Source organism: Phalacrocorax carbo, unplaced genomic scaffold (assembly GCF_963921805.1).
Source record: "Phalacrocorax carbo unplaced genomic scaffold, bPhaCar2.1 SCAFFOLD_84, whole genome shotgun sequence".
NCBI lineage: Eukaryota > Metazoa > Chordata > Aves > Suliformes > Phalacrocoracidae > Phalacrocorax > Phalacrocorax carbo.
The window spans coordinates 230008-300624 of NW_026990531.1; the positions used below are offsets into that span (position 1 = coordinate 230008).

The following is a 70617-nucleotide window of genomic DNA, read 5'->3' on the forward strand; positions in this document are numbered from 1 at the left end:
GACCGATGCCGCTGTTACTGCCTGCTGCGGAAACAGTTCCTGTGACGAATGTAAGTGCAACTCCCATGGTTGTTAGTTCAAAACATCACACCTGATCTTCTGAAAGCAGAAATAGGAGATCAGGGAATTACTTTGTCACCTGCTCAGTTGAAGACCGAAGTATAGCCTGAATAGGAAAGGACTTTTCTCGCATAAAGGGAAAAAGCAGAGAAGCTTTTTTCCCTTTTTACTTATGTAGTTAAATCCTCTTGACAGGTGGAAGGAGGAGTTTGAGAAGAGTGCCTAACTGCGCAGGTGATTACAGAATTAGATATCAGACGTGTTTAGCTTGTCCACAGCCCTTTCTCTCATCCAAAATATAGAGGCATCTCTGGTGCCTTCCTGTGGTCTGCAGCAAATGGGTAGTTGGGCATTTAATCCACACTCTTCTCCACGGGAGAGCTGGTTAAAAACTTCAGAACTGTGCTGGTTGTAGCTGGGATAGAGTTAATGTCCTTCAGCGTCGCTGGCATAGTGCTGAGGGCACACTGTTGTTTCAGCTGTTGTTAAGTAGCGGCTCCGTGTCGCTAAGTAGCGCCTCTACTAGTCAGGGGCCTCTCCAGCTTCCCGAGCTCTGCCCGACAGGTATGAGTGGCCGCGCCAGGGACCCCTCTGCCCACCCAGCTCCATCAGGGGTGATGCCCAGGTGCGAGGGCAGAAGGAGGCCCCGAGCCGTGCGTCAGTCGGCCAGAGTGAGTCGGCCAGCGTCAGTCGGCCAGCATCGCCTGCCCGGACTCAGCTGGCTGGCGTCAGTCAGCGTCAGCGTCTGTTGTCGGGAGTCAGTCAGGACTTAATCCTGTCGGCACCGCTGACCCCCCGTCTGGGGTGTGGGGCTGAGCGCGGTGGTTCAAGTGCCGCCTTAGGCCCGTCAGTCAGGGTGGCTGTGTCAGCCTTGGCTGGCAGCTGTCACCTGCATTTGGGCACACGGTGCCGTGTCCTGCTCTGCTGAGGGCGGCTCCTCATTCCCTGCCTGCTTCAGCTCGTTTTCCTGCTTCCACGTGCCTGGGCTTTGCTGGTTTAAGGCAGTGAAATGAACTTAATCAGGCTTCCCTTAACTTTGTGTCTTCTGCCTAGTGATCCGTCGGACAGAGCTTTGGAGGAAGAATGGTGACAAGCCCCTGCTGGTGTGGTGGTGTTTTACTGGTGTGGAGGAGAGGATACTTCAGTTGGTGGGAGCGAGTCCCCAAACCCCTGGGCCTGTCGCGTGGGCTGCCAACGTTTCCGCAGCTCCCCTCGTCGGGCGGCTGTTTGCAAGGGGTGTGTTTGAGCACTGGGGGTTCAGCAGCCGCCGGGCCCTGGCCCTGGGCAGCCTGCTCTGGGTGACCCTGCCTGCGCAGGGGCTGGACCAGCTGCCCCCAGGGATTCCGGAAGGCCTTTCTCTCCCTTGTGACTCCGTGACTCTGGAACTGGTGCTGCGAGGGGCCAGCGCTGTGGGAGCACTGGGAACGTTGTCTTCCCTGGGCTCTGCCTCTGTCGGGACGGCTGCGTGTGCGCTCTGCCCTGAGACACTCGGCGCCTGCGCCCGCCTGTCCAGGTACGCCAAGCAGTGTGCAACAGAGCACACTTTCAGGAGTGACCTGAGGAACTTTTGCTAGCTTTGCCGCGTTGGAGAGGGACTGCAGCTCCTGCCTGCAGGAATAGTCGTGTTGGAGAATAACCATAGGAGGCAGCTGGGTAAAGTGGCTCTAGTGTCAAATGCTGATGTGTCTCGGGTTTGGGTTTTTTCATTTAAAGGGAAATGAAATCTGTGGTCTGCATCAGATACGGGATCGGGGCTGTTGGAGGCTGTATTTCTGGGGAAAATGTCACTGAGCCAGTCATTAATAGTAATTCAAAAAGCTCTATAATTGTGATCTTTCCCTGCTGTTCAACAAAGCGGATGCTGTTTTTCTCAACAGAGCATAGTTTTTCTTCCATTTCTTCTTCTTTGGCTTCTTCCCACTCTTTGTCCTCTTTCCTTAGACAATGTGACCCGAGCAGTGTCAGGCAATGCTGTCCCTTCTCTGACCACCAAGTAACGCTTCCCTGAGATCACTTTAGCTTCCACATCTGGCTGAGCGAAAGAATGACGCCCGTCAGCCTCAGCCTCCCTCCGTGCGAGAGTGAGCCTCTACGTGCACGAGGGAGTCCAGAGCTGACTGAGAGTGCCTTGGGTGCTGCCCTTTCTAAAAGCGAAGGGGTTTCTTGCAGCTCTCCTTGCAAAGTGAGTGTGTGGTTTCACACGTGCATGAGCTAGCAGGACGGCTTACGGCCACAGAATGGAGATGGGCAAATCCCCTCTCCTTCTCCCCGGTGCAGTGTCCTGCCTCCTTCCTTGTGCCGGCTTTTATGCTTGCTGGCTCTCTCTGCAACCCCGTTTCACTCTCTAAGCTGGTGGAAAACTCTCTGCTCTTGTGGGTGCGTTCCCTGTCTGCTTGGGGAGTTAATGTGGCTCCTAAGGAGCTCTAAAACGTGTGCAGGTCAGGGCAAGGGAAGGCACAGGGATACAGGAGCAGAAGGAAGGAGCAGATGGAGAGATGGGGGCAGCAGCAAGGCCTCTCTTTTGGTGGCACTGAAGTGAACCTGGTTTGTGACATCACGTCTGCAGCTGCGACTGACCGTATCTTTAGCTTTTCCTTCAGTAAGCCCGTAACATTGTTGGCCTTTGAATCTGACTTTCATGTACTACATGTCAGTCAACAGTGACATCCCAGAACACTGACTTGGCTGGATGTGATTCTGCTCAAACATGTAATTTCTCAACTTGTTCTTTTTTATTTATTTTCTGGAGCTTTTTAATGCAAAACTCACTCTCTGACTCGTGCCGCCTCGCTTGACTTGACTCCAGTGTCTTGGGCTTTTTTCCCGTGTTGTTTATCCTGTCAGTACCCCTGCGTCCCTTTTTGTTGGTGATCTCGTAGGCATCAGAAAAGCAAAGGATTCTGCTTTTGCTCTGCTGTGAGATCCAAACCTGTCCTGAGTGCCCTTTTGTTAAGGAAAAGAGCCGCAGGAGGTGGACGGGAGATTATTCACGGCAAAGGGATGAAAGTTCTGTCAATCTGAAAAATGTCGATGGCTGTCAGGAGCCTCTTTTTGCATTTTCTTCTCTATTCACAGTGAAGAATGCGAGACCTCGCGGCTCAGGTAACGAGCAGCCTGCTGCCGTTTCCCGAGGTGACCATTCAGGCTCTTGGGGAAGATGAGCTCACCCGAGGTTCTGTGCTGCGTGGGCGGTTTTCCAGAGGTGAGCCTTTTCCTTGAAATTGGGTCTTGCTGTGAAGTTGTTACTGCCTGGAGGTGACCTGAGGCACGGGGTCACAGTATCAGCTGTGTCAGGTTGGTGCTGCTCAGGTGCGTCAGGTTTTGAGAGAACAGAAAGGATGAACTATGACAAAATGATGAAAAATGTTAACATTAAAACATTAGTAGAGTTAAACTTTGAAAGGACAACAGCCTGCGCCAGTCTTGAGCTATTAAAATAACACGGGCAAGTCAGTGAGCCCTCCTCAACTCCTAATTGAATGAAAGGCAGTTTACAAAAAAGTCCTGGTGTGGTTTTGGGCTGTATTTATTTGTACCATCATAACATCCCGTGCAGAACTAGTTCTCCCACAGTGTTAGAGAGGCAACCCCCCCTGCTTTTTCTTTCCTAGCCTGACTAAAAACAGAAGGAAGAGGAAAGCCCTGTTAGGCGCTGCAGCCAGGTTTGCAGAGTATTTAGTAGGACGCAGAGGAGTGTCCCGGGAGAGCTGCTGAGAGCGGCTGAGCAGATGAGGTAGCTGACTTTGTCGGTGATCTGAAGGTAGTGCTGGGGGCCTGCCTGGGTGTCCGGGCACCTGTGAAGACCATGTAGAATCTCTCTGTGTGACTGTAAGTGCAGTAGTTGAGTTAATACTCCCTTTGTGTTGGAAGTAGTTCAGTGAAACTAAATGTGCTAACTTCTCTCTGTGATCAGCGTGTGTAAAAGTTGAAATTGGCTCCCGCAGCGCCCATTTTAAGGTAATTCCTTGTTGAAGTCCAAATCCCTGCCCAAAGTAGGCGTGTGTCGAGCAAAGTTAGTAAAGTAGAAAAGAATTGGCTGAGATTTTGCCATATTTGAATTATGCTTTAGGAGATGTATTCTCATATGTATTTAGATGATTTCTAGCAAAACCAAGCTGAATATGGTATAAAGACTAGAGACCAATCTATTGTAATCTTTATCCCAAACAACCAGAATTCTTCAGTGCAGGAATGCCAAGTCCAAATGCAAAATAATAAGGTGGTTCATTTTACGATGCATTGGTTGAGGATTCAGTGGGTGATTTTCAATAATCGACTGGAATTCGGTAAGGCTCTCTTGCTCTGTGAGGTACTTCTGTTGAAGCAAAGGGGCAGTGATTGTGATTTTCCTGTTGTTTTCAACCCTCTCTTGGGAGTTTGCTTTAGCCAGCCTTTTCTCTTCTTCCAGGGAGAGGTGGCCTGGCCTGGCTGGCGTGTGGCCCTCAGCTGGAGGTCGTGAGCGCTGTGACGGGAGAGCGGCTCTCTGCACACCGTTTCAGTGGAGCCCGTGAGCAGCCTCCCACCATCCGCGTGGTGAAGGAGGTTTCCTGGCAGACGGGAACGGGGCTGCTGGTTGGCTTGAGAGAAGCAGAGGGAAGTGTTCTCTGCCTGTACGATCTTGGAACATCAAGCGTGGTTACAGCAGTACTTCTGCCAGGAAGGGTAGGTCCTTTTTAATGGGGGAAACGTTGTCAGGTGCTGCATAACGCTGTTTCAGGAGCAGCTTTGGAGCGTCTCTTTGCTAGGACGTCCATTTTCTCTATTGTGTCATCATACTGTCACTGCAGAGTGTCCAGTCGAGAGCACCTTGATGTGAAATCGTGGGGTTAACGGTACTGTTATCCTTTGAGTTTGCTGAGAGTCAAACAAGTTTTCTGGTTTTACAGTAGAGCACGTAGTTACCTAATTCTCCACTTTGACAAAAAGGCCTTGAAAACTACCTTTTTTTTTAGCCAGAGTGACAAAGAACTCGTCCTCACCCTGCCTTTCAAGTGTTGGTAACATTGTCATGGTTTCAGCTGCAATAGAGTTAATTTTCTTCACTCTAGCTGGTATAGTGCTGTGCTTTGAAATTAGCATGGAAAAAAACCTGTTGAGATAACACACAGATGTTTAGGCTGTTGCTGGGCAGCGCTGATACTAGTCAAGGACATGTCTAGCTTCCCATGCTCTGCTGGGTGCACAAGAAGCCGGGAGGGGAGGGGGCACAGCTAAGAGAGTGGATTCAAACTGACCAAAGGGATATTCCATATCATGTAACGTCATGCCCAGTATGCTACCTGGGAGGGGCTGGCCGGGGGAGGGAGGGAGCAATCGCGGCTCGGCGACGGGCAGCGTCGGTCGGCGGGTGGTGAGCGGTTGTATCGTTCGTGTTTCTGCGTTTTTGTTCCCTGTTTTCCCTTTCCTCCCTTTTCCCTTTTATTATATTAACCTTACTGTCATTATTATCATAATCATTTATCATCATTATTCTATTGTAGTTATTAAACTGTGCTTATCTCAACCCACAAGTTCTTTTGCTCGTCCGATTCTCTTCCCCATCCCACGGGGGGGGGGGGGGGGTGAGCGAGCGGCTGCGTGGTGTTCAGGTGCCAGCTGAGGCTGAACCACGACAGTCTATTTTTGGCGCCCAACGTGGGGCGAGAAGGGTTTGAGATAATAACAGTTGCTGGTCACAGCATTGATTAATCTGCTCGCAGTATTAGCTTGTCCAGTCTTTACCATGCTGATTGTAAAGTACATGTTAAAACTTGCTGTTGGTTCTGTCAGCTGGCTGTGCTCTGCAGTGATTAGAGATATTTTGCCTAGGAGACTTGTTATTAAAACACTGGCCTTGACTGTTATCAGTTATTTAGGTTTTGCATGGAAGCCGTTACTGTACTACAGCTACCACCTCATGGAGGCAATTAGCAATTATACCTCCTCCTCTGAGGAGTTTTTTATGGAGGAAATACAGAATGGCACCGTAGCTAATATCTTATGTAATGTCTCCTCCCTCCTTACAACAACTTTTCAGTATCTTGAACATCCTTGTGTAGTTAAGATACATCTGTTGATATTGCTTTGGCAAGTGGTATCAGATCTGTCTAAGGTTAGTAAGCAAGTTAAGAATATAATCCAGAGATCTGTCCCAAGGCTTGATAGCTATGCGTGGCAGGGTATGTGGGAAAGTATGGGCAAATGCCTAAGACGGTGGGCACCCCCCATGGTGTGGGACTTCACCCCTGAACAAGTGCAGAATCCTGAAAAATTAGTAGAACATTTGGAGGAAATATGTTGTCACCCTGGCAATTCCAGAGACATACAGATCACTGCCATGTGCTGGGGTCTGGCTTATGCCTATCGAGCCCTATTTAACACTATTCAGTACCCCCAAGGGAAAGAGAAAGGAACTACTCCGACCCCCGTGACAAGTACTGCGGCCACCCAAACCCTCACGACAGACACTGCAGCTACTCCAACCCCAGCGACAAGCACTGCGGCCACCCAAACCGCCGTGACAGAGACTGCAGTTACTCCAACCCCGGTGATGAGCACTGTGGCCACCCAACCTGCCGCGACAGAGACTGCAGCTACTCCAACCCCGGTGATGAGCACGGCGGCCACCCAACCCGCCGCAACAGAGAATGCAGTTACTCCAACCCCGGTGACGAGCACGGCGGCCACCCAACCCGTTGCGACAGATACTGCAGCTGCTCCAACCCCGGTGATGAGCACGGCGGCCACCCAACCCATTGCAACAGATACTGCAGCTGCTCCAACCCCGGTGATGAGCACGGCGGCCACTCAAACCCCCACGACAGGCACTGCAGCTACTCAAACCCCAGTGCCAAGCGTTGCAGCTGAACCAGAGGACCAACCTGTGCCAGTATCAGTCGCCCCTATACGCAAGAAGAAATCATGGAAGAGAAAGTCAACTCGTTTAGAAAGAGATTACGATGAACCAGGGCCATCACGAGAAGAGGAGGAGGAGGAGGAACCATGTGTACAAGAAACGGAAACTACCCGATCTCTATCCTTGAGTGAGTTGCGGGATATACGGAAAGATTTCGGGCGTCATTCAGGTGAGCACGTTATCACCTGGCTGCTCCGATGCTGGGATAATGGGGCCAGTAGTTTGGAATTAGAGGGGAAGGAAGCCAAACAACTGGGATCCCTCTCTAGGGAAGGGGGCATTGATAAAGCAATTGGAAAAGGAACACAAGCCCTCAGCCTCTGGAGGCGGCTCCTGGCCGCGGTGAGAGAGAGGTATCCCTTCAAAGAAGATATTGTATTTCGCCTAGGAAAATGGACGACCATGGAGAAAGGCGTTCAGCATCTAAGGGAATTAGCCGTGCTTGAGGTGGTTTATGGTGACCTGGACGATCAACGGTCCTCCAAAGATCCAGATGAAGCCGAGTGCACACGACCCATGTGGCGGAAGTTTGTACGGAGCGCACCATCCTCGTATGCAAACTCATTGGCAGTGATGTCCTGGAAAGATGACGAGACACCAACGGTGGCTGAGTTGATTGATAGACTCCGGGAATATGAAGCGAATCTCTCTTCCTCGCTCGTCTCTGCTGTTGAGAAACTGTCCCGAGAGTTCCAGCAACTCAAAGAAGATATGTCCTACTCCCCACCAGTACGGACCAGTATCTCAGCCATTAGGAGTAATCGTCCCTTGGCTCAAGAGAAGGGATACACACGACGGGGCACCCTATGGTTTTACCTGCGTGATCACGGAGAGGACATGAAGAAGTGGGATGGAAAACCTACCTCAGCCTTAGAGGCACGGGTACGTGAGCTGCAAGGGAGAACAATTACTCAGGGAAGTTTCTCCAGGAGAGCTGCTGCCCCAGTTTCCCGTAAGCAATTCTCTAGGCAGAGGAGCAGAAGTGCTGATGGCCTGACTGATCTTAACAGAGACACCCGTGATTCATATCTACCGGAAGTGAGTGATGAATACTATGATCAGGACTAGGGGGGCCCTGCCTCCAGCCAGGTGGAGGAAAGGGATAACCGGGTTTACTGGACTGTGTGGATCCGATGGCCTGGCACATCTGACCCACAGGAATATAGAGCTTTAGTGGACACCGGTGCACAGTGTACCTTAATGCCATCAAACTATATAGGGGCGGAACCCATCAGCATTGCTGGAGTGACAGGGGGATCCCAAGAGCTAACTGTATTGGAGGCCGAAGTGAGCCTAACTGGCAATGAGTGGCAGAAGCACCCCATTGTGACTGGCCCCGAGGCTCCGTGCATCCTTGGCATAGACTATCTCAGGAGAGGGTATTTCAAGGACCCAAAAGGTTACAAGTGGGCTTTTGGTGTAGCTGCCTTGGAGACGGCGGAAATTAAACAGCTGTCTACTTTGCCTGGCCTCTCGAAGGACCCTTCTGTGGTGGGGTTGCTGAAGGTCAAAGAACAACAGGTGCCGATCGCCACCACAACAGTGCACCGACGGCAATATCGCACCAACAGAGACTCTCTGATCCCTATCCACGGGCTCATTCGTCGACTGGAGAGCCAGGGAGTCATCAGTAAAACCCACTCACCCTTTAACAGTCCCATATGGCCAGTCCGGAAGTCTAATGGAGAGTGGAGGCTAACGGTAGACTATCGTGGCCTGAATGAAGTCACTCCACCGTTGAGTGCTGCTGTGCCAGACATGCTAGAACTTCAATATGAACTGGAGTCCAAGGCAGCCAAGTGGTATGCCACAATCGATATCGCTAATGCATTCTTCTCAATCCCTCTGGCAGCAGAGTGCAGGCCACAGTTTGCTTTTACTTGGAGGGGGGTCCAGTACACCTGGAATCGACTGCCCCAGGGGTGGAAACACAGCCCTACCATTTGCCATGGACTGATCCATAATGCTTTGGAACAAGGTGGAGCTCCCGAACACCTACAATACATTGATGACATCATCGTGTGGGGCAATACAGCAGAAGAAGTTTTTGAGAAAGGGAAGGAAATAGTTCAAATCCTCCTGAAAGCTGGTTTCGCCATAAAACAAAGTAAAGTTAAGGGACCTGCACGAGAAATCCAGTTCTTAGGAATCAAATGGCAAGATGGTCGTCGTCAGATCCCCATGGATGTGATCAACAAAATAACAGCCATGTCTCCACCAACCAGCAAAAAGGAAACACAAGCTTTCTTGGGCGTTGTGGGTTTTTGGAGAATGCATATTCCACACTACAGCCTGATCGTAAGCCCCCTCCATCAAGTGACCCGGAAAAAGAATGATTTCAAATGGGGCCCTGAACAACAACAAGCCTTTGAACAGATTAAACGGGAAATAGTTCATGCAGTAGCTCTTGGGCCAGTCCGGGCAGGACAAGATATTAAAAATGTGCTCTACACCGCAGCCGGGGAGAATGGCCCTACCTGGAGCCTCTGGCAGAAAGCACCAGGGGAGACCCGAGGTCGACCCCTAGGGTTTTGGAGTCGGGGATACAGAGGGTCCGAAGCCCGCTATACTCCAACTGAAAAAGAGATATTGGCAGCATATGAAGGGGTTCGAGCTGCTTCAGAAGTGGTTGGTACTGAAGCACAGTTGCTCCTGGCACCCCGACTGCCAGTGCTGGGCTGGATGTTCAAAGGAAATGTCCCCTCTACACACCATGCAACTGATGCTACGTGGAGTAAATGGGTTGCACTGATCACCCAGCGGGCTCGAGTAGGAAACCCCAGTCGCCCAGGAATCTTGGAAGTGATTATGGACTGGCCAGAAGGCAAAGATTTTGGAATATCACCAGAGGAGGAGGTGGCACGTGCTGAAGAAGCCCCACTGTATAACACACTGCCAGAAGATGAGAAGCAATATGCCCTGTTTACTGATGGGTCCTGTCGCCTTGTGGGAAAGCACCGGAGATGGAAGGCTGCTGTATGGAGTCCTACACGACAAGTAGCAGAAACTGCTGAAGGAGAAGGTGAATCGAGCCAGTTTGCAGAAGTAAAGGCCATCCAGCTGGCCTTAGACATCGCTGAACGGGAAAAGTGGCCAGTGCTCTATCTCTATACTGATTCCTGGATGGTGGCAAATGCCCTGTGGGGCTGGCTACAGCAGTGGAAGCAAAGCAACTGGCAGCGCAGAGGCAAACCCATCTGGGCTGCCGCACTGTGGCAAGATATTGCTGCCCGGGTAGAGAACCTGGTTGTAAAGGTACGGCATGTGGATGCTCACGTCCCCAAGAGTCGGGCCACTGAAGAACATCGAAACAACCAGCAGGTGGATCAGGCTGCCAAGATTGAAGTGGCTGAGGTGGATCTGGACTGGCAGCATAAGGGTGAACTATTTCTAGCTCGGTGGGCCCATGACACCTCAGGCCATCAAGGGAGAGATGCAACATACAGGTGGGCTCGTGATCGAGGGGTGGACTTGACCATGGACGTTATTGCGCAGGTTATCCATGAATGTGAAACATGTGCTGCAATCAAGCAAGCGAAGCGGGTAAAGCCTCTGTGGTATGGGGGACGATGGCTGAAATATAAATATGGGGAGGCCTGGCAAATTGACTATATCACACTCCCACAGACCCGCCAAGGCAAGCGCCATGTTCTCACCATGGTAGAAGCAACCACCGGCTGGCTGGAAACATATCCTGTCCCCCACGCCACTGCCCGGAACACTATCCTGGGTCTCGAAAAACAAGTCCTGTGGCGACATGGCACCCCAGAGAGAATTGAGTCAGATAATGGGACTCATTTCCGAAACAACCTTATAGACACCTGGGCCAAAGAGCACGGCATTGAGTGGGTGTATCACATCCCCTATCACGCACCAGCCTCTGGGAAAATCGAAAGATACAATGGACTATTAAAGATGACACTGAGAGCAATGGGGGGTGGAACATTTAAACACTGGGATACACATTTAGCAAAAGCCACCTGGTTAGTCAACACAAGGGGATCTGCCAGGCGAGCTGGCCCGGCCCAATCAGAATCCTTACGTACTGTGGAAGGGGATAGAGTCCCTGTAGTGCACATAAAAAATATGCTGGGCAAGACAGTCTGGGTTATTCCTGCTTCCAGCAGAGGCAAACCCACTCGTGGGATTGCGTTTGCTCGAGGACCTGGGTGCACTTGGTGGGTGATGCGGGAGGATGGAGGAGTTCGGTGTGTACCCCAGGGGGATTTAATTCTGGGTGAAAACAGCCAATGAACTGAATAATATGCTGTTAATTGTAATATGATGTTGTATGTCATCACTACTATGGTTGCATCAGTGGACTGTTATCATGGTGGGAATCTCCCAATTAATGATAATAGCAAATGAACTTTCAATGGAACCGAGCAAAGTGCAGCAGTGAGAGAACACGAACTACCAGTGCAGCGGTGATGGAACAAGGACTGACATGCAACAACCTGACCCCACGCACACCGCCGCACCGAAGGACCCTTACAAGAGATGAAATCCAAAGTCATGGACTAAATGAACTCAATGGACATTTTACAGGCATTCTACAGGGGTGTTCCATAAACTAGTGGAATGATAAATGAAAATCTGTATATATATATATTGTTAAAGGGTAAGAAGATGGATAAGGATTATTGAAGTTGTACTGAATAGTATGGGACCTGAGCATGATGTCAATGATATGGAATAAGGGGTGGATACTGTCATGGTTTCAGCTGCAATAGAGTTAATTTTCTTCACTCTAGCTGGTATAGTGCTGTGCTTTGAAATTAGCATGGAAAAAAACCTGTTGAGATAACACACAGATGTTTAGGCTGTTGCTGGGCAGCGCTGATACTAGTCAAGGACATGTCTAGCTTCCCATGCTCTGCTGGGTGCACAAGAAGCCGGGAGGGGAGGGGGCACAGCTAAGAGAGTGGATTCAAACTGACCAAAGGGATATTCCATATCATGTAACGTCATGCCCAGTATGCTACCTGGGAGGGGCTGGCCGGGGGAGGGAGGGAGCAATCGCGGCTCGGCGACGGGCAGCGTCGGTCGGCGGGTGGTGAGCGGTTGTATCGTTCGTGTTTCTGCGTTTTTGTTCCCTGTTTTCCCTTTCCTCCCTTTTCCCTTTTATTATATTAACCTTACTGTCATTATTATCATAATCATTTATCATCATTATTCTATTGTAGTTATTAAACTGTGCTTATCTCAACCCACAAGTTCTTTTGCTCGTCCGATTCTCTTCCCCATCCCACGGGGGGGGGGGGGGGTGAGCGAGCGGCTGCGTGGTGTTCAGGTGCCAGCTGAGGCTGAACCACGACATGTCCTGAATGGTTCATTATGTCAGAAATACTGTCTTTAAAATATCTCAGACTTCCATGGCTGTGCTGTAGCTGACTTCGGCACATTCCCAGGAGTCTCGGACTAGCAAGCAGGTGACTTCAGAGCAAAGCACATTTTTCTGTTGACTTAGGATGGGAAAAAACAGGCTTCACTGCGTTACCTGGCAGGTGGTTACAGACTGACTTTCAGCCTGAAGCCCTTGAACCTCTGCTTATTGCATATGGTGCTTGTGCCGGTGGGATACTCTGGTGTAATGTTGCTAATTTTCCCTGCCTTCTCTAACCCATAAACTCAAATGACGTCCTTTCCCCTCGGCTCCTTATCTGAGTGTAGACAAGAGTCACCTTAAGGTAATGGAACATCAAGGTTCCCTCTATCTTTACCACCTTAGAATCTGCGACAGATAAATACTTCCGTATTACTCAGCTTTCCAGAGCGTGGTTTGGTTTGACTTGCTAGAAGCCAGGCGGGGTTTGTTTGTCTGTAGCGCTACAGTGTGATTGCTGGCAGTGAGCGTTTGTGGGGTGGTGATTTCTAACGAGCTGAGCTGGGTTGGTGCTCCGCTGTGTGGGTTTGCCGATCGTCCTGATAAATCTCAGCGTTTGAGATGGAAAGGCAAGCTGTGTGCTGGCATAGACGTGCAGTCATTCAGACTTGTAAAAGCAAATCTGAATTGACAACATTAACGGTATTAAATTGGTTTATAACGGTTGCATGTTTCAGAGCTCTGGAATGGTATTTTCCCCACTCTTGCTGGTTTGTGTGAGGCAGAAGGGCAGCATGCAGAGTCAGGGAGCTGAGACAGGATTTCTGCGTTCGTTCCCAGAAGGAGCTGGCAGCAGTGTAGGAGAGTGTGCAAAGCCAGTGCCTGGTGCCGTGGGAAAATAGGCAGTTCCAGGAGCTTCTACAGGGAAAACTGAAGCGTTAAAACTGGGAACCTGTATGCAAAAGTGGAAAAGGTGGATTTGGGGCCAGTTGTACAACAACAAAACGAGACCTTAAAAGAAAAAAAGTTAACAGCAACACGGGAACTTTGGCTGATTCCGCAGCACGATAGGTGCAGTGTTTCTGCTTTCCTCCTGAGAGTCATCAAGGCTTGGAGCAGCAAGAATTCGAATAATCAACGCACTTTTGGTGGTGCTTTGAGTAGCTGAGAAGATTGGAGATTTCATCTGATTTCCAGGAAGTGTGAAACAATATAAAGTTGTCTCAAATACTGCGGGCACTTCTAGGAGTAGAGTTCTTGTGGCCCAGGGGAAAGGTAAATTCTGTAGCAGATTGCCAGGCAGCGCAGTCACAGCAAGTGCTTGATACGGGAGAGGAGAGAACTTTGGGGCTTCGAGGTTTGGTCAATTTTTCCCCACCTCTGGGGAGAAAAACCAATATATATAAAAAAAGGACTCCTTGTGGTGCTCACTGCTCTGTTCCGTTGTCGTGTAACAGGTTGCTGTTGATGTAAAGCTCCCTGGTGTCACTGTGTGACATTATGCAAGGAGGCTGAAGGGCAGCCCGTGTTCTTTTGTTGTGGAGCCTTAGTGCAGGAGCCCTCACGTGCTGGTGTCTCTGCTGGAGCAGTCAGGGCTGTCCCGGGAGGGGCTGCAGGTGCTGAAAGGTCTGTCTTCATCAGGGCCTTGTACTAAAGCTGCTGGCAGGTGGCTCCGCGTGTTACAGAGCAGCGTGCGCGTCTCCTCAGCCGGAGCTGGCTTTTGGCGAACCAGCTGCTGGGCTTTTTGCCGCTGTTTCGGCACTGAAAACTTTTCTGCTTTCCCTGGTTGCTCTGTTGATTCTAAATGAGGACTGGTGTAACTTTCCCTAAGCTGGTATCTCCCTTCCGCTCTCTGTAACAATACTCCCTTGCCGTGGCAGCGGTGTGTCTCCCCTGCAACTTGGCCGCTGCCGCGTCTGACTGAGAGCCGTGATTTGCCCTAGTACCTGTTTGGCAAAGAAGGCGTGGGCTGTATCCCAGTGCTGACGGGCTGGGAGCTGTGGGAGAGCGAGAGTGAGTTTGGCCTTTCTTACTCCAGTCCCTTAAATACGGTCAAGTTTCTTGCATTTAACGTATTTTCTGTGTTGTCTTCGAGTTAATGGTTTCTAAGTAGAAAATGGAACTTGGTAAGCTGTAATAATAGACTGCACCATTGCAGTTGGAGTGAGCTCAGCGAAATCCCTGCAGGAAACCCAGTAAACGGAAGGCAGTAACGGATTTTTGTACAGGACATTTTTGGGGGTTGGTTTCTTTGTTTGTTTTGTCTGGATATAATTGGGATCAATGCTGTGTTTTTAAGTCTGAGAAACCTGTATTTACTTTCTTGCTTCTGATGGGCTGATTCTGGCTTCACTTTTGAGTGATTTCTATTTAGCTTGTCAAAGAGCTGAAATACTAACTTGTAGTTTTCCTGTAGGTAACTGCTGTAGAGCCCATAACTAACCCCGGAGGAGCCAGCGTGAGGCCTTGGCACCTGCACCGGGCTCTGCAAGGGTTTTGTGGCGTGGCAGCGGTGGCGACAGATGTTGGTCATCTGCTTGTGGTGGACCTTGGTTTGGATGATCTCTCTTGCAGTCAGAGGGAGAATGAACCATCGGGTGAGCTTGCGGTTTCTAAACTTGAACAGAAAAGTAAGAAAACTTGTGTCTTTTAAATCGACAACACGCATCCCGCTTTGAAGCTACTGCTGTGCAGACGTTTATGACTGCTGATTACAGGTGGCGGTTTGACATCGTCTGGCCCTGAAAGGATTAAAAATGGGAGTGGCTTCATACTCCTCCTAAGGTTACAAATACCCCCTCCCACCAGGGTCCCTCTGTCACGGGGATTCTCGCCAGTGAGGGGTAGGAATCTGACCATCTGAGTCGGTGCAGCTGCCTGACAGGAAGGTGTGTCGGTGTCGTGGTTCAGCCTCAGCTGGCAACTGAACACCCCACAGCCGCTCGCTCACCCCCCCCCCACCCCTGTGGGATGGGGAAGAGAATCGGACGAGCAAAAGAACTTGTGGGTTGAGATAAGCACAGTTTAATGATTACAATAAAATGATAATGATAAATGATTATGATAATAATGACAGTAATGTTAATATAATAAAAGGGAAAAGGAAGGGAAAGGGAAAAACAGGGAAAAAAAACCACGGAAACACAAACAATACAGCTGCTCACCACCCGCCGACCGACGCTGCCCGTCCCCGAGCCGCGATTGCTCCCTCCCTCCCCCAGCCAGCCCCTCCCAGCTAGCATACTGGGCATGACGTTACATGATATGGAATATCCCTTTGGTCAGTTTGAATCCGCTCCCTTAGCTGTGCCCCCTCCCCTCCCAGCTTCTTGTGCTCCCAGCAGAGCATGGGAGGCTGGACATGTCCTTGACTAGTATAAGCGCTACCCAGCAGCAGCCCAAACATCTGTGTGTTATCTCAACAGGTTTTTTTTCCATGCTAATTTCAAAGCACAGCACTATACCAGCTAGAGTGAAGAAAATTAACTCTATCCCAGCTAAAACCATGACAGTCGGACGTGCCCTATTTCTTGGGAATGTTCTTCTGCTTCTGTTCATTGACTTGGGGCAAAGTTTAGGCTTGTTTTTTAAAGTAAATATGCCTTACCAAAATCCCTGCATTTGACCAAACGGAACCTGTACTTGGTGTACCCGGATTGCATATGCTGTTTTTGCTCTTACAAGAGTGGCCTCGGGAGCTGGTCTCACTTCAAGTAGCTTCACCATGAGGCCCAAACTCCTGATGTGCAGAGCCCAGGAAGAATTTGTCTATGGAGGTTACGCTTTCACCTGGTTTTGAAATAGGAGCGAGGATACCTGTCCAGTCAGAGAGTTCCTATGTGCTCTGAATGCGTACAAAATGGGAAGAGCAGACAAAGTATTGCATCAATGGGTATTTTGCCGGGGACGGTAGAATTAAATCATACATGTTGTCACGTCAGTGTTTCAAATGCAACCTGAATGGCATAACGCATTCCTTTATTGTGTGGTTTTGTGCGTGCAGGTCTAACAGTTGTCACTAGAGCTGCTGCTGGCGTTTCACAAGGAAGAGCAACCGTGACCAGAGCAGGGAGACATCTCTGCCTTCAGTTACAGTGTCCTTCAGGAACAGCAATATCGACCCTGTGCTACATCAGCAGAAGCAACCAGCTCGCCGTGGGTTTTTCCGATGGCTCCCTGTCACTGTGGAATATGAAAACTCTGCAGCGGGAGTAAGTCGGCCTTTGCACTTGGTCACGCCTGGAGGTGCAGGGCTCTCAAGGCTCTGCTTGAGGAGGAAGTCTGTTAATTTAAAGAGCCCTTTTTCAGGGAGGGAAATGTGGAGTGTAATCTTGGCCTGTTTAGGAATCCCCTTCTGAAGTAACCATTGAGCCATACCTGGATTCAGTGGGCCGCCTTCTCCCCAGCGGGCTGGGATTGTTCTCCTTATTGTGCCCGTGGGCTGAGGAACTGCGGAAAGCTCCCTTCTCTGGGTTCTGTCAAGCAGTTAGGGTGTGAGAGAGCTGCTTTCCATAAGGCAGTTTGTTCCACCAGCAGTATTCAGTGACAGCAGGAGTTGTGTGTGTTTCAATGAAAGAGATTGTAGACATTATTTCTCAGAACCAGCTCCTGCAATGAGGGCACCCATTGAAAGGCTGAAGTATGTTAATGATGGGATTGTGGTGATCATATTCTTTAAAGCGTCCAGGTTGAAAGGAGTGAGACGTGAAGGATCAAGAGCTGATCTGTGGCTGAAAAGACATTCTCTCCCACATTTCAGCCTCGACCAAAAGAGGGGATTGACCCATTCCAAGGCAGCGATGCATGGGAATGAAAGTCTGCTTGGAACACTTGGAGGTGGAATAAGGGTCATGTCAAGGGATAAGCAACAGAGAAATTAGGGAGATGATTTCAGCTCTGCCAAAGAGCAATCCCCCCTGGAATATCTGACCCAATTCAGATAGGGATTCACGTAAGCAAATCTGCAGTGACTCACCGGGAACTATTGGCGGCATAAATAGAGAGTGGAGGGACAGTGAGGTGGCAAGAATAGATTGTGAAGGTGCAAAGAAGGTTCAGAAGTCTGGAGGAGAAACGCTTTAGATAGTCCAAGTAAAGAAACAAGACACTACTGGTGTTTGGCGCTGTTTTCAGCTTGTGCAGAAGAGAGGCTGCATTTTCAGTTCAATATTGAAGCAGGCGACAAGAGTAGGAAGAATCTTTTGCCTGGCAGCTGAAGGAATCTTTCATGTTCCTGCTCCGCAGGCAGAGGAGGAGATAAAGCCAGGTTATTGCCCGTGATGGACAGTAATTTCCGCACCTCGTGGCTGTTGCATCAAAAGCAGTCGCTCCCGTGACTCCCTTGTTTGAGATGGGAGTGGGACCTTCTGTGCCTTGAGGAGTAGCACGTCAGGGGCTCTTTGCTCAGAAGATGCTTCTCCCCTTCTACAAACAGGCAGGGCCACCAGGCTCACCTGCTTTCTGTTTTTGTTAACCCTGCAGGCACCACTGTCAGCTTGAAGGAGGAAGGATTCCTGTCTGCGCCGTTACTTTTCAAGAGCCTGAGCATGATCCTCGCAACTGCTGCTACTTGTGGGCTGTTCAGTCGACGCAAGAAAGGTGAATAAAAGCTTACTATCGGCCACTGATTTTTTTTTTTTTTTTGAGTATTTGTTCACCTAGAGTTGACCCACGTGTATTTGTTTTGTTGAATTAGCCGTGCAGGAGATTCTCTCCGGTATGGAAGGGGCTGACGGTGCGATTTGTACAGGATGTAACAGGGATGGAGAGGGACCTACTAGTTCCTCCCTGCTGAAAGGCAGCAAAGTGACAGTGGCTCTATTTCTGTGCTGGCATTCTTAAATGGCTTCCTTTGTTTCCTGATGACTGCTTCACGATTTGCTTGATATTCACACCGTGGTATTAAAATACCATGGAGCGCAGTGGAGGCTGCAGCTCCAGAGCACTAAAGGTGCGGATCCACCAGCCTGCTGCCCCTAAAGGAGGAGGTGACAGCATGGCCGGTTCCCTGGTGCCAGCCTGAGCCTTGGTGAGCCAGCTCAGCTCGCCTGGCAGGGAAGGTGTTCAGCAGCCAAGTCGGTGGTTTCCTGCTGGGCTAATGACTGAAAGGAGGGTGTGGAAGGTGCCGTGTGTGCAGGGGAGGGACTGGAGCTTTGGTGGGAAGGGAAGGGGAGAAAGATCTGCCCCTTTCAGCATCAGCAAGCTATTTACTCAGCTCGGCTGCTCATGGAGTGGCAATCTTTTTCAGTTTGACTGTAAAGCAGTTTTGATTGCGAGCTCTTCAATGCCAAGAACTGTTCCCAACCATTTTTATTCCATAGAACATCTTGAAGCTTCCAGATTGTATGGGTAGCCTTTGCCCCAGAAGCTGTTAGTGTCCAAATTTCCTCCTTTGTGGTTTAGCGGCTAAATGTGACCAATTCTTAGGTTTTGGGAAGGGCTGTTTTTCTTTTCAGCAAGACAGTGCTATTCAGGAAACCTCAGCCTAGATCTAAGGGAAGGGTAACGAGGACTATAAAGCAGCTTTGTAACCAAATGTCATCATTTGTACCTTTTCCAGTGAAGGCGATGCCATGAGTTTACATCTGTTGCAGTTAGCGTTCGCAGACAGGAGGCGCTTGGCTTCAGGACAAGTCATGTACGAGGTAAGACGTGCACGTCTGTGAAAGGATGGAAAGAGTCCTTTTCCCTAAGGGAGTATCAGTGAAGTTGGCAGGGGGAATATTGACCATGACAATTCAGAGATGACTTAAAAAGAAAGAATCTTTTGCTGAGTCTTCCTGGGCACGGCCTTTGTCCATACTTTTTGAAAAGAAGTCGTACAATTTCATACCGCCGTGTCGTGTGTTCCAGCCAGGGCCGTCTGCAAAGAGCCCGTATAAATTCAGTTCCTGAAGAGGCAGCAGCTTTTACAAATAAAATGATTCTTCATTTAAACACCAAGTGAATGGCATGTAGGAAGAGAAGACAGGGCTTTGAGTAGCTCTGTTTAACCAAACTGCAGAGTTGAATAAGGTTCTGTCTGTCTCCCTTCCTTAAAACACGGGCGTACAGCTTTATTCTGTTCCGGTCTTCAGGTTTAAATTCTTGTTTTGCCTTTGAGCTCTGTCAGCAGGACTTCACATGACGCTCACCTGCAGGGTCTCTTCGGTGCTGGTCCTGAAACTTAGTAGCTCTAAAGAGAACTCTTTCTACTTTTTGGCTGCGTTACCTATGAACTCTGCTCTTGAAGCCAGCAAAATACGCAAATACAGTAAAGAGTGGTCTGATTTGGTCAAAAAAGTATAATGTAAATTTTTAGAAGTGGCTCCAAAGAGGTTGTGTTTAAAATAGAGATGAACTAGCCTTATCTCTCTGTTATCTAACAGATAGAAGACGCGTTTTTAGAATGTATAATTTTATGCAGTGTTACGCCTGAAACCCTTGCAAAATCTTTTTGATGGGAAAGTAATCTTAATTCAGAGCATGTCTTTCCTGTTGAGGTGCGGTAGGAGAGGATCTGTGCTCTACAGCCTTGATATTTATTAGTAGTATTTCCTAGAATGGTTAAGAGAAAGCTTGCCTGTTCTCAGAGTAGGTGAGTTAAATGTAACATATCAGGTCATACGAGAATGGATTGTCTCATGCCAGTTCCTTCTAGAGCTCTGAAACTTTAGGAAACTTGGGTAGAATGAGGTACAATCAATTTTTTTATTTTCTGGTAGGTTTTTGGAGATTTTTAGCTGCTTAGCTTTTGGTTTTGTTTGGTTGGTTTTTAATTGTAGAGCTGCTCTTTGTCCACAATCCACACACCCATGTGTTGTAGGGTAGATCATTTGACCAAGTGCTGTATTTGGAAAGACAGTATTTCAGTCAATGCTTGCTTAGCAAATGGTGGTCTCAGAGGTTCCACACAATCCTGCTGGAGTTTCTGTAGGTCTCAGATTAGTTTGCTGACTCTGTAGTAATTCGTGCCCCTAAACGCCTTGCCCACGTGCATGCCATGTCTGCCGTGTTGTTTTGCTGTTGGCTGCACTTGGTGAAGGCAGGGAGGGACCTTTCACCCATCAGTCCCTGAGGAGGCAAGAGGAGGAGCTGGCAGGAGCTGACGTGGTTTGAGAGAAGGCTGTGAATCAGTAAGAAGTTCTCATGGCTACTCCCGAGGGATGGGCATTCACTCTAGTGGTGTGTGCCTATAGATAACGCCTCGCAAGAGAGCTTTGGCTGCTGGAAGGCCACGACTCCTCTAACTTCATCAGTTCTGTGATCAAGTCATGGAACAAAGCGCTTTGCATGCCTATGTATTGCATTATTTCAGATCTCTCTTTCTAGATAAATAAGTAGGTTTGTGAAGAAACCGGGATGGTGCAAGGAATTCTGCAAAACACATTTAGAACCAGTAATGCGAGGGAAATGCTCAGTTCTGAAAATGTGCAAAGCTTTTACGACCAAACTTACCCGTTACGGTTTGACACTCAGTTCTCTTGCGTGTCAGCTGTAGTTTCTCTTTGCCATCAGATTAAGTACCTGGGAGAGATACAGTACAATATGCAGGTTCTATTAGACATAGACGTTCTTTCCTACTGAGGTATAATGTCTGCTTTTCTCTCAGAATGACCTTTCTCTCACCTGTGATTTTTTCCGCAGCGTTTGGCATCCTGTGTTGAAAAGTACAGTTTGGATCTGACGGGTGGAGCCTTTCCCTTGAGAGGGCAGGGCAGCAAGGCCAAGTTACTCAGCTGTCAGGCTGTAGAAATCTTTCCCAACTGCATTGACAGAGAAGACAGCGTTGGTGAAGGTTTGTTCCTGATGCCCGTGTTTGGTGATTCTAAACTAAATGGTTTAGGCATCCAAGCAATGAATGCTGTTCCATACCCACAGCCTGAAAGTCTTCAATATCTGTATAGACTAACTTCTTGGGCTTATTTCAAAGGAAAAACTGGGTGCTTAGGTTCTGTGGGACTTGTTAAAATAAACCCTATTTTTCCCTTCAATGCTTGCTGACATGCTGTAGCGATGTATGGTGGGGTCACCTCTATAACGCCTGTCAGTCATTTTATTCCTCCAGCTCTCATCTTTGAACAGTAGGATCATCCCCTCCATTGCTTAGGAATGTTCCCTCAACTTTCTTTTTTCCCCTCTTCCAACCTATGCCTGCACCTGCATCCCTCTGGCGGCCAGTCAGGAGTGGTGTTCCCTGGGGCTCGGTCCTGGGGCCAGATCTGTTTGATACCTTCCCCAACCACCTGGATGAGCCGGCAGTGTGCCCGCGTGGCCAGGAAGGCCACCAGCATCCTGGCTTGTATGAGAGATAGTGTGGCCAGCAGGAGTAGGGCAGTGATCGTCCCCCCCTACTGGGCGGTGGGGAGGCTGCACCTCGAATCCTGTGTTCAGTTTTGGGCCCCTCACTACGAGAAAGACACTGAGGTGCTGAGTGTGTCCAAAGAAGGGCAGCGAAGCTGGTGAAGGGTCTAGAGCACAAGGTTTAGTTGGGATCTTAGGAAAAATTTCTTCACAGAATGGGTTGCGAAGCAGTGGAACAGGCTGCCCAGGGAAGTGGTGGCGTCACCATCCCTGGAGGGAGTTAAAAGATGTGCAGACGTGGCGCTGTGGGACAGGGTTTAGTGGTGGACTTGGCAGTATCAGGTTTACAGTTGGGCTCGATGATCTTAGGGGCCTTTTCCAACCTAAATGATTCTACGAGTCTATGATCTGCCTGTGCACTTTGCCCTCTCTGTGTCTAATAGGTTCCTACACCTACGAGCTCTTAAAGCAATAGCTTCTGTCTTCCCTTGTCCGGATCGACAGTTAAAACTCCTCTGGTGTCTTTCATTACCTTGCAATAATGAGATGTGCATCTCTGGGTTTGCACATCCAGTGATGCTCTGAGCACATCTCTGAGCCGGCTGCAGTGATAACTTTCACAGCCTTTTGTTTGGGTGTGTGAATGCCCTTCCCTCTCTTCTTACTGGCCTTAACTTATGTCTGCTGTTACAAAGACGACACTGGCATGACTTTCTAGGCTATTTGTGTTTATTAGCTTTGTCTTAGTCCTGAAGAGGCAGCTTCCACCTCTTTTGGGGTGCCATCCTCTAACAACAGCGTGTCAAAATCTAATGAAAACCCCTTTGATTTTTTTCCACCTGTGTCATGATTCTGAGGAGAGGGCCTTCTAAAACCTTGTCAAAAACAACCAACAGGCGCACCCACCAAAAAACCCAAACCGAAACCAACAAAAAAGGCCCTTTCGGTCCCCTTTTCATGAAGTCTGAGGCACGGAAAAATGCTTGTCATTTTTCTGATGGCTCCTCATTAGCTTTGATCCAGAAACTATTCAAGTTGTGGGCCCACATGAGCTTCTGTTGGATGTGGGTTGAGGTTAGAAATGAAGCTGGCTTCTGATTTATGAAACTAATTGACATCTTCAAAGGCAGTTTCAGCGGCTCACACAAGTGAAAGGGCACAGAAGTTCACGATGAAACACAGTAAAGCGTGGGAGGCTCCCTGAGCAGCCCTGATGAAGTCAGCAGAGAACAGAGACCCATTTTGCCAAATGACCTGTCTCCTGGTTCCCTACTCTGTCAGGGTAAAGGATGCACCCCCCACTTTGCTCACATCTGGAGAATGCCTTCTCCCCAGAGACGACAGACCATGCCACTTCTTGAGAGAACCCGAGTGTAACATGGTCAATGTTTGATGTTAAACCCTTTGTTCCAACCTCCTGTTTGTTGGGGTTGGGTTTTGGTGTTTGTTTTGTGTGATAATTGTGTTCTTTCATTCTGACTGTGCTGGAAAGGAGCTATTCGTAACACTCGTAATCGAGTCGAATCTGGAAATTAATAATGCCAGCTGAGTGATCAAGTGTATACGACAAGTATTTGTATGCTTTCTAAAAGCAGCAATGTATGTTTTCCTAGGGTGGTGGGTTGTTTTTTGGTTTTTGTTTTTTTCTAACCATCTTGATGCACTCTTACTGTATGGGAAACTTGATTACCTGACAATTGTGTATTGGATTTGTCTTAGGACGGACACAGGTTGAACTCGCAAAGGGGGGCAGCATGACTGAAACCTATCACAGAGGTGATGCTATGGTGTACATTTTTAAAATTCTTCTTAGTCAAGTGTTGCGTTTCATGAGTGACGTAACAGAACGAAGCCAAAATAGAAAGTGATGTTTTGAAAATGTCAGATAGATTGTATTTTCTCTCAATAAGAAACAATGTCTTGTCTTTTCCAGTCATATCTCCTGGCACCAGTGTCTCCATCTTCAGCTGGCAAGTGAATACACGTGGCCAGGGAAAACCATCTACTTATTTGGGTGTATTTGACTTTGACTGCTGGTATCAGGCTCAAATGCCAGGCTCACTAAGGTAGGTTTTTATGAAGCTGGTTTCAGTATCCCTCCCCGTAATTCATTGGAAAGTCGGCGTTTAGCTTCTGCACTTGTTTTCTTTCAGGCCAGAAGAATCCCTTCAGGACTGCCCCTATTTTGCACTGTGGTCACTGGACGCTGTGACAAGCACGACTGCTCCAAACCTCCTTCTGGATGTTGTGGTGCAGGAGCGCAGCCTAAGCTGGAGAGTTCCTCCTTCTTATCCACAACCTGAGCTGTGTTTTCATCCAAGCACCTATAATTTTGGTAGGTATTACACGGCTTTGAGTAGTGATAAGCTTAAACCGAGCTCAAATGCCATTTATTGGTTCTCCTGTTCACTGTTTGTCACGCAAAAACCCAACCAAACCGAAACACCCCAACCCCCCACCCACCCAACTGTGATGACGTTGTACTGACCAAGTGTGTGCTGTTGTGACACCTGCCTGACAGGCGGCTGGGTCTGGGGGTTGGGTGCTTCTGTAACGCAGCCCGTGAAGTGGTGCTGGTGATCAGATGAAATGACTCTGGGCTGAAGCTCAAAGCGCAGCACCTCGATAGCCCCAGGGGTAAAACTTCTACACTCAGCCATTATTTTTCTAAAAAAGGCTGTAAGTGATGTCATGAGGAAAACGGGTACTCAGTTGTACCTTTCCAGAGGTTGCTGTGACAAAAATGTAAACTGGTGCTACCATCACGGTGAGAGTATGGAATGTTGTTCAACGTTCATTGTCTCTGCAGATGGCACGTGCCTGCTGAGCTCTGGAGTTGTTCATGTGACGTGCAGCGGCTTCCAGAAGGAGGTGATCTTTTACTGTATCTTTATTGAGAATGTCAAGAGATGGACCTTTCCTAAGCTTTCCATGGCGCTGCTTTCGGTGTCAGGGACCATTTAATGCTCCTCCTGCCCATCCACACGCATAACTGCAATTGTACCCTGCCAGTTTTATCAAATGTAACGTTTGAGGTCCCCTCTTGGGAGTGTAAACCCACCGTTGCCTCCCGTTGAAGCACGATCAGGGCCTGAATGTCTAGAAAGGAAGAGAGCGCTGCTGTAGGAGCAGGAAGAGAAAGTCGGGGAAAGCTGTTCCTTCTCTCTCATCAATGAGTGCAACTGCCTGCGTGGTCCTGAGTTCGGGTTTTGATCCCTGATGAGCTGGGAAAAGGAGGGCAGACTGGAGAAAAGGAAGCATCGTTCCCTCAGAACAACCTTCCCCCCGTCAGTCTCTCAAAGCATGAGGTTCCGTGCAGGAGCTGATGATGGGGGTGTCTCACTCGGATGCGAGTGGCTGCGAACATCCGCTTGCGGCACTGTACCTGATCGTTTGCTTCCAAGGACGTGGGCTGCTGTGCTGGTTTTGGCTGAGAAGGGGTTAATTCTCCTCACTGTGGGGGTCGGCTACCTTTCCAGCTTCCCGCGCTCTGCCGCGTGGCGGGGGGGGGCTGGGAGGGGCGGGGCCATGGTGGGGGCGGCTGACCCCGACTGGCCAATGGCAGGTTCATTCCATACCATGTGACACCATGACCAATATATTGAGGTGGGGGCAGTTGCAGGGAGCACGGAGGCGGCGCGGCGTCGGGTCGGCGGGCGGCGCGCGGCTGCGGCGCGGGCAGTTTGTTCCGGCGGTTCGTTCCCCCTCTCCCCTCCCTTCCCCCCCACCCCCCCCCCCCGGGGCTTTGCGCCTCTCGTTGTTCTCCTTTACATTGCATTTCTACTGTTGTTTTCTTTTAATTCTCGTTGTTCCCCTTTACATTGCATTTCTACTGTTGTTTTCTTTTAATTTTAATTATTAAACTGTTCTTATCCCAACCCACGAGCATTACCCTCCTGATTCTCTCCCCCATCTACCGGTGGGCAGTGAGCGAGCGACTGTGTGGGGCTGAGCTGCCGCTAAACCACGACAGTCTTTTTGGCGCCCAACGTGGGGCTCAAGGGTTGGAGATAACAACAGCTGCTGGTCACAGCACCATGTTGTCCTTTTTGCAGTTGGTGTTACAGATTGGTGTTGGTTTGTTGAGTCTGCTGTGTTCTGCTGTGATTAGTAATGTTTTGCCTACAAGATTTGTTATACAATCACTCGTTTTCAGCTTTATCTGGTATGTGGGGTTTTTGCTGAAACCGTTACTGTACTTTGGATACCACCTTGTTGAGGCAATTAGCAATTATACCTCCTCCTCTGAGAGATTTTATATGGAGGAAATACAGAATAATACCTTTGCAACTTTGTTCTATGATGTCTGTGCCTTTGTTACAACAACGTCTTTGTATCTTGAACATCCTTGGGTGGTTAAGGTGCACTTATTGTTAGTTTTTGGGCAGGTTGTTTTGGTTTTGACTAAGCAACTTAAGAATATCACCCAGAAATCTGCCCCGAGGCTTGATAGTTACGAGTGGCAGGGCATGTGGGATAGCATGGGCAAATACCTAGGGCAGTGGGCACCCCCAGTGTTTTGGAGTTTCACCCCCGAACAAGTGCAGAATCCTAAAAAACTAGTAGAATATTTGGAGAAAGTATGTTGTTATGCTGGGAACTCCAGAGAGAATTGAGTCAGACAACGGGACTCATTTCCGAAATAGCCTCATAGACATCTGGGCCAAAGAGCATGGCATTGAGTGGGTGTATCACATCCCCTATCACGCACCAGCCTCTGGGAAAATTGAACGGTACAATGGACTGTTAAAAACTACACTGAGAGCAATGGGGGGTGGAACATTCAAGCACTGGGATACACATTTAGCAAAAGCCACGTGGTTAGTCAACACGAGGGGATCTGCCAACCGAGCTGGCCCTGCCCAGTCAGAATCCTTACGTACTGTGGAAGGGGATAGAGTCCCTGTAGTGCACACAAAAAGTATGCTGGGCAAAACAGTCTGGGTTCTTCCTGCCTCCGGCAAAGGCAAACCCATTCGTGGGATTGCTTTTGCTCGAGGACCTGGGTGCACTTGGTGGGTGATGCGGGAGGATGGAGAAATCCGATGTGTGCCTCAAGGGGATTTGATTTTGGGTGAAAACAGTCAATGAACTGAATGGCACAATGTGAACTGCTATATAATACTGTGTGTCACCTCTGTGTTGTACCAATGATATCAGAGTACGAGCCTCCCAACCTATGGAAGATCAACTATGAAACAAGCCGTGCAGCAGTGATGGAACGATGACTGACTCGGTATGCAGCGACCCAACGCCACACACCATCTCTCCCACCCGGAAAGACTGATACAACAGATGGAGCCCAGAGTCATGGACTGGATGAACTCAATGGACATTTTTAATGGACATTGTACAGGGAAGGTCCATGAACTAAGGGAATGATGTCTGTGTATTATGTTAAAGGATGGGAAGGGGAGGGGTGGTGGTTGGTATGGTTGTATTGCATCATATGGGACCTGGGCATGGTGTAAATGGTATGGAATAAGGGGTGGAGAATGTGCTGGTTTTGGCTGAGAAGGGGTTAATTCTCCTCACTGTGGGGGTCGGCTACCTTTCCAGCTTCCCGCGCTCTGCCGCGTGGCGGGGGGGGGCTGGGAGGGGCAGGGCCATGGTGGGGGCGGCTGACCCCGACTGGCCAATGGCAGGTTCATTCCATACCATGTGACACCATGACCAATATATTGAGGTGGGGGCAGTTGCAGGGAGCACGGAGGCGGCGCGGCGTCGGGTCGGCGGGCGGCGCGCGGCTGCGGCGCGGGCAGTTTGTTCCGGCGGTTCGTTCCCCCTCTCCCCTCCCTTCCCCCCCACCCCCCCCCCCCGGGGCTTTGCGCCTCTCGTTGTTCTCCTTTACATTGCATTTCTACTGTTGTTTTCTTTTAATTCTCGTTGTTCCCCTTTACATTGCATTTCTACTGTTGTTTTCTTTTAATTTTAATTATTAAACTGTTCTTATCCCAACCCACGAGCGTTACCCTCCTGATTCTCTCCCCCATCTACCGGTGGGCAGTGAGCGAGCGACTGTGTGGGGCTGAGCTGCCGCTAAACCACGACAGCTGCAGCAAACAATTGCTGTTGGCAGCTCTACCCGATGACTTCCCTGTATTTTCCCTTCATCGGTCGGCTTTTCTGCAGCCTCTCAAAGCAGATCTTCACCTCTGTAGCCTTTGCCTTGTGCTACAGGTGCCCAATTGACTCCTCTGGGACTGCCCTCTTGTTGCTGCAACACCTCAGTCACCTTTAGCTCGTGACACCCGCCACCTTCTCTCTGCTTTATCCCACCGCAGTGACTTCACCCCCCTCCTTCAGAGGTTTCCCATTTGCAGGGCACCAACCTTTCTCTCTCCTCTGAAGGATTTCCATGAGAGATGCAGCCTTTGTGATGAAGAACCCATCTTCACCCAGGCAGGCTCTAAGCAAAATGCTCAGCACGCGAGTCATCAGGCAGAGGAGCACTTGGTAGGAAGGGGAGAGCAGTCTTTCCCTGCCCTCATCTTCCTCTCTACTGGATTCCTCACCAGATCTGTGGGGGTGCGTTGGGGCAAAGAGCCCTTGTGCACAGTGTGGTAGCTAACATGAACGTCTTGGCAGGTTGGCCTGGCCCATAGGCTGTTTCTTTTGCAAACCTGATGTAGGCTCTTCCATTCAGATTGGGTGATCTGATGTCAGCTCCACGTTGGAAATAATTGGGAAGTGCAGAAATTTGTCATACCCTTTGCTGAATTGAGACTAGATCATTCAGAGGCTTGTTAGGGATTTGAGCAGGAATTGCTTGTGAATGTGAGTAAGACAAATCTCAGAATTAGGGACAAGAAGCTTGGTTTGGGGTTTTGTTTGCCACCGTAAGTTGTACTCGGTGTGTTTCCTTGTCTGAGACTGGTTTCAGAAAAAGATGGAAATCTGATGTGTGTATTTGAATGTGCAGAAATGGCTTTGAATGTGATGATTTTATTTAGAAGGGAAAGATACTTCTGAATGTGCTTAAAAAGCCAAAGAAAGAAGCAAACAAAAAGCAAAAGCCCTAAAAAGGAAAATTTGATGAGGGCTCAGTCTTGGGCCCCTCGGGACAAGAAGGACATAGAGTTGCCGGCGTGTGTCCAAAGAAGGGCAACAAAGCTGGGGAAGGGTCTGGAGAACAGGTCTCATGAGAAGAGGTTGAGGGACCTGGGATTGTTTGGCCTGGAGGAGAGGAGGCTGAGGGGAGACCTTATCGCTCCCTGCAACTGCCTGACAGGAGGCTGTTGTGAGGTGGGGGTTGGTCTCTTCTCCCAGGTCACTAGCGATAGAACGAGAGGAAACGGCTTCAAGCTGCATCAGGGGAGGTTTAGGTTGGATATTAGGGAAAATGCCTTCACTGCAAGGGTGGTCAGGCCTTGGAAGAGGCTACCCAGAGAGATGGGGGACTCACCATCCCTGGAGGTATTGAAAAGACATGTAGACGTGGCACTTGAGGGCCTGATTTAGGAGACATGGTAGTGTTGGGTTGACAGTTGCACTCAATGATCCTAGAGGGCTTTTCCAACCTTAAGGATTCTATGATTCTATGTTTCTATGATCATTTCACCTGGAAGAAGTACCAGAACACCAGCTGCACTAAGCTACTCCTTAACAGTGCACGTCTGTGCCTGCCTGTGCTTTGCCCTTCTGAAGGATCACCACAGCATTAGAACACAGTGTTTGAAGCGCCTAAAACTGAAACCTATTAGAACATCAATGTTTCACTTCTTTTCTGTCATTTTGGGAAATGACAACTTAATGTTTGGGGTGTCGTAACTCCTTCATGTCTTCATAGCCTGGAAAGCTGCTTGATCTTGGCTTCACTGCTTCCATGCAAACGTTGCAGAGTTCTGTTTGTTCTGTCCCCTTCGCGCATTCCTGATGGCAAACTTCTCTGCACCCCATGTGCCATGGGTATAAGCAGGGCATGTTGCTGGGAATAGTTAATTGGAACGCAGTAAATTGAGAGGATAATGCAGAGGCATGCAAATAAAGATTAGAATTAGCCTTTGGGAAGTTGTCATGTCAGGGGGAAAATTCCATGTGCTCCTCACAGCAACAAGCAGCCCAGCCTGAGATGCCTGAGTGAGTGTAGGGTTAGAAACAAGCACTTACTGTTGGTGGTTTGGATGTTGAAAGCAGGTAGGATTCTCCTTTGATTTTGCCTGTTACTTTTAGGAGGAGCAGTTAGAGGCGGTCTTGTCAGCTGCTGCCCAGACAGGTTCTGTAGGGCTTCTGACTGGCTGCATTAAGCTTTGGACATCTAAAGGTAAGACTTGTTATGTTTTTTTTATGTTGCATGGTTTCTTCGTTTGGAATTCTTGATTCATTTCTTTTTTGTTCTCTCTTTTTAAAGAGCAGCCAAGTTCTGCTGCTAATTTACAGTTGGCCCTTGACTGGACGTGGAGCAGAGTGATCTATACAAAAGGCGCATTTGACCGAATCTGTGAGTACTAGTGCAGCCATGCTGCAAACCTAGAATCAGTCTTTCCAGTTGAGCTTATTCAGTGATCTGCTGGTAGATGGTCTTGCCCGCAGATCTGGAAGTGCACTTTGAAACTCTGCAATGGCTCTGTAGGCTAACGATTTCATACCTGTTCTTGAAAAGGTGTTGCGCTGTTTGATGGCTCCTGCAGCTCCACTGACCCGCAGATGTTACAGGCTCTGCAGCACCACCAGTTGCTTTTGAGCAACCTTAGCACAGTCTTGAACTGTTTTCTAACAGAGGCACAAGAGCTCCCTGGAGAAGGTTTGTCACAGTATTTCTAACTCTCTGGTATGTCTTATGAAGATTTGGAACGATGCTGGGGACTGTAATTGTGGAAAGAGGAGCTTCTGTTGGTTTTGCTGATTGGCAGAAAGTCAAATGTAGCGGGGAGAAGGGGCTTAAATGGGAGGGGTTGGGGCTGCCACTTAATGTGCGTTGAGTTCAGGGCAAGAGTTTGTTGGGGAGCTGGTGCGAGTGGGTGGGGAGGCTGCGTTCAGCAAGGAGCTGTGCAAGCACCCGGCTTGAAATTACAGCAACGGGATGTGGCACTGTGACAAATACTCCCTTTGATTGTCAGCTAGCAGTGCGTGATTGCATGCAAATATTGGATTGGAAATTACTAAAATCAGAGAGGAAGCCTAAATGAGTAACATGTAAAGTGAGTTGCATGAGTTTCTGTAGCTGTTTCTATTAGAACTTGTTCCTGGCATATTGAGGAGAAAAGAGAATGTCCCTTTGCTAGAGTAAACGTCTCTGCTACGTGAAGAACAGGTGCCTTATCCATGAGTGGATTTAGTAGTTCCGACTTCACTTCTTTTTATTAAACCTTTAGTGAATCTTCTTCTTTGTAGGGGTTGCTTGTGATTGTGGGCTTTTACTTCAGAGAAGGACGTGATACGGAGTGAAAAATGCACAGGCAAAGATTTCTACCGTGCTATTTTTCTACTTTCTCTTTAGTGCAATGAGGGGAGTTTTATAAAAAACAAAAGAAATTGCACAGCAACAGTCCTCTTAAGCTTCTTTTCATGTTTTGCAGACTTGACAAATAAGCTGGCGGTGACCAGCCTCGCAGCTTTGTATGCACGAGTGCTCCTCTGGTTCTGTGGGTCCCGCCTCCTGCCAGAGGGCTCAGGTAAGCCTAAACTGTCACACGTCTGTAGCAGTCAGTGCTTCCTATGAACACGTGCTTCCCCATGGTTTTGTCAAGGCTTCATCAATACCAAGTCGTGCCGGTTCAGTGACAGCAGATGCTGAAGTTCTGCTGCTGAAATTGAGATTTCACTGTTTTTTCAACTACGTCGTGCAGAATGATGCCAACAGTTTCTTTCCGGGGTGTTTCTCATAAACAGCAATAAGCCTCTGAGGGAGGGAGTTGCTCGTGCCCACAGCTTGAAATCCTTGGGATTGTAAACAAGTAACTCCTAAAGCACCAACACGGGAATGCTTGATTTTACAGTAAAAGCCTGACGTGCGTGTTTTGAACTTTTTACGGATTGTTTGAGGAAAAAATACACCTTGGAAATAGTTCATCATTTGGATGGGTTATAAATCCTGTTGTCAGCCTTAACTGTCTTACGCATGTTCACGTGACACGTTTAAAAACCCATTTCCTTTGAGAACTGGGGGTTTTTTTTTAGAGTGAACTTCAGCTGACACTACATGTTCTGGATGCTACATCACCTGTAAGCTTGAAATGGCACTTAGGACAAGGAGGAATTGACTCCTGTGTCGTAGGTCTCTTTTAGCAAAGGCAGAAGGAGGATGGGCTTCTTTCAAAGTCGGAGGCTTGCCTGTGCTTTTGATGCTTAGCTTGTGTGTTCTTCTGTCTTTTTAGTCAAAAACTGTAGGTTGAAAATGTGATATGACTTCTTTAACTTACTTCTTATTTATTGCCTGTAGGTGATGAGATGCGTTTCTCTAGACCTTTCTACAATTATCCTCTGATTCGGAGCTACTACGCTGGTCGTCGACAGCAACTGGAGCGTTTATCAAGGTAGGACATGCAGGAAAGCTCTAGAGCAGTTCCACTGCAAATTCAGAAGCGGCAGCAAGTGGTTTTTCCATCAGCAGCTGTATTTGCTACGCTTCATGCATTTGCTGGCAACACTCTTGACTGGAGTGATGCGTGTGTCCTGCTGAACAGAGAGGTTCCTTTCCCGTGTTGAAATGTTGATATATACCTCTGCTTAGTGCCCTTTGTTGGTATCATCATTGTTTTGACGTGCACGTAATTCATTGGCAATTCTGTGTCATTTGTTACCACTGGAAAAGGTCGTGTGGTGAGGACAGGATCAGTCACGGCCAGGTCAGCAAGGCACGGCCTTTGCAGAGCAATTGTTCTGGACACAGAAGAAAGCATGTTTTAGAAAAAAAAAAACAAAAACAAAAAACAAAGCAAAAATAATCTCTCTCAATGACCAGTGATAGATGGCGATAAGGGGATAGGCCCAAATCTCCTACTCCCAAGCACCACGGTGTCATTGAAGGAGATGGGCAGAGTCACATGCAGCTGGCACGGCCAGCGCTCTCCTGGCTACTGGATAAAAGTCCCTTCCCCACGGGAACTCCCTTTCCTGGGCTGGCTCACGAGCATAATGGTGATGTGCCTTGGGTTAGGTGAGAACAGATTTTTCTTTGGCAACTGTTCTGTAACCTAAAGAAAGTCCTCAAGTAGCCATGGCTGTGGCACCGTGAACAAGGTGCAGCAGGAGGAGTCCAGGTGGAAGCTGCTCTATGTCAGGCGTTGGCTTTCAAGCTCCTCTTCCTGCGCGTCCTTCTCGGGTAACTCTCGTACAGGCTCACGGGCTCCTTAGAAGCACCACCTCCAGCGTGCTGCTTCTGCTCGTCCTCCTCGGGAAATGAAAGGCTGGCATCGCAGCCCGCAGGAGCCTGCGATGGGCTTCTGAGGAATGCAGTGTTTCACAGGCCAGCCCTCCGTCACTGTGATGGCACGTGCAGAGGCGCAAACGTGCTGCTTCAGGGGATACCAGAATTCAGCTGTGGGCTCAGCTTTCTGACCGTGACTGTCTTTCAGTAACAAAAGCGAGGTGCTGAGACCAAAGCCTGACATTTCCGTGCTGTGGTCTCACCACTGTGTGTGGGAACACTCCCGCTGAGGGCGTGAGGTTTGGGGTAGCTTTGCTTACACTGCCCTTGTATTACAAGTAATGCGGCACAAAAGAAAAACTGAAAACTAAAAGGTCGCTGCAACTTTCCCCTTAATAAGGGAGCTTTTTGGATTCCTATTTGGAGCTCCTTTAATAATTCACTAGGATCTAATGAGCACCTTTCACCTGACTCCGAAATTTCTTTCCAGTCGATTTCAAGTCACGATCGTGCCTTTGTCTGTTTGTTCCTTTCTTGGAGTCGTGGGAGCTTTAGCTGGGTTTGTTTTGGCTGGAGGAAATCTGTGACACCGAGAGGCCGCAATTAGTGTTTTCCTCTGTGCAAATCCTCGCTATGTTTTGTTCCAGAGGCAAACGGGACTCTGACTGCCTGATGATCGATGGGATGGTTTCCCAGTTAGGGGACCGAGTTGAGAAGCTGTGGCGGAGAGATGAAGGAGGAACGGGGAAATACCCACCTCCTAGCTTATGGGTGAGTGTTGTGTTCGCTGAAGGCAACAACAACAGCCACAACAAACCCCAGCCCCAGCCCAGCCCTCCCCCAAAGCCAATGATTTCTCAAAGAGAGGAGTTTTAAAAAGCTTCTACCTTTTCATTCCAGGCACTGATGGAGCTCTATTTGCTAGAAGGCGTTGAAGAAAGCCACAAACATGCAATCGTATCCCTTGGAGTTATTTCTGTTACACCTCCAGTATACGCGCATCAGGGGTCTGAAATGTCTGTCACCTACGTGTTCGATGCATTTTCTAATTTGTGCTTCAAACACACTGCGGATGAACACGTGTAGTTAAGAATTAAGTCGCAGACAGAAGCATTGTTTGATTTCTTTGTACTGTGGATTGTTTAGGAATTTTTGAAATGTTTTGTTGCAAAGTCTTTTCTGATGTGAGAAAACAGGTTTACTAAGCAATGTTAAAGGTAGAAAGCCCCCCTAGATTTTCTCAAAATGTAAACTGTTTTTCATTTTTGAAGCACCCACAGCTGTAGCAAACAGCTGCTTCCTCGAGCGATGCACTGGAATGTGCTGCTTCAGAGCAAAAGGATTTCTGACAGCGGTTTACCAGGACCTGATGTTGCTGAAATCATCCATTTTCCAGCACAGCTAACAGGGCTTGCTTTTGTGCTGTTACAAGTGCGGGCACACAGAATAATAGAGAGAGAGAAGGGAAAAGTCATTGGGCAGAAACTGAATTTTTAAGCTGCCAAAATACACTGTGTTGCTTTGGTTGTGTGTTGCCTGACCCGAGAGGGGAGCCTAGAGAGCAGGGGCTTTAAAGCTGTTGCACCCCAGAGCCCTCTGATGAGAATAGACCCCCCAAAACAGCTGTCAGAAAGAGAAAACGACACTGCCGATGAGTGATCCACATACTGGTTTAAATCCAGTTTTAATCATCCAGAGCTAAGCTGTGCTGTAAGGACACCCTAATTTCAGTTGTTTTATATACGCTGGAAAGGAGGGAAGAAACCAGCTGTAGAATTTGTTTGCTTTAATAATCAAGCATTGGCCGTTCTCGTGTTTTGAATGTCCAGCTGGTGGCTCCAGTGACTAAAGAGGGAGCCTGTGTTTCCAACGGGACTGTTTAAATATCAAAAGGCAACCTTTCTGAATGCCTTAGAGAAATCAAAGAGTCTGTCTTTCTGGTTATTTATTCAGAATGCAATTTTGTTGTCAGGACCTGACTATCTTCAGGTTGCAACAGCATGAAACGGCAAGACTAATACATGAGTATTTTCTGCGTCCTACCACTATGATATTCTTATTTCCTTTTATTATTTATTCCTATTATATTAATCATAGGAATAATATTATTTCATCTGATAAATTGTTGGTCTTGCAAATTTATTAGCCTTAATTAGATACTTGATATCAGACAATTTACTTGCTGCTAGACATCATACATTCCTTTCCGAACAAAACAGAAGCTTCCGTCGACTCCTTCGCAGCTGCCTTTGCCATCCCTTCGGGCCTTGTTAAGCTTATTCAAGGATTTTGGCTTCTAGACCACAAGGACTATGAAGTAAGCATGTGACAGTTTAGTTAGGCATACGTTGTAGTACAAGGCTATGATCTAGCAAATGACTTTAAAAACCTGGTGCTTAGCTAACAACAGGTGATAAAACATGGGAAGCTTCTTTTGTAATCCTGCTTCAGCGGCACCTTCAGCAATATGTGATGATCTGCAGTTTGGTTTTAATTGCGTTGACAGGAAGTGGATTAAGACAATGAAGAAGTCAACGTTAATGCTTGACGTGTGACTTGCCAAAGCCGTCTGTTCAGGTTGTTCTCAGCAGAGCAGTCGAGCGCTTTCTCAAAAGCAGTGGTTTGGGTACTTTAAATAGTCAAATGACCATCCTAGCAGCAAGATTTGAGACTGAAGACCGCAAAAGTGACTCTTCAATCTAATTCATGTTCCTTCTGATGCTGAAGGTTGCTCTTTGCCTGTCACGATTTTAATACAACCTGTCTGGGAGAATAACTTGTATTTATAAGAAGTGATGTTTGCCTATGGGGATTTGGTTACCCTAGCCGAGTGTGAATCACTCCTTTTCAAAGACTCTGTTTTTTTTCTGTATGGCTAACTGATTTTTTTTTCCTGCAAATAGTAAAGAATTTATATTTACCTGTCCGGTATCAAGGACATTCACCCTTACTGAAGAAACTTTTGAACGGTTTTGTTGTGTGCTTGTGTGTCCAGTCTGATCCCCTCTATACAAAGAGGATGTGGCCAGGCTGGAAGGGGCCCAGAGAAGGGCCACCAGGATGATCAGAGGACTGGGAAGCTGCCATACGAGGATGGGCTGGGAGAGCTGGGTTTGTTCAGCCTTGAGAAAAGGAGGCTCAGAGGGGATCTCATCCCCGTGTACCAGGGCTTAGGGGGTAGCTACAAAGAAGGTGGAGACTCCCTTTTTACACGGAGTCCCATAGAGAGGACAAGGGGGATGGACACAGGTTGCTCTTGGGGAGATTCCGACTGGCCACCAGAGGGAAATTTTTCACACTGAGGACAGTCACCGTTGGAATAATCTCCCCAGGGACGTGGTTGACTCGGCCACATTGGACACCGTCAAGAGTCGTCTGGGCAGGGTGCTGGGCCATCTTGTCTAGACTGGGCTCTTCCCAGAAAGGTTGGGCTAGATGATCACTGAGGTCCTTTCCAACCTGGGATTCTGTGATCTTAGTAAACCTTATCTCCACCTTCTGCAGAATTCCCTGGCCCTGCTCTTTCACCCAGCTACAATCAAACCTGTGTCGTGGCAACACATGAGAATTCTTTGGTCCCTCATGTGCCAAGGAGAGCACAGGCGAGCCCTCAGATACATGCAGGTGATGAAGCCACCATTCTCAAGCAGTCGTGAAGAGCGGCTTTTCCTCACTGTGCTGTTGTCCAATAGGTAAAGAAATATATGCCACCATTTTGGCATTGAAATACTGTGAAAGGTGGAGAACAAACACTAGAAATCACAATCCCCTAAATTTCCTTTAAACTCTGAGCACAATAACTGTGGGGCATCTTTTTAGTTATACTATTAATACGCCTTTACATCTCAAAAAATTAACTACAGGTGCATGGCGGAGGCTTGGGCTCTGCTGCAGGAAGACACCGCTCAGTTAAAGGAGGAAGAGCTATTAAAAGACATGTATGACATCTGTCGGGGGATGGGACTAGTGGGAGACTTCCTGAGGCTGCCTTTCACAGACTCTGAACAAGTAAGTGTGGGCAAGAGGAAAATCTGAATCCCTTCTTTGCCAAGAGAAGAGGCAGGGTCATCAGATATGTTTTAAAATGTGTTATTTCTCATAGAAGTGTTTGGAGAAATTTTTACGGATTCATGAGATTCTTTTAGCCCGGCACCTGCAGCGTGCCAACTGTATGGCAGCACCACAGCTGAACCAGGCGATGAACGTTCATCTCATGGTAAGCGTAAAAGTCCTGCCAAGTGTGCCAGTTTCTCTCAGGGGTTACTGACCGGTTTAACAGCGCTCAGTAAGAATCCTGCTTTCTTTATCACACCCTTCTTTGAAATACTTGCAATAAGCCTCTGCACCTTACGTTACAGCTGAACCTAAAAGTTGAACAGAATGTGTCACTACTCCAAAGCTACCCCGTGCAGTTGGAAATTCTGTGTTCCAGGCTGTTGTTGACTCCACTTCGAACAGTTTGTTTGTGTCTGAGGATTAAATAAGTATCTCCTGTCAGCCACTCTTACCATTCAGATATTCAGCGACGTACGTTATGTAGCGTTCAGAAGATTGGAAGTTGTTTGGGTCACTGTGGAATGAAGAGTGTGTTGTATGTCATCGCTGGTATCTCGCACGCAACTCTGGGTGCCAACCCACAGGCAACGTTTGCATCATGGGTTGTTCTTTTTATTATTTCCTCAGGTTATAGCGTGAGGTCTGCAATTCCACAGCTTTTGTTTTACCACTTTTAGGACAGAAATTCTTACCTAACTTCTGAGTCTCAAAGTAGCCAGGTCAAATTCTGTGTTATGTGAACTTCTGTTGTGGTTCTGTGATCCATTTGCTGCTTTCCGGAACCATAGTTCTCCAGGGAAGCAAACTTGTGGGGTGGTTCCGGAAGGTTTAGGTCCTGCATTTGAAAGCTTCCATCCCGGGGGAAGGGGTGTGTAGGTAGCTTTCTCTTCCTCATTTTAATCCTCACTTCCTTTTGTCCAACGTAACCCGCCGCTGCCCTGGAGATTCAGTCACCTGGGGCAGTGGCGTTTCAGGAAAAACAAGGGAAAGGCTGCTGTTTTGTCAGCCGCGTGAAACTTGTGGGTGCTGACAAGCGTGTCAGAATGAGGTTCTGCAGGGTGCCGGCATGGTTTTAACTTAAAGTTGTAGGTTCTGCTATTATTCTAGTCTTCCTTCCACTTGGCTAAATATACAGGGTGAAACTTCTTGCTTTACGCTTTTTGTTCACCAGAATGATCGTGCTCCTCGCTGGAGACAGAGAGCAGTTGCCAGAAATTCTCTCTCAGCCCAGCACGGCAAGACCCTTCCTAGAGGTCAGAGGCAGCTGGCTGTAGAGAGAGCCAAGCCTTACCATCTGCCTTCGTCCGGACCAAGAGAAGGTAATTTTTAGGGGGGGAACATAACGCACAACTCACCATCGCTTTGATTGCACAAGGCTGATCGTTTTTCCCTCGTGCTTTACAGCTGCAAGACCAAAGCCATTCTCAACAGTAACAAAACCAGCTAATGCAGGAAATGTGGATCCAAGGGCACCTTTCAGCAGTCGTGTGTTGGCCAAAGTTAGAGAGTTATGGGTAGGAAATGAGCAGAAACCCAGTTGAAAGAGAGTTTTTCTGTTATGATAATGTTTGTTATGCAAAATACATATATTTATATTATGGTAAATCTGTTTAGAGAATTTAAGAGAGCTGAAACTAAAACAATGATTACCATCAAGCTATTGGTGTACACATCTTGCTAGACTTGATTGTGTGATCAAATAGTGATCTCTTCCCACTTGCTGACACATTTCTGCTTTGTTTCTGCCTCTTTTACTTAAAAATAGGCAGAACGATAAAGAGCAGGAAAGAGGCCAGTAGCTGTCAGATGAGTTTCCTACAGGTGGTGTGGCCAAATCAACCCCAGTTCGGGTATATTTGGCCTTGAGGGCAATGAAGGTCAGTTACTGCCCTTCTCTGCTGTCCTTTTGCCATGAGAAAAGACCAAGACCTTGGGCAGATCGTACTATAAGGGCATGCCCGGCGTGCAAATAAGGCCGCAGATAACTAAGTAGTTTAATCCCCCATCAGAACCCCTTCTCATGGAAGATGACTCTCAGGGTTGTCAGCGCACTCCATTTATTTGCTGCAATTCATCCCTTCCCATGTAACCAACCATAAATAGCTTCTGGTGGGGAAGAAGCAAGCTCCAGGCAGAAGCCAACCCATAGCCTCTTGTGAGTTGTTAGGCAATGCTTGTAACCTCTTAGCCTAGGCCAGTCGGAAAATGCAATGAAAGAATAGAATTTCTCGTCGTAAGATAGCATTTGTTTCTTATGTTGTTGGTACTTTTGTCTTCTGTGCAAAACTTGCAGGTTTCCATCGCAGGAATGCTGTTCTCACCAAAGCAGTCACGATAATGAGTGCCTTTGAGATGCTCAGAGAGAAATGTTCTGCGGTTCCTTCTGAATTACAGCTGTTCCTCAAATAAAAAGCGTTTTCCAATGCACTGTGCTGTGTGGGTGACCCATACGTGAGGCAGAGGGAAAAATGCAGGTGACGGTTCCTGATGTGCCTGTTGGTTCAGGTCACTCACTCCTGGGCTGTGCATCACCCGGCATGGCTCAAGAGCAGGCTTATCCCACAGCAGCCATGGGTGTGGTGTGCCTTGCGTTGAACTTGGTTTAAACCCAGACTAGACCACGACTTATTAGTGACAGCCCGATCGCTGGTAGTTTGATACTACAATTGTAATGTTAATACACAGAGAGAGAGGGATGCAGGAAGTAGGTGTGTGATTTCTGTGAACACCGACAGCACAAGCGTAGATGACCCTAGGAATCCAGGGCACAGGAAAAGCTTTGCTTCTGATCTAGCCTATTGGTCTCATAGCAGCTTCCTGAAGGACGAGAACGGCACGCTCATCTCCGCAGGATCCAACAGTGATGTGGGCCAGGTAAGCCTTGAGTCAAAGAACCAACTGGAAGCAGCTGTCAGTAATACACAGTTGTGGGTCAGTCAGTTAGTTTATCTCCCATTATTAACATTCATGTAAATGTAACGAACGGGGGATGATTCCTCCAAGCGTGCACACCTGCCATAGTTCCTTTCTGACATTCATACATGGAAGTTAACACACCGCACCTCTCTAATACATAATCATTGACCTGGCTGGGCACCCCCTTCTTCCATGGGTCTCTATCTCCGCCGCTTAAGTTTAAAGGTACAGTGTGATTTTAATTCACTGCGCATGCTCAAGAGGAGTGGGATGGGGGTCAGCCCTTTCATCCCTCAGTTGAGTCGGGGGTCACTATCTCCCGCTGTTGGAATTACCTTTCCCCCAGTGACTCTGCGTGGGCAAATGTGCAGTTTTTCAGGGCCTTCTGGGGCCAGAAGTTCCCTTTGATCACTGCTGACTGAGTTGGGGCCTTCCCTTCACACCCTTCTTTGTAGCAGGATGTTCCCACTGTCAGTCCTTGAAGTTCTACTGATTTGTATTCTTTTAGGAGGTTCCTGTCAATGGGGCAGTCATTGCTAATAGCCTCCTCTCTGGCCCAAGCATTGTTTATTATCTTGTTAAAATTCTCAGGTGTTACCTTCTCCTCCTGACTCACTCGCTCTCACTGCTATTCTCACTTGAATAGCAAAGGCTATTAAAGACCAAGGGAACAAGCTCAGCCAAGACCTGCTGAGCAGACGCCCAAGCTGCCCACTTCTCGGAGGTCTCCTCTTGTGCCCGCAGTGGTTGTGTCTGCTGGCGCTCGCAAGGCTCCTGCCAAGACAATGCTGCCTGTAAAACCTTCAGGCTTTACATGTTGCTCCTCTGATCTGGAAGACTGACTCAGCAAACAACACAACCATCCAGGACATCAGTATATGCAGCGCCTGGTCCCTCCTGCCTCTCTTTCTGCAAAAAACAGTCACAGGAGAAAGTGCTGGAAAGCAGGCTCACATTCAACCTGTGCAGCAGCAAATCCCCCGCGGGCTAGAGGGGAACTTCTTCCTCGACGTACCCGTTTTCTTTTGGCTAAGTCTGAAAAGCAAGTCTCTTGTGACTGGCCAGACTAAGCCTTTCCTGCTGCCTTAGCACGCCCTCATCTCCAAACACAGTAACAACGGATAATAAAAGCTTGCCTTTTCTCCTTACTGCCGGTTGGGACCATCCACTGCCTGCTTGGAAATCAGGGGTGCACGTGTGCTACTGCTTCGGTTATAAGGTAGGAAGATGCTTGTTTGTATTTCAGAGCCTTGCAAGTATTCATTTAGGGAGTTATCACCATGAGCATGGCTAAGCTGGCTGCTTGGCTTACAGCTGTACGGGGCACAGACAAAAATTGCTCTCAGGCTTGTCCTCTTGCTCAGACATCTAATGAGGCAAAGTCACCGCAGCATGACTGCTTCTAGGGCAGCAGTCTTCTGCCTTGCTTTTGCCTCAGAAACTGGCTGCAGATAGGGGTGGGGTTGTTTTGCCACAGGGTTTGTGAGCCCAGCTTTGCCTCATCCCCCTCCTTCTTCAGCTTGCCTGGCTGTGGCTCCTCGTCCTCCTGCCAGGCTGGAGAGCAAAGAGGGTGGTAACATCTGAAATGCGGGCACTTGTTCTCAGTTGTACCTGTCTCCTACGGGAGAGCTGAGAGACCTTGCTCACAGAAGACGGGCTAGGGAGAACACAAGGCAATCTACATTAGTCAGGTGGTAAGGGGCCAAAATTTCCACCACAGACCACCTCCTCCTGGGTGAAATGCTATTGCCAATGGTGAAAAGCCTCAGGTTTTTTTAAAGGCAAAACCAACAAGGAAACCAACAAAAAAAAAGCTGGATGATTTTTTTCCCCCTCAGCTGGGCTTGTTTTCCCCAGCCCTGGCCACTCTGCAAGGCGATGCTTGTCACCAATATTAGGGTGCAGGAGAGGGCCCAGAACAGGGATGTTGCAGGCAGCACATTTCTTGAGGCTCCCAGTAATGCAGTCGCTGGGGATTGATCAAGAAATCGGGCAGTCGCCCAGAATTTCTATTTTTGCTCTCTCCCCAATTCCCATGACTCTTTTTTCCCTTTCTCTTTCTCCTCTGCCTGACTCCCCGCCTGTATTTCCTGACTCCTGTCTGTCTGTCCTGCAGCCTGTTCCTATGTTTTCCTTTCCCCACACCTCTCTCCCCCGCTCCCTGGCCTTCTCCTTCCTCTGTCACCGCGTCCTGGCCGCCTGTTTCCCCTCTGTGCTGCCGCCTGTCCCCTCTCTCCCGCCTGTATCCCCCGCTCGGCCGGCCCTGCTGCTCTCGGGGCCTGCGGGGGGGCGGTTCCCGCCCAGGGTCGGGCGGCAGGAGGGCGCGCCCCGGGGCGTGCTGGGAGCTGTAGGCCTGGGGCAGGGGCTGGGGCCGGGGCAACATGGCCGCCCGGCAAGCTCACAAGCTGTGAGGCACCCGTGGATTCCCTGAGGTGGAAGGCAGTCGAGTGAGTGGGGCTGCAGCAGAGGGAGGGAGGCAGCGAGGGAGGGAGGGATGGACAGACCGAGAGAGACAGAAGTGCCTGAGCTGTGCCATGTGCGTGGCAGTGCAGAGAGCAGGAACTGCGGTGAGTCCTGGGCCCCTGGGATCCTGTCACCCCTCTTCCGCACCCCAGTCCCTCCTGAAACCCCTCTTCCCTTTCCCTCTGTGGATTCTGTGGTGGGATATGTAGGTACATATGTATTTATGTGTATGTATGTAATTTATATTATACATAGACATAATACAAATCTTATAACATGAAATACTTGTTTATACATACTTTAATATTTATAAGTATAGAATAGTAGTATTTTACAGAAAAAATACACTGTTCTGTATGTAAGCTATGCCCGGCCCAGCTCAGCCACCCACGGGGTGGGCAGGGGCTGCATTAACAACCCCACACTCCCTCCCGCTGAGCAAATGCCCGCAGGCAGAGAGAGGTGCTGCAAAGGCAACACCCAACTCTTTTAATGAATTTTAATTAGTATTTTCTCCCCCGGAGTGCCCCAGGTCCTCTGCACAAGCTTCTAACAGGGTCACTTGGTCCTGCAGTCTGTGTCTTCCGAGTCAGTGTGAAAACTGTCAGCGTGGCACGGAAGCAGAGTGGAAAAGGTGCCTGCAGAGGTCCAGGGCGTGAGGTCGCGGGGGCCCTTAGGGAGCACAAGAACCTGAGGAGCAGGGAACGCTCCTGGGACAGTTCAATTTCTGGGCAGTGCTGAATCACAGTCAGACCTTCCAGGTGTAGGTACATGGATATAGAGGGAGGGGAATTGTAGGAGAGGAGAAGAAATGTGCTTAGCTGGGGAGCAGCTTCCCTGCCAAAGGGCTATAGGCAGCCCTGTCCTTGAGCGCGTGCCACGCCGGCCTTTCTTCTGCTTTAACTTCCAAACAGCATATGCCTGGGCAGCTGTTCTTTTTCTCCTTCCTTTTGGGTTTAAGTTTCAGCGGCTACAACCGCCGCAGTTGAAGCTAAAACCAGCTTGAGTGTCTGGACTGCAAGTGCATACAATGGCCACATCCTGTAGTAGGCACTACTCCTGGCCTGCTGGTGAAAGACTCGAAATCCTGGTCCGTCTGAGGACTCTGTTGTTGCTGGTAGCGAGTAGTGACAGGGAGGCCGTTCTGTTTCAGTGGCTTTCTAGAGAAGGCAACAAGACGTAATACCAACACAATTGGGTCTTGTGACTGTGGAAGCAGGCTAGAAGACCTGGCCCAACTCTTTGCTGAAGCTTCTGGTAGCTGATTCTTCCTTTCCTTTACTTGCAGCCAAATGAGGTAGAGCAGGGTAAGACTGTCTTGACCACGATAGGTCTAAAGACCTCGCAGGGCAGCCAGAAGGAAGCTGTTGAATGAGGCCTTTGCTGTGGCACTACTCTGTCAGTAGTCAAATGCTAGAGAGGAGAAGGCAGCTCACAAGCAGGGGATGGTGCTGGGCCGGTGGGTCATGGGCAGCCGTAGTCGTTGGCTATGTCCATGTTGGCCTCCCTCTGCACAAAAACCTGCAGCTGGCCCAGTGACCCCTGCAGGGCCGCCCACTCCCGCTCCTCCTGGGCCCCACCCAGGGGCCCCCCAAAAAAGCAAAAATCCTGTAGTGGGAGGGAAGACTTAGTTTTAGTTAGAAGGAATTAAAGTCAATGAAAGGCAAAGCAAACGCATCCCCTTCTCGTTTGCTCTGCGTGTACCTGCTTTGGGCTGTGGGTAGGCGTAGGGAGGGTGGAAGCCTTGCCTCTCTCTTGACAAGCCCCTCTCTCCCCCTGGAAAAGCACTGCAGCCTCAGGTGCTTCTGGTGTTGGAGGCACCATTAGCTTTCTTCTGAAAGCCAGCTCAGCTCTTGGTCTTAAGTGTGGGGTTTGTGTTTTGGCTTTTGTTTTGTTTTTGAAGACAGATATTTCTGTATGCTTTTCAAAGCAGAACGTGGGTCATGGTGTGGTAGGAATAAATCACTGGAAAGCTTGCCAATTACTGTTGAGCCGTAAAGCAGCAAAACCAAATTTAATTAAGGGTTTTTGTAAAAAGGATGCACAAAAGCTTCCCTTTGAATATTTCTTCATTGTCTTGCTCTCATGTTAGCTGTCAAGTTAGACTCTTGCCTGCAGGCCATATAATAACTGCTTCCTGAGAAAATACAAGAAGTAATTAATAGTTCATGAACGGTTGTGCCTCAGTACTGGTCGATGCTAGACTGTATAATGCCAGACTCCAAGAGGGAGCTTCCCTAGTTTCTTGATTGCTTCTGAAAAACCACAAAATGAGAGTGGCTGTGCCTGCCGTGAGAGAACATAGGCCTGTTTTGCCATGTGCCAGAAAGGGTGGCATATGGAGCATGAAGCTTCCAAATACTTGATCAGGCTTCCTTTTTAACAGAACTAGGTACAAAAAGTACCTAGGGAAGGGAAGCTGAATCTTCTGGTAAGACTTGCAATGGAACGAAGGTGTCTTTCTCAGCTCTGGGTGTTCCTCTCCAAAGGCACATTTTCAAGAGCTTTTGAGTCAGTAATGCGGTCATGTTGTATGTGCTTTCCTAAACATATAGAGCAGGAACGATTCACTGGCGTGAGGAATCAGCTTCTGCATGTAGATGGTTTTTCCTCAGCATCTGATACAACTGCGCCTTTGAATTCTTCGACTACGTTAGGGCCTAAAGCACAAGAGCATTTTGCAAGGAAGAGTTTTAATCTCCCTTCTGAGCAATTTAGTGACGTCTTGCGGAGAGCTGTTCCGCTGACATTGTGAAATTTGGTTCTACGCTTTTGAACAACTGAAGACATAATAGGCAGTGAGTCGCGTGTCTCTCTGAGAATGTTTTCCTAGTGTAAGCTTAACTGGGGCTTGGGGCATAATATCATTCAATCGGCTGGAAAAGGAACAAGGTGAGAGTTACCCTTTCTCCTTGTGGAACAACTGCCCTTGAGTCTGCATCCTCAATAAACACTGCTGAGTGTATTTCAGTACATCTGAAATCGAGAGTGTATTTTAGTACATCTGAAATCGAGAGGTTTTAAGGCAATGTTGCAAAGCCCTTCAAAATTCAAGGGACACCTGGAATAATAAATGGGAAATGTTCTTTTTTTCCAGGTCATAGACATTAAATATGTTCATCAATCTTTCTCTGTGAACTTGCATGCATATTTTTATATATTTCAATACTACTGGAAATTTTTCCATTTTCAACTCTTTTTAATGGCAGTTCACAGTTATTTTGTATAAAACCAAGATGTTTCTGTTGACCCCACCTATTGAATATTTGCGTGATGTAATTATCACAGAATCACAGAATCACAGCTTGGAAGGGACCTCAGGGATCACCTAGTCCAGCCTTTCTAGGAAGAGCGTTACACAAGCCTCTGGTTGACTACTCATGCCATTTAACGTCACTCGTTGAAAGTGTGTGCGTGAGGTCTGAATTCAACCTTCGTACACAGGTGGTGAATAGAAGTTTCCCCAGTGACTGATTCAGAGCAGGGAATTAAGCTCTCACTCTGCACTGCGCTTTGGAGGAGGAGCGGGTTTGTGCCCCTTCTCTGAGTGGAAGGTGCGCTGAGGGATATTTCGCCCTTAGGGAACCTGAAGTTAAGCCAAAGAATGTCGAGCGAGTCCAAAACACTGCTTAAGCCTTTGGAACATCCCGGCTATAGTCACTGAGGCAAATGAGTACTTTAGTTGAGAAACACTTATGCTGGGTAAAATGAGAGGGTGAGAGGCTTTTGCTGCTTCAAATAATCATGGAAATGTAATTTTAAATGTGGTTCTTAAGATGAGCTAAGTCTGCATTTCTTTTCTTAACAGGACCAAAATTTTGAGCCTGTTCCCAGAGTGAAAAAGAGCACAGGAATTCCATGGAGTTTCATGGTGGAGGTGAAAGATCCCAGCACAAAGGGTGCTGTGCTGACAAGCAGTGGGAAATATGCAATGCCAACTCTTGCTGCGTGAGTATGGAATGAATTGGACCGATCAAGAAGTGAACAAGAGAAACCATGCGCAGAAGCGTGAGTGGCAATGCAACCGAACTGGCCAGCGTCTGTAGTTACAGGGGAGGAAGCATTGTCATTGCGGCTTAACCTGAAAATCTGTGATGCTTTCTAATGCTACAGTAGGGTGGTCCTCCTGTTCGTGCCCCTGGAAGTTGGTGAAACTTGTGCTGTGCTAAGAAGCTGTATTTCTGCAAAAGATTTCAGTGGTGTTTGCAGTGGAGTTGTTCTCTTGGAAAGGCTGTTTTGGTTCTGTTTGATGTTGCAAAGGCTCCTTGCAAAATTTAACAGATTGCCACTGGACTGAGATTTCCTCCCTCTGACTTTTATGAAATCCCATGTGTGGAACACACAGAAGTTTTCCCGTGGCTGTAAATTAAGAAAATACTACTGTGTGCTGAGAGGAGTGGCTGTTTTAAAATGCACTTGGTAGCACTTCTGTTGTGCTGCCATGGATCCCCTTTTGTAGAAGGTGTAACATAGACTTCTTCCATTTCTAAAATGTAATTACTCAGCGACTAACTTGATTGGAGACTAACTTGGTGCTGAGCCTGCCATTTACATTTACTGTCTGGTGAAGGAGAGGTGGGATTAATTTCACCTCATTTCTAGCTGTCAAAAAATTATTTTTCTAGTTTGAGCTGGTTTCTTGGTTGATCGAACGAATGCAGAAGGAAAATTCTTCCCCCCTCCCTCTTCTAGGGTTGTGGCTGTAGACAAGTAGTTTAAACCAAAGGCTTACGTTGCAGAAGGCTAATGTGGAGTGAGAGAATTCCATCTGTTCTCTTCCTTTGATAAAATCCAAAGCTTGGAAAAGTATTCCTTGACCCATCTTTAAACTCTTCTCTCCCACCAGGCCCTCTCCCCCTCCAGGGAAGCTTATGTGAGAGGAAAGAAGGAAAAGCCTCCCATTTTAGCAGAGGAGCCCTCGTCCTCCTCTTCCTCCTCATCCTCCTCTATGATCCTATTCCAGATGAGTTGTTGTGTCTCATTTGAGAAGATACAATGACCGATGCCGCTGTTACTGCCTGCTGCGGAAACAGTTCCTGTGACGAATGTAAGTGCAACTCCCATGGTTGTTAGTTCAAAACATCACACCTGATCTTCTGAAAGCAGAAATAGGAGATCAGGGAATTACTTTGTCACCTGCTCAGTTGAAGACCGAAGTATAGCCTGAATAGGAAAGGACTTTTCTCGCATAAAGGGAAAAAGCAGAGAAGCTTTTTTCCCTTTTTACTTATGTAGTTAAATCCTCTTGACAGGTGGAAGGAGGAGTTTGAGAAGAGTGCCTAACTGCGCAGGTGATTACAGAATTAGATATCAGACGTGTTTAGCTTGTCCACAGCCCTTTCTCTCATCCAAAATATAGAGGCATCTCTGGTGCCTTCCTGTGGTCTGCAGCAAATGGGTAGTTGGGCATTTAATCCACACTCTTCTCCACGGGAGAGCTGGTTAAAAACTTCAGAACTGTGCTGGTTGTAGCTGGGATAGAGTTAATGTCCTTCAGCGTCGCTGGCATAGTGCTGAGGGCACACTGTTGTTTCAGCTGTTGTTAAGTAGCGGCTCCGTGTCGCTAAGTAGCGCCTCTACTAGTCAGGGGCCTCTCCAGCTTCCCGAGCTCTGCCCGACAGGTATGAGTGGCCGCGCCAGGGACCCCTCTGCCCGCCCAGCTCCATCAGGGGTGATGCCCAGGTGCGAGGGCAGAAGGAGGCCCCGAGCCGTGCGTCAGTCGGCCAGAGTGAGTCGGCCAGCGTCAGTCGGCCAGCATCGCCTGCCCGGACTCAGCTGGCTGGCGTCAGTCAGCGTCAGCGTCTGTTGTCGGGAGTCAGTCAGGACTTAATCCTGTCGGCACCGCTGACCCCCCGTCTGGGGTGTGGGGCTGAGCGCGGTGGTTCAAGTGCCGCCTTAGGCCCGTCAGTCAGGGTGGCTGTGTCAGCCTTGGCTGGCAGCTGTCACCTGCGTTTGGGCACACGGTGCCGTGTCCTGCTCTGCTGAGGGCGGCTCCTCATTCCCTGCCAGCTTCAGCTCGTTTTCCTGCTTCCACGTGCCTGGGCTTTGCTGGTTTAAGGCAGTGAAATGAACTTAATCAGGCTTCCCTTAACTTTGTGTCTTCTGCCTAGTGATCCGTCGGACAGAGCTTTGGAGGAAGAATGGTGACAAGCCCCTGCTGGTGTGGTGGTGTTTTACTGGTGTGGAGGAGAGGATACTTCAGTTGGTGGGAGCGAGTCCCCAAACCCCTGGGCCTGTCGCGTGGGCTGCCAACGTTTCCGCAGCTCCCCTCGTCGGGCGGCTGTTTGCAAGGGGTGTGTTTGAGCACTGGGGGTTTAGCAGCCGCCGGGCCCTGGCCCTGGGCAGCCTGCTCTGGGTGACCCTGCCTGCGCAGGGGCTGGACCAGCTGCCCCCAGGGATTCCGGAAGGCCTTTCTCTCCCTTGTGACTCCGTGACTCTGGAACTGGTGCTGCGAGGGGCCAGCGCTGTGGGAGCACTGGGAACGTTGTCTTCCCTGGGCTCTGCCTCTGTCGGGACGGCTGCGTGTGCGCTCTGCCCTGAGACACTCGGCGCCTGCGCCCGCCTGTCCAGGTACGCCAAGCAGTGTGCAACAGAGCACACTTTCAGGAGTGACCTGAGGAACTTTTGCTAGCTTTGCCGCGTTGGAGAGGGACTGCAGCTCCTGCCTGCAGGAATAGTCGTGTTGGAGAATAACCATAGGAGGCAGCTGGGTAAAGTGGCTCTAGTGTCAAATGCTGATGTGTCTCGGGTTTGGGTTTTTTCATTTAAAGGGAAATGAAATCTGTGGTCTGCATCAGATACGGGATCGGGGCTGTTGGAGGCTGTATTTCTGGGGAAAATGTCACTGAGCCAGTCATTAATAGTAATTCAAAAAGCTCTATAATTGTGATCTTTCCCTGCTGTTCAACAAAGCGGATGCTGTTTTTCTCAACAGAGCATAGTTTTTCTTCCATTTCTTCTTCTTTGGCTTCTTCCCACTCTTTGTCCTCTTTCCTTAGACAATGTGACCCGAGCAGTGTCAGGCAATGCTGTCCCTTCTCTGACCACCAAGTAACGCTTCCCTGAGATCACTTTAGCTTCCACATCTGGCTGAGCGAAAGAATGACGCCCGTCAGCCTCAGCCTCCCTCCGTGCGAGAGTGAGCCTCTACGTGCACGAGGGAGTCCAGAGCTGACTGAGAGTGCCTTGGGTGCTGCCCTTTCTAAAAGCGAAGGGGTTTCTTGCAGCTCTCCTTGCAAAGTGAGTGTGTGGTTTCACACGTGCATGAGCTAGCAGGACGGCTTACGGCCACAGAATGGAGATGGGCAAATCCCCTCTCCTTCTCCCCGGTGCAGTGTCCTGCCTCCTTCCTTGTGCCGGCTTTTATGCTTGCTGGCTCTCTCTGCAACCCCGTTTCACTCTCTAAGCTGGTGGAAAACTCTCTGCTCTTGTGGGTGCGTTCCCTGTCTGCTTGGGGAGTTAATGTGGCTCCTAAGGAGCTCTAAAACGTGTGCAGGTCAGGGCAAGGGAAGGCACAGGGATACAGGAGCAGAAGGAAGGAGCAGATGGAGAGATGGGGGCAGCAGCAAGGCCTCTCTTTTGGTGGCACTGAAGTGAACCTGGTTTGTGACATCACGTCTGCAGCTGCGACTGACCGTATCTTTAGCTTTTCCTTCAGTAAGCCCGTAACATTGTTGGCCTTTGAATCTGACTTTCATGTACTACATGTCAGTCAACAGTGACATCCCAGAACACTGACTTGGCTGGATGTGATTCTGCTCAAACATGTAATTTCTCAACTTGTTCTTTTTTATTTATTTTCTGGAGCTTTTTAATGCAAAACTCACTCTCTGACTCGTGCCGCCTCGCTTGACTTGACTCCAGTGTCTTGGGCTTTTTTCCCGTGTTGTTTATCCTGTCAGTACCCCTGCGTCCCTTTTTGTTGGTGATCTCGTAGGCATCAGAAAAGCAAAGGATTCTGCTTTTGCTCTGCTGTGAGATCCAAACCTGTCCTGAGTGCCCTTTTGTTAAGGAAAAGAGCCGCAGGAGGTGGACGGGAGATTATTCACGGCAAAGGGATGAAAGTTCTGTCAATCTGAAAAATGTCGATGGCTGTCAGGAGCCTCTTTTTGCATTTTCTTCTCTATTCACAGTGAAGAATGCGAGACCTCGCGGCTCAGGTAACGAGCAGCCTGCTGCCGTTTCCCGAGGTGACCATTCAGGCTCTTGGGGAAGATGAGCTCACCCGAGGTTCTGTGCTGCGTGGGCGGTTTTCCAGAGGTGAGCCTTTTCCTTGAAATTGGGTCTTGCTGTGAAGTTGTTACTGCCTGGAGGTGACCTGAGGCACGGGGTCACAGTATCAGCTGTGTCAGGTTGGTGCTGCTCAGGTGCGTCAGGTTTTGAGAGAACAGAAAGGATGAACTATGACAAAATGATGAAAAATGTTAACATTAAAACATTAGTAGAGTTAAACTTTGAAAGGACAACAGCCTGCGCCAGTCTTGAGCTATTAAAATAACACGGGCAAGTCAGTGAGCCCTCCTCAACTCCTAATTGAATGAAAGGCAGTTTACAAAAAAGTCCTGGTGTGGTTTTGGGCTGTATTTATTTGTACCATCATAACATCCCGTGCAGAACTAGTTCTCCCACAGTGTTAGAGAGGCAACCCCCCCTGCTTTTTCTTTCCTAGCCTGACTAAAAACAGAAGGAAGAGGAAAGCCCTGTTAGGCGCTGCAGCCAGGTTTGCAGAGTATTTAGTAGGACGCAGAGGAGTGTCCCGGGAGAGCTGCTGAGAGCGGCTGAGCAGATGAGGTAGCTGACTTTGTCGGTGATCTGAAGGTAGTGCTGGGGGCCTGCCTGGGTGTCCGGGCACCTGTGAAGACCATGTAGAATCTCTCTGTGTGACTGTAAGTGCAGTAGTTGAGTTAATACTCCCTTTGTGTTGGAAGTAGTTCAGTGAAACTAAATGTGCTAACTTCTCTCTGTGATCAGCGTGTGTAAAAGTTGAAATTGGCTCCCGCAGCGCCCATTTTAAGGTAATTCCTTGTTGAAGTCCAAATCCCTGCCCAAAGTAGGCGTGTGTCGAGCAAAGTTAGTAAAGTAGAAAAGAATTGGCTGAGATTTTGCCATATTTGAATTATGCTTTAGGAGATGTATTCTCATATGTATTTAGATGATTTCTAGCAAAACCAAGCTGAATATGGTATAAAGACTAGAGACCAATCTATTGTAATCTTTATCCCAAACAACCAGAATTCTTCAGTGCAGGAATGCCAAGTCCAAATGCAAAATAATAAGGTGGTTCATTTTACGATGCATTGGTTGAGGATTCAGTGGGTGATTTTCAATAATCGACTGGAATTCGGTAAGGCTCTCTTGCTCTGTGAGGTACTTCTGTTGAAGCAAAGGGGCAGTGATTGTGATTTTCCTGTTGTTTTCAACCCTCTCTTGGGAGTTTGCTTTAGCCAGCCTTTTCTCTTCTTCCAGGGAGAGGTGGCCTGGCCTGGCTGGCGTGTGGCCCTCAGCTGGAGGTCGTGAGCGCTGTGACGGGAGAGCGGCTCTCTGCACACCGTTTCAGTGGAGCCCGTGAGCAGCCTCCCACCATCCGCGTGGTGAAGGAGGTTTCCTGGCAGACGGGAACGGGGCTGCTGGTTGGCTTGAGAGAAGCAGAGGGAAGTGTTCTCTGCCTGTACGACCTTGGAACATCAAGCGTGGTTACAGCAGTACTTCTGCCAGGAAGGGTAGGTCCTTTTTAATGGGGGAAACGTTGTCAGGTGCTGCATAACGCTGTTTCAGGAGCAGCTTTGGAGCGTCTCTTTGCTAGGACGTCCATTTTCTCTATTGTGTCATCATACTGTCACTGCAGAGTGTCCAGTCGAGAGCACCTTGATGTGAAATCGTGGGGTTAACGGTACTGTTATCCTTTGAGTTTGCTGAGAGTCAAACAAGTTTTCTGGTTTTACAGTAGAGCACGTAGTTACCTAATTCTCCACTTTGACAAAAAGGCCTTGAAAACTACCTTTTTTTTTAGCCAGAGTGACAAAGAACTCGTCCTCACCCTGCCTTTCAAGTGTTGGTAACATACATGTCCTGAATGGTTCATTATGTCAGAAATACTGTCTTTAAAATATCTCAGACTTCCATGGCTGTGCTGTAGCTGACTTCGGCACATTCCCAGGAGTCTCGGACTAGCAAGCAGGTGACTTCAGAGCAAAGCACATTTTTCTGTTGACTTAGGATGGGAAAAAACAGGCTTCACTGCGTTACCTGGCAGGTGGTTACAGACTGACTTTCAGCCTGAAGCCCTTGAACCTCTGCTTATTGCATATGGTGCTTGTGCCGGTGGGATACTCTGGTGTAATGTTGCTAATTTTCCCTGCCTTCTCTAACCCATAAACTCAAATGACGTCCTTTCCCCTCGGCTCCTTATCTGAGTGTAGACAAGAGTCACCTTAAGGTAATGGAACATCAAGGTTCCCTCTATCTTTACCACCTTAGAATCTGCGACAGATAAATACTTCCGTATTACTCAGCTTTCCAGAGCGTGGTTTGGTTTGACTTGCTAGAATCCAGGCGGGGTTTGTTTGTCTGTAGCGCTACAGTGTGATTGCTGGCAGTGAGCGTTTGTGGGGTGGTGATTTCTAACGAGCTGAGCTGGGTTGGTGCTCCGCTGTGTGGGTTTGCCGATCGTCCTGATAAATCTCAGCGTTTGAGATGGAAAGGCAAGCTGTGTGCTGGCATAGACGTGCAGTCATTCAGACTTGTAAAAGCAAATCTGAATTGACAACATTAACGGTATTAAATTGGTTTATAACGGTTGCATGTTTCAGAGCTCTGGAATGGTATTTTCCCCACTCTTGCTGGTTTGTGTGAGGCAGAAGGGCAGCATGCAGAGTCAGGGAGCTGAGACAGGATTTCTGCGTTCGTTCCCAGAAGGAGCTGGCAGCAGTGTAGGAGAGTGTGCAAAGCCAGTGCCTGGTGCCGTGGGAAAATAGGCAGTTCCAGGAGCTTCTACAGGGAAAACTGAAGCGTTAAAACTGGGAACCTGTATGCAAAAGTGGAAAAGGTGGATTTGGGGCCAGTTGTACAACAACAAAACGAGACCTTAAAAGAAAAAAAGTTAACAGCAACACGGGAACTTTGGCTGATTCCGCAGCACGATAGGTGCAGTGTTTCTGCTTTCCTCCTGAGAGTCATCAAGGCTTGGAGCAGCAAGAATTCGAATAATCAACGCACTTTTGGTGGTGCTTTGAGTAGCTGAGAAGATTGGAGATTTCATCTGATTTCCAGGAAGTGTGAAACAATATAAAGTTGTCTCAAATACTGCGGGCACTTCTAGGAGTAGAGTTCTTGTGGCCCAGGGGAAAGGTAAATTCTGTAGCAGATTGCCAGGCAGCGCAGTCACAGCAAGTGCTTGATACGGGAGAGGAGAGAACTTTGGGGCTTCGAGGTTTGGTCAATTTTTCCCCACCTCTGGGGAGAAAAACCAATATATATAAAAAAAGGACTCCTTGTGGTGCTCACTGCTCTGTTCCGTTGTCGTGTAACAGGTTGCTGTTGATGTAAAGCTCCCTGGTGTCACTGTGTGACATTATGCAAGGAGGCTGAAGGGCAGCCCGTGTTCTTTTGTTGTGGAGCCTTAGTGCAGGAGCCCTCACGTGCTGGTGTCTCTGCTGGAGCAGTCAGGGCTGTCCCGGGAGGGGCTGCAGGTGCTGAAAGGTCTGTCTTCATCAGGGCCTTGTACTAAAGCTGCTGGCAGGCGGCTCCGCGTGTTACAGAGCAGCGTGCGCGTCTCCTCAGCCGGAGCTGGCTTTTGGCGAACCAGCTGCTGGGCTTTTTGCCGCTGTTTCGGCACTGAAAACTTTTCTGCTTTCCCTGGTTGCTCTGTTGATTCTAAATGAGGACTGGTGTAACTTTCCCTAAGCTGGTATCTCCCTTCCGCTCTCTGTAACAATACTCCCTTGCCGTGGCAGCGGTGTGTCTCCCCTGCAACTTGGCCGCTGCCGCGTCTGACTGAGAGCCGTGATTTGCCCTAGTACCTGTTTGGCAAAGAAGGCGTGGGCTGTATCCCAGTGCTGACGGGCTGGGAGCTGTGGGAGAGCGAGAGTGAGTTTGGCCTTTCTTACTCCAGTCCCTTAAATACGGTCAAGTTTCTTGCATTTAACGTATTTTCTGTGTTGTCTTCGAGTTAATGGTTTCTAAGTAGAAAATGGAACTTGGTAAGCTGTAATAATAGACTGCACCATTGCAGTTGGAGTGAGCTCAGCGAAATCCCTGCAGGAAACCCAGTAAACGGAAGGCAGTAACGGATTTTTGTACAGGACATTTTTGGGGGTTGGTTTCTTTGTTTGTTTTGTCTGGATATAATTGGGATCAATGCTGTGTTTTTAAGTCTGAGAAACCTGTATTTACTTTCTTGCTTCTGATGGGCTGATTCTGGCTTCACTTTTGAGTGATTTCTATTTAGCTTGTCAAAGAGCTGAAATACTAACTTGTAGTTTTCCTGTAGGTAACTGCTGTAGAGCCCATAACTAACCCCGGAGGAGCCAGCGTGAGGCCTTGGCACCTGCACCGGGCTCTGCAAGGGTTTTGTGGCGTGGCAGCGGTGGCGACAGATGTTGGTCATCTGCTTGTGGTGGACCTTGGTTTGGATGATCTCTCTTGCAGTCAGAGGGAGAATGAACCATCGGGTGAGCTTGCGGTTTCTAAACTTGAACAGAAAAGTAAGAAAACTTGTGTCTTTTAAATCGACAACACGCATCCCGCTTTGAAGCTACTGCTGTGCAGACGTTTATGACTGCTGATTACAGGTGGCGGTTTGACATCGTCTGGCCCTGAAAGGATTAAAAATGGGAGTGGCTTCATACTCCTCCTAAGGTTACAAATACCCCCTCCCACCAGGGTCCCTCTGTCACGGGGATTCTCGCCAGTGAGGGGTAGGAATCTGACCATCTGAGTCGGTGCAGCTGCCTGACAGGAAGGTGTGTCGGTGTCGTGGTTCAGCCTCAGCTGGCAACTGAACACCCCACAGCCGCTCGCTCACCCCCCCCCCCACCCCTGTGGGATGGGGAAGAGAATCGGACGAGCAAAAGAACTTGTGGGTTGAGATAAGCACAGTTTAATGATTACAATAAAATGATAATGATAAATGATTATGATAATAATGACAGTAATGTTAATATAATAAAAGGGAAAAGGAAGGGAAAGGGAAAAACAGGGAAAAAAAACCACGGAAACACAAACAATACAGCTGCTCACCACCCGCCGACCGACGCTGCCCGTCCCCGAGCCGCGATTGCTCCCTCCCTCCCCCAGCCAGCCCCTCCCAGCTAGCATACTGGGCATGACGTTACATGATATGGAATATCCCTTTGGTCAGTTTGAATCCGCTCCCTTAGCTGTGCCCCCTCCCCTCCCAGCTTCTTGTGCTCCCAGCAGAGCATGGGAGGCTGGACATGTCCTTGACTAGTATAAGCGCTACCCAGCAGCAGCCCAAACATCTGTGTGTTATCTCAACAGGTTTTTTTTCCATGCTAATTTCAAAGCACAGCACTATACCAGCTAGAGTGAAGAAAATTAACTCTATCCCAGCTAAAACCATGACAGTCGGACGTGCCCTATTTCTTGGGAATGTTCTTCTGCTTCTGTTCATTGACTTGGGGCAAAGTTTAGGCTTGTTTTTTAAAGTAAATATGCCTTACCAAAATCCCTGCATTTGACCAAACGGAACCTGTACTTGGTGTACCCGGATTGCATATGCTGTTTTTGCTCTTACAAGAGTGGCCTCGGGAGCTGGTCTCACTTCAAGTAGCTTCACCATGAGGCCCAAACTCCTGATGTGCAGAGCCCAGGAAGAATTTGTCTATGGAGGTTACGCTTTCACCTGGTTTTGAAATAGGAGCGAGGATACCTGTCCAGTCAGAGAGTTCCTATGTGCTCTGAATGCGTACAAAATGGGAAGAGCAGACAAAGTATTGCATCAATGGGTATTTTGCCGGGGACGGTAGAATTAAATCATACATGTTGTCACGTCAGTGTTTCAAATGCAACCTGAATGGCATAACGCATTCCTTTATTGTGTGGTTTTGTGCGTGCAGGTCTAACAGTTGTCACTAGAGCTGCTGCTGGCGTTTCACAAGGAAGAGCAACCGTGACCAGAGCAGGGAGACATCTCTGCCTTCAGTTACAGTGTCCTTCAGGAACAGCAATATCGACCCTGTGCTACATCAGCAGAAGCAACCAGCTCGCCGTGGGTTTTTCCGATGGCTCCCTGTCACTGTGGAATATGAAAACTCTGCAGCGGGAGTAAGTCGGCCTTTGCACTTGGTCACGCCTGGAGGTGCAGGGCTCTCAAGGCTCTGCTTGAGGAGGAAGTCTGTTAATTTAAAGAGCCCTTTTTCAGGGAGGGAAATGTGGAGTGTAATCTTGGCCTGTTTAGGAATCCCCTTCTGAAGTAACCATTGAGCCATACCTGGATTCAGTGGGCCGCCTTCTCCCCAGCGGGCTGGGATTGTTCTCCTTATTGTGCCCGTGGGCTGAGGAACTGCGGAAAGCTCCCTTCTCTGGGTTCTGTCAAGCAGTTAGGGTGTGAGAGAGCTGCTTTCCATAAGGCAGTTTGTTCCACCAGCAGTATTCAGTGACAGCAGGAGTTGTGTGTGTTTCAATGAAAGAGATTGTAGACATTATTTCTCAGAACCAGCTCCTGCAATGAGGGCACCCATTGAAAGGCTGAAGTATGTTAATGATGGGATTGTGGTGATCATATTCTTTAAAGCGTCCAGGTTGAAAGGAGTGAGACGTGAAGGATCAAGAGCTGATCTGTGGCTGAAAAGACATTCTCTCCCACATTTCAGCCTCGACCAAAAGAGGGGATTGACCCATTCCAAGGCAGCGATGCATGGGAATGAAAGTCTGCTTGGAACACTTGGAGGTGGAATAAGGGTCATGTCAAGGGATAAGCAACAGAGAAATTAGGGAGATGATTTCAGCTCTGCCAAAGAGCAATCCCCCCTGGAATATCTGACCCAATTCAGATAGGGATTCACGTAAGCAAATCTGCAGTGACTCACCGGGAACTATTGGCGGCATAAATAGAGAGTGGAGGGACAGTGAGGTGGCAAGAATAGATTGTGAAGGTGCAAAGAAGGTTCAGAAGTCTGGAGGAGAAACGCTTTAGATAGTCCAAGTAAAGAAACAAGACACTACTGGTGTTTGGCGCTGTTTTCAGCTTGTGCAGAAGAGAGGCTGCATTTTCAGTTCAATATTGAAGCAGGCGACAAGAGTAGGAAGAATCTTTTGCCTGGCAGCTGAAGGAATCTTTCATGTTCCTGCTCCGCAGGCAGAGGAGGAGATAAAGCCAGGTTATTGCCCGTGATGGACAGTAATTTCCGCACCTCGTGGCTGTTGCATCAAAAGCAGTCGCTCCCGTGACTCCCTTGTTTGAGATGGGAGTGGGACCTTCTGTGCCTTGAGGAGTAGCACGTCAGGGGCTCTTTGCTCAGAAGATGCTTCTCCCCTTCTACAAACAGGCAGGGCCACCAGGCTCACCTGCTTTCTGTTTTTGTTAACCCTGCAGGCACCACTGTCAGCTTGAAGGAGGAAGGATTCCTGTCTGCGCCGTTACTTTTCAAGAGCCTGAGCATGATCCTCGCAACTGCTGCTACTTGTGGGCTGTTCAGTCGACGCAAGAAAGGTGAATAAAAGCTTACTATCGGCCACTGATTTTTTTTTTTTTTTGAGTATTTGTTCACCTAGAGTTGACCCACGTGTATTTGTTTTGTTGAATTAGCCGTGCAGGAGATTCTCTCCGGTATGGAAGGGGCTGACGGTGCGATTTGTACAGGATGTAACAGGGATGGAGAGGGACCTACTAGTTCCTCCCTGCTGAAAGGCAGCAAAGTGACAGTGGCTCTATTTCTGTGCTGGCATTCTTAAATGGCTTCCTTTGTTTCCTGATGACTGCTTCACGATTTGCTTGATATTCACACCGTGGTATTAAAATACCATGGAGCGCAGTGGAGGCTGCAGCTCCAGAGCACTAAAGGTGCGGATCCACCAGCCTGCTGCCCCTAAAGGAGGAGGTGACAGCATGGCCGGTTCCCTGGTGCCAGCCTGAGCCTTGGTGAGCCAGCTCAGCTCGCCTGGCAGGGAAGGTGTTCAGCAGCCAAGTCGGTGGTTTCCTGCTGGGCTAATGACTGAAAGGAGGGTGTGGAAGGTGCCGTGTGTGCAGGGGAGGGACTGGAGCTTTGGTGGGAAGGGAAGGGGAGAAAGATCTGCCCCTTTCAGCATCAGCAAGCTATTTACTCAGCTCGGCTGCTCATGGAGTGGCAATCTTTTTCAGTTTGACTGTAAAGCAGTTTTGATTGCGAGCTCTTCAATGCCAAGAACTGTTCCCAACCATTTTTATTCCATAGAACATCTTGAAGCTTCCAGATTGTATGGGTAGCCTTTGCCCCAGAAGCTGTTAGTGTCCAAATTTCCTCCTTTGTGGTTTAGCGGCTAAATGTGACCAATTCTTAGGTTTTGGGAAGGGCTGTTTTTCTTTTCAGCAAGACAGTGCTATTCAGGAAACCTCAGCCTAGATCTAAGGAAAGGGTAACGAGGACTATAAAGCAGCTTTGTAACCAAATGTCATCATTTGTACCTTTTCCAGTGAAGGCGATGCCATGAGTTTACATCTGTTGCAGTTAGCGTTCGCAGACAGGAGGCGCTTGGCTTCAGGACAAGTCATGTACGAGGTAAGACGTGCACGTCTGTGAAAGGATGGAAAGAGTCCTTTTCCCTAAGGGAGTATCAGTGAAGTTGGCAGGGGGAATATTGACCATGACAATTCAGAGATGACTTAAAAAGAAAGAATCTTTTGCTGAGTCTTCCTGGGCACGGCCTTTGTCCATACTTTTTGAAAAGAAGTCGTACAATTTCATACCGCCGTGTCGTGTGTTCCAGCCAGGGCCGTCTGCAAAGAGCCCGTATAAATTCAGTTCCTGAAGAGGCAGCAGCTTTTACAAATAAAATGATTCTTCATTTAAACACCAAGTGAATGGCATGTAGGAAGAGAAGACAGGGCTTTGAGTAGCTCTGTTTAACCAAACTGCAGAGTTGAATAAGGTTCTGTCTGTCTCCCTTCCTTAAAACACGGGCGTACAGCTTTATTCTGTTCCGGTCTTCAGGTTTAAATTCTTGTTTTGCCTTTGAGCTCTGTCAGCAGGACTTCACATGACGCTCACCTGCAGGGTCTCTTCGGTGCTGGTCCTGAAACTTAGTAGCTCTAAAGAGAACTCTTTCTACTTTTTGGCTGCGTTACCTATGAACTCTGCTCTTGAAGCCAGCAAAATACGCAAATACAGTAAAGAGTGGTCTGATTTGGTCAAAAAAGTATAATGTAAATTTTTAGAAGTGGCTCCAAAGAGGTTGTGTTTAAAATAGAGATGAACTAGCCTTATCTCTCTGTTATCTAACAGATAGAAGACGCGTTTTTAGAATGTATAATTTTATGCAGTGTTACGCCTGAAACCCTTGCAAAATCTTTTTGATGGGAAAGTAATCTTAATTCAGAGCATGTCTTTCCTGTTGAGGTGCGGTAGGAGAGGATCTGTGCTCTACAGCCTTGATATTTATTAGTAGTATTTCCTAGAATGGTTAAGAGAAAGCTTGCCTGTTCTCAGAGTAGGTGAGTTAAATGTAACATATCAGGTCATACGAGAATGGATTGTCTCATGCCAGTTCCTTCTAGAGCTCTGAAACTTTAGGAAACTTGGGTAGAATGAGGTACAATCAATTTTTTTATTTTCTGGTAGGTTTTTGGAGATTTTTAGCTGCTTAGCTTTTGGTTTTGTTTGGTTGGTTTTTAATTGTAGAGCTGCTCTTTGTCCACAATCCACACACCCATGTGTTGTAGGGTAGATCATTTGACCAAGTGCTGTATTTGGAAAGACAGTATTTCAGTCAATGCTTGCTTAGCAAATGGTGGTCTCAGAGGTTCCACACAATCCTGCTGGAGTTTCTGTAGGTCTCAGATTAGTTTGCTGACTCTGTAGTAATTCGTGCCCCTAAACGCCTTGCCCACGTGCATGCCATGTCTGCCGTGTTGTTTTGCTGTTGGCTGCACTTGGTGAAGGCAGGGAGGGACCTTTCACCCATCAGTCCCTGAGGAGGCAAGAGGAGGAGCTGGCAGGAGCTGACGTGGTTTGAGAGAAGGCTGTGAATCAGTAAGAAGTTCTCATGGCTACTCCCGAGGGATGGGCATTCACTCTAGTGGTGTGTGCCTATAGATAACGCCTCGCAAGAGAGCTTTGGCTGCTGGAAGGCCACGACTCCTCTAACTTCATCAGTTCTGTGATCAAGTCATGGAACAAAGCGCTTTGCATGCCTATGTATTGCATTATTTCAGATCTCTCTTTCTAGATAAATAAGTAGGTTTGTGAAGAAACCGGGATGGTGCAAGGAATTCTGCAAAACACATTTAGAACCAGTAATGCGAGGGAAATGCTCAGTTCTGAAAATGTGCAAAGCTTTTACGACCAAACTTACCCGTTACGGTTTGACACTCAGTTCTCTTGCGTGTCAGCTGTAGTTTCTCTTTGCCATCAGATTAAGTACCTGGGAGAGATACAGTACAATATGCAGGTTCTATTAGACATAGACGTTCTTTCCTACTGAGGTATAATGTCTGCTTTTCTCTCAGAATGACCTTTCTCTCACCTGTGATTTTTTCCGCAGCGTTTGGCATCCTGTGTTGAAAAGTACAGTTTGGATCTGACGGGTGGAGCCTTTCCCTTGAGAGGGCAGGGCAGCAAGGCCAAGTTACTCAGCTGTCAGGCTGTAGAAATCTTTCCCAACTGCATTGACAGAGAAGACAGCGTTGGTGAAGGTTTGTTCCTGATGCCCGTGTTTGGTGATTCTAAACTAAATGGTTTAGGCATCCAAGCAATGAATGCTGTTCCATACCCACAGCCTGAAAGTCTTCAATATCTGTATAGACTAACTTCTTGGGCTTATTTCAAAGGAAAAACTGGGTGCTTAGGTTCTGTGGGACTTGTTAAAATAAACCCTATTTTTCCCTTCAATGCTTGCTGACATGCTGTAGCGATGTATGGTGGGGTCACCTCTATAACGCCTGTCAGTCATTTTATTCCTCCAGCTCTCATCTTTGAACAGTAGGATCATCCCCTCCATTGCTTAGGAATGTTCCCTCAACTTTCTTTTTTCCCCTCTTCCAACCTATGCCTGCACCTGCATCCCTCTGGCGGCCAGTCAGGAGTGGTGTTCCCCGGGGCTCGGTCCTGGGGCCAGATCTGTTTGATACCTTCCCCAACCACCTGGATGAGCCGGCAGTGTGCCCGCGTGGCCAGGAAGGCCACCAGCATCCTGGCTTGTATGAGAGATAGTGTGGCCAGCAGGAGTAGGGCAGTGATCGTCCCCCCCTACTGGGCGGTGGGGAGGCTGCACCTCGAATCCTGTGTTCAGTTTTGGGCCCCTCACTACGAGAAAGACACTGAGGTGCTGAGTGTGTCCAAAGAAGGGCAGCGAAGCTGGTGAAGGGTCTAGAGCACAAGGTTTAGTTGGGATCTTAGGAAAAATTTCTTCACAGAATGGGTTGCGAAGCAGTGGAACAGGCTGCCCAGGGAAGTGGTGGCGTCACCATCCCTGGAGGGAGTTAAAAGATGTGCAGACGTGGCGCTGTGGGACAGGGTTTAGTGGTGGACTTGGCAGTATCAGGTTTACAGTTGGGCTCGATGATCTTAGGGGCCTTTTCCAACCTAAATGATTCTACGAGTCTATGATCTGCCTGTGCACTTTGCCCTCTCTGTGTCTAATAGGTTCCTACACCTACGAGCTCTTAAAGCAATAGCTTCTGTCTTCCCTTGTCCGGATCGACAGTTAAAACTCCTCTGGTGTCTTTCATTACCTTGCAATAATGAGATGTGCATCTCTGGGTTTGCACATCCAGTGATGCTCTGAGCACATCTCTGAGCCGGCTGCAGTGATAACTTTCACAGCCTTTTGTTTGGGTGTGTGAATGCCCTTCCCTCTCTTCTTACTGGCCTTAACTTATGTCTGCTGTTACAAAGACGACACTGGCATGACTTTCTAGGCTATTTGTGTTTATTAGCTTTGTCTTAGTCCTGAAGAGGCAGCTTCCACCTCTTTTGGGGTGCCATCCTCTAACAACAGCGTGTCAAAATCTAATGAAAACCCCTTTGATTTTTTTCCACCTGTGTCATGATTCTGAGGAGAGGGCCTTCTAAAACCTTGTCAAAAACAACCAACAGGCGCACCCACCAAAAAACCCAAACCGAAACCAACAAAAAAGGCCCTTTCGGTCCCCTTTTCATGAAGTCTGAGGCACGGAAAAATGCTTGTCATTTTTCTGATGGCTCCTCATTAGCTTTGATCCAGAAACTATTCAAGTTGTGGGCCCACATGAGCTTCTGTTGGATGTGGGTTGAGGTTAGAAATGAAGCTGGCTTCTGATTTATGAAACTAATTGACATCTTCAAAGGCAGTTTCAGCGGCTCACACAAGTGAAAGGGCACAGAAGTTCACGATGAAACACAGTAAAGCGTGGGAGGCTCCCTGAGCAGCCCTGATGAAGTCAGCAGAGAACAGAGACCCATTTTGCCAAATGACCTGTCTCCTGGTTCCCTACTCTGTCAGGGTAAAGGATGCACCCCCCACTTTGCTCACATCTGGAGAATGCCTTCTCCCCAGAGACGACAGACCATGCCACTTCTTGAGAGAACCCGAGTGTAACATGGTCAATGTTTGATGTTAAACCCTTTGTTCCAACCTCCTGTTTGTTGGGGTTGGGTTTTGGTGTTTGTTTTGTGTGATAATTGTGTTCTTTCATTCTGACTGTGCTGGAAAGGAGCTATTCGTAACACTCGTAATCGAGTCGAATCTGGAAATTAATAATGCCAGCTGAGTGATCAAGTGTATACGACAAGTATTTGTATGCTTTCTAAAAGCAGCAATGTATGTTTTCCTAGGGTGGTGGGTTGTTTTTTGGTTTTTGTTTTTTTCTAACCATCTTGATGCACTCTTACTGTATGGGAAACTTGATTACCTGACAATTGTGTATTGGATTTGTCTTAGGACGGACACAGGTTGAACTCGCAAAGGGGGGCAGCATGACTGAAACCTATCACAGAGGTGATGCTATGGTGTACATTTTTAAAATTCTTCTTAGTCAAGTGTTGCGTTTCATGAGTGACGTAACAGAACGAAGCCAAAATAGAAAGTGATGTTTTGAAAATGTCAGATAGATTGTATTTTCTCTCAATAAGAAACAATGTCTTGTCTTTTCCAGTCATATCTCCTGGCACCAGTGTCTCCATCTTCAGCTGGCAAGTGAATACACGTGGCCAGGGAAAACCATCTACTTATTTGGGTGTATTTGACTTTGACTGCTGGTATCAGGCTCAAATGCCAGGCTCACTAAGGTAGGTTTTTATGAAGCTGGTTTCAGTATCCCTCCCCGTAATTCATTGGAAAGTCGGCGTTTAGCTTCTGCACTTGTTTTCTTTCAGGCCAGAAGAATCCCTTCAGGACTGCCCCTATTTTGCACTGTGGTCACTGGACGCTGTGACAAGCACGACTGCTCCAAACCTCCTTCTGGATGTTGTGGTGCAGGAGCGCAGCCTAAGCTGGAGAGTTCCTCCTTCTTATCCACAACCTGAGCTGTGTTTTCATCCAAGCACCTATAATTTTGGTAGGTATTACACGGCTTTGAGTAGTGATAAGCTTAAACCGAGCTCAAATGCCATTTATTGGTTCTCCTGTTCACTGTTTGTCACGCAAAAACCCAACCAAACCGAAACACCCCAACCCCCCACCCACCCAACTGTGATGACGTTGTACTGACCAAGTGTGTGCTGTTGTGACACCTGCCTGACAGGCGGCTGGGTCTGGGGGTTGGGTGCTTCTGTAACGCAGCCCGTGAAGTGGTGCTGGTGATCAGATGAAATGACTCTGGGCTGAAGCTCAAAGCGCAGCACCTCGATAGCCCCAGGGGTAAAACTTCTACACTCAGCCATTATTTTTCTAAAAAAGGCTGTAAGTGATGTCATGAGGAAAACGGGTACTCAGTTGTACCTTTCCAGAGGTTGCTGTGACAAAAATGTAAACTGGTGCTACCATCACGGTGAGAGTATGGAATGTTGTTCAACGTTCATTGTCTCTGCAGATGGCACGTGCCTGCTGAGCTCTGGAGTTGTTCATGTGACGTGCAGCGGCTTCCAGAAGGAGGTGATCTTTTACTGTATCTTTATTGAGAATGTCAAGAGATGGACCTTTCCTAAGCTTTCCATGGCGCTGCTTTCGGTGTCAGGGACCATTTAATGCTCCTCCTGCCCATCCACACGCATAACTGCAATTGTACCCTGCCAGTTTTATCAAATGTAACGTTTGAGGTCCCCTCTTGGGAGTGTAAACCCACCGTTGCCTCCCGTTGAAGCACGATCAGGGCCTGAATGTCTAGAAAGGAAGAGAGCGCTGCTGTAGGAGCAGGAAGAGAAAGTCGGGGAAAGCTGTTCCTTCTCTCTCATCAATGAGTGCAACTGCCTGCGTGGTCCTGAGTTCGGGTTTTGATCCCTGATGAGCTGGGAAAAGGAGGGCAGACTGGAGAAAAGGAAGCATCGTTCCCTCAGAACAACCTTCCCCCCGTCAGTCTCTCAAAGCATGAGGTTCCGTGCAGGAGCTGATGATGGGGGTGTCTCACTCGGATGCGAGTGGCTGCGAACATCCGCTTGCGGCACTGTACCTGATCGTTTGCTTCCAAGGACGTGGGCTGCTGTGCTGGTTTTGGCTGAGAAGGGGTTAATTCTCCTCACTGTGGGGGTCGGCTACCTTTCCAGCTTCCCGCGCTCTGCCGCGTGGCGGGGGGGGGGTTGGAGGGGCGGGGCCATGGTGGGGGCGGCTGACCCCGACTGGCCAATGGCAGGTTCATTCCATACCATGTGACACCATGACCAATATATTGAGGTGGGGGCAGTTGCAGGGAGCACGGAGGCGGCGCGGCGTCGGGTCGGCGGGCGGCGCGCGGCTGCGGCGCGGGCAGTTTGTTCCGGCGGTTCGTTCCCCCTCTCCCCTCCCTTCCCCCCCACCCCCCCCCCCCCGGGGCTTTGCGCCTCTCGTTGTTCTCCTTTACATTGCATTTCTACTGTTGTTTTCTTTTAATTCTCGTTGTTCCCCTTTACATTGCATTTCTACTGTTGTTTTCTTTTAATTTTAATTATTAAACTGTTCTTATCCCAACCCACGAGCATTACCCTCCTGATTCTCTCCCCCATCTACCGGTGGGCAGTGAGCGAGCGACTGTGTGGGGCTGAGCTGCCGCTAAACCACGACAGTCTTTTTGGCGCCCAACGTGGGGCTCAAGGGTTGGAGATAACAACAGCTGCTGGTCACAGCACCATGTTGTCCTTTTTGCAGTTGGTGTTACAGATTGGTGTTGGTTTGTTGAGTCTGCTGTGTTCTGCTGTGATTAGTAATGTTTTGCCTACAAGATTTGTTATACAATCATTCGTTTTCAGCTTTATCTGGTATGTGGGGTTTTTGCTGAAACCGTTACTGTACTTTGGATACCACCTTGTTGAGGCAATTAGCAATTATACCTCCTCCTCTGAGAGATTTTATATGGAGGAAATACAGAATAATACCTTTGCAACTTTGTTCTATGATGTCTGTGCCTTTGTTACAACAACGTCTTTGTATCTTGAACATCCTTGGGTGGTTAAGGTGCACTTATTGTTAGTTTTTGGGCAGGTTGTTTTGGTTTTGACTAAGCAACTTAAGAATATCACCCAGAAATCTGCCCCGAGGCTTGATAGTTACGAGTGGCAGGGCATGTGGGATAGCATGGGCAAATACCTAGGGCAGTGGGCACCCCCAGTGTTTTGGAGTTTCACCCCCGAACAAGTGCAGAATCCTAAAAAACTAGTAGAATATTTGGAGAAAGTATGTTGTTATGCTGGGAACTCCAGAGAGAATTGAGTCAGACAACGGGACTCATTTCCGAAATAGCCTCATAGACATCTGGGCCAAAGAGCATGGCATTGAGTGGGTGTATCACATCCCCTATCACGCACCAGCCTCTGGGAAAATTGAACGGTACAATGGACTGTTAAAAACTACACTGAGAGCAATGGGGGGTGGAACATTCAAGCACTGGGATACACATTTAGCAAAAGCCACGTGGTTAGTCAACACGAGGGGATCTGCCAACCGAGCTGGCCCTGCCCAGTCAGAATCCTTACGTACTGTGGAAGGGGATAGAGTCCCTGTAGTGCACACAAAAAGTATGCTGGGCAAAACAGTCTGGGTTCTTCCTGCCTCCGGCAAAGGCAAACCCATTCGTGGGATTGCTTTTGCTCGAGGACCTGGGTGCACTTGGTGGGTGATGCGGGAGGATGGAGAAATCCGATGTGTGCCTCAAGGGGATTTGATTTTGGGTGAAAACAGTCAATGTACTGAATGGCACAATGTGAACTGCTATATAATACTGTGTGTCACCTCTGTGTTGTACCAATGATATCAGAGTACGAGCCTCCCAACCTATGGAAGATCAACTATGAAACAAGCCGTGCAGCAGTGATGGAACGATGACTGACTCGGTATGCAGCGACCCAACGCCACACACCATCTCTCCCACCCGGAAAGACTGATACAACAGATGGAGCCCAGAGTCATGGACTGGATGAACTCAATGGACATTTTTAATGGACATTGTACAGGGAAGGTCCATGAACTAAGGGAATGATGTCTGTGTATTATGTTAAAGGATGGGAAGGGGAGGGGTGGTGGTTGGTATGGTTGTATTGCATCATATGGGACCTGGGCATGGTGTAAATGGTATGGAATAAGGGGTGGAGAATGTGCTGGTTTTGGCTGAGAAGGGGTTAATTCTCCTCACTGTGGCGGTCGGCTACCTTTCCAGCTTCCCGCGCTCTGCCGCGTGGCGGGGGGGGGCTGGGAGGGGCAGGGCCATGGTGGGGGCGGCTGACCCCGACTGGCCAATGGCAGGTTCATTCCATACCATGTGACACCATGACCAATATATTGAGGTGGGGGCAGTTGCAGCGAGGGCGGAGGCGGCGCGGCGTCGGGTCGGCGGGCGGCGCGCGGCTGCGGCGCGGGCAGTTTGTTCCGGCGGTTCGTTCCCCCTCTCCCCTCCCTTCCCCCCCACCCCCCCCCCCCGGGGCTTTGCGCCTCTCGTTGTTCTCCTTTACATTGCATTTCTACTGTTGTTTTCTTTTAATTCTCGTTGTTCCCCTTTACATTGCATTTCTACTGTTGTTTTCTTTTAATTTTAATTATTAAACTGTTCTTATCCCAACCCACGAGCGTTACCCTCCTGATTCTCTCCCCCATCTACCGGTGGGCAGTGAGCGAGCGACTGTGTGGGGCTGAGCTGCCGCTAAACCACGACAGCTGCAGCAAACAATTGCTGTTGGCAGCTCTACCCGATGACTTCCCTGTATTTTCCCTTCATCGGTCGGCTTTTCTGCAGCCTCTCAAAGCAGATCTTCACCTCTGTAGCCTTTGCCTTGTGCTACAGGTGCCCAATTGACTCCTCTGGGACTGCCCTCTTGTTGCTGCAACACCTCAGTCACCTTTAGCTCGTGACACCCGCCACCTTCTCTCTGCTTTATCCCACCGCAGTGACTTCACCCCCCTCCTTCAGAGGTTTCCCATTTGCAGGGCACCAACCTTTCTCTCTCCTCTGAAGGATTTCCATGAGAGATGCAGCCTTTGTGATGAAGAACCCATCTTCACCCAGGCAGGCTCTAAGCAAAATGCTCAGCACGCGAGTCATCAGGCAGAGGAGCACTTGGTAGGAAGGGGAGAGCAGTCTTTCCCTGCCCTCATCTTCCTCTCTACTGGATTCCTCACCAGATCTGTGGGGGTGCGTTGGGGCAAAGAGCCCTTGTGCACAGTGTGGTAGCTAACATGAACGTCTTGGCAGGTTGGCCTGGCCCATAGGCTGTTTCTTTTGCAAACCTGATGTAGGCTCTTCCATTCAGATTGGGTGATCTGATGTCAGCTCCACGTTGGAAATAATTGGGAAGTGCAGAAATTTGTCATACCCTTTGCTGAATTGAGACTAGATCATTCAGAGGCTTGTTAGGGATTTGAGCAGGAATTGCTTGTGAATGTGAGTAAGACAAATCTCAGAATTAGGGACAAGAAGCTTGGTTTGGGGTTTTGTTTGCCACCGTAAGTTGTACTCGGTGTGTTTCCTTGTCTGAGACTGGTTTCAGAAAAAGATGGAAATCTGATGTGTGTATTTGAATGTGCAGAAATGGCTTTGAATGTGATGATTTTATTTAGAAGGGAAAGATACTTCTGAATGTGCTTAAAAAGCCAAAGAAAGAAGCAAACAAAAAGCAAAAGCCCTAAAAAGGAAAATTTGATGAGGGCTCAGTCTTGGGCCCCTCGGGACAAGAAGGACATAGAGTTGCCGGCGTGTGTCCAAAGAAGGGCAACAAAGCTGGGGAAGGGTCTGGAGAACAGGTCTCATGAGAAGAGGTTGAGGGACCTGGGATTGTTTGGCCTGGAGGAGAGGAGGCTGAGGGGAGACCTTATCGCTCCCTGCAACTGCCTGACAGGAGGCTGTTGTGAGGTGGGGGTTGGTCTCTTCTCCCAGGTCACTAGCGATAGAACGAGAGGAAACGGCTTCAAGCTGCATCAGGGGAGGTTTAGGTTGGATATTAGGGAAAATGCCTTCACTGCAAGGGTGGTCAGGCCTTGGAAGAGGCTACCCAGAGAGATGGGGGACTCACCATCCCTGGAGGTATTGAAAAGACATGTAGACGTGGCACTTGAGGGCCTGATTTAGGAGACATGGTAGTGTTGGGTTGACAGTTGCACTCAATGATCCTAGAGGGCTTTTCCAACCTTAAGGATTCTATGATTCTATGTTTCTATGATCATTTCACCTGGAAGAAGTACCAGAACACCAGCTGCACTAAGCTACTCCTTAACAGTGCACGTCTGTGCCTGCCTGTGCTTTGCCCTTCTGAAGGATCACCACAGCATTAGAACACAGTGTTTGAAGCGCCTAAAACTGAAACCTATTAGAACATCAATGTTTCACTTCTTTTCTGTCATTTTGGGAAATGACAACTTAATGTTTGGGGTGTCGTAACTCCTTCATGTCTTCATAGCCTGGAAAGCTGCTTGATCTTGGCTTCACTGCTTCCATGCAAACGTTGCAGAGTTCTGTTTGTTCTGTCCCCTTCGCGCATTCCTGATGGCAAACTTCTCTGCACCCCATGTGCCATGGGTATAAGCAGGGCATGTTGCTGGGAATAGTTAATTGGAACGCAGTAAATTGAGAGGATAATGCAGAGGCATGCAAATAAAGATTAGAATTAGCCTTTGGGAAGTTGTCATGTCAGGGGGAAAATTCCATGTGCTCCTCACAGCAACAAGCAGCCCAGCCTGAGATGCCTGAGTGAGTGTAGGGTTAGAAACAAGCACTTACTGTTGGTGGTTTGGATGTTGAAAGCAGGTAGGATTCTCCTTTGATTTTGCCTGTTACTTTTAGGAGGAGCAGTTAGAGGCGGTCTTGTCAGCTGCTGCCCAGACAGGTTCTGTAGGGCTTCTGACTGGCTGCATTAAGCTTTGGACATCTAAAGGTAAGACTTGTTATGTTTTTTTTATGTTGCATGGTTTCTTCGTTTGGAATTCTTGATTCATTTCTTTTTTGTTCTCTCTTTTTAAAGAGCAGCCAAGTTCTGCTGCTAATTTACAGTTGGCCCTTGACTGGACGTGGAGCAGAGTGATCTATACAAAAGGCGCATTTGACCGAATCTGTGAGTACTAGTGCAGCCATGCTGCAAACCTAGAATCAGTCTTTCCAGTTGAGCTTATTCAGTGATCTGCTGGTAGATGGTCTTGCCCGCAGATCTGGAAGTGCACTTTGAAACTCTGCAATGGCTCTGTAGGCTAACGATTTCATACCTGTTCTTGAAAAGGTGTTGCGCTGTTTGATGGCTCCTGCAGCTCCACTGACCCGCAGATGTTACAGGCTCTGCAGCACCACCAGTTGCTTTTGAGCAACCTTAGCACAGTCTTGAACTGTTTTCTAACAGAGGCACAAGAGCTCCCTGGAGAAGGTTTGTCACAGTATTTCTAACTCTCTGGTATGTCTTATGAAGATTTGGAACGATGCTGGGGACTGTAATTGTGGAAAGAGGAGCTTCTGTTGGTTTTGCTGATTGGCAGAAAGTCAAATGTAGCGGGGAGAAGGGGCTTAAATGGGAGGGGTTGGGGCTGCCACTTAATGTGCGTTGAGTTCAGGGCAAGAGTTTGTTGGGGAGCTGGTGCGAG

At 48.5% G+C, this 70617-nt stretch overlaps 3 long non-coding RNA genes across 3 annotated transcripts; all 3 read left to right on the plus strand.

The window, feature by feature from the left end:
- The first annotated feature begins 23501 nt into the window (after positions 1-23501).
- On the plus strand, positions 23502-24599 carry LOC135311425 (uncharacterized). The gene is made up of 3 exons (XR_010371060.1): positions 23502-23629; positions 23717-23898; positions 24373-24599. It is a non-coding gene; the product is annotated as an uncharacterized LOC135311425 (long non-coding RNA).
- Positions 24600-37007: 12408 nt separating this feature from the next.
- Positions 37008-38430, plus strand: LOC135311420 (uncharacterized). Its single transcript, XR_010371055.1, has 3 exons — positions 37008-37087; positions 38099-38246; positions 38332-38430. It is a non-coding gene; the product is annotated as an uncharacterized LOC135311420 (long non-coding RNA).
- A 25167-nt stretch (positions 38431-63597) lies between these two features.
- On the plus strand, positions 63598-64695 carry LOC135311424 (uncharacterized). The gene is made up of 3 exons (XR_010371059.1): positions 63598-63725; positions 63813-63994; positions 64469-64695. It is a non-coding gene; the product is annotated as an uncharacterized LOC135311424 (long non-coding RNA).
- The last annotated feature ends 5922 nt before the right edge of the window (positions 64696-70617 follow it).